A 72,089-nucleotide genomic window follows, 5' to 3' on the forward strand; every position below is an offset into this window, starting at 1 on the left:
TGAAAATGCAGCAAGCCACACGAAAAGCTGTATCAGTGGGGGATGCAGCCGCAGGCTCTGTGGTAACACAAGGAAGGTTAAATTCTGTCCTCAATTTTCTAAGGCCAGCAGAGTCCCCTTCCAGTTCCTCACCTTCTAATACTTGTCATTCCCTGTATCATTCCAGTACTGTAGTCACCTTAACCTCACCACTGAACACTGGCTGAACCAGATAAATATTTGGCTTTTGCATGAATCCACCATTGCTGACAAAAGTGTCCAAAAACTTGAACCCAAGAACTTACTTCTGCCCATAAAGGAATTTAAAAAAATGCTTCCCTACCCCCAAATCTGATTATCAGAAAATACAGAGCATCAAATTTAGGTTATTTCATAGCACTAGGCTAAATCACCATTTAATTTTTTTCTCACCACCAAAAATATTATCAAAACAAACTTAGGTCTACACACATAGAAAATACTTACATTAGTGACCTTGGTCCATCTCATCACACAGATTCAGCAAGCTCAGTGCTATCCATACAAACGTAATTTATAATTTAGATGGATGTAGTAAAAAGCCATTCATTCATATTAAAGCATTTTGCTTTACCTTAAGACAACATCTTAAAGGAAGTACTTCAAAATCCATAAAGGTTGAGGGGAATAAAAAGTCATAATTTTATTTCACCCTCACATTATGTTTTGTTGTCTGATGGTTTACATTTTTTTTTTAAGTAATAGTCTTGTGGAACTATAGAATAAGAGACTCTAAATATCTGAAGAAAGAAAGAGGGGTAAAATCTGCAAGAGATGTAATAATTGTATAAAATAAAAATAAGAAAAAATTACATAAAAATAAAATACTAAAAGTCAAAAAAAAAAAAGGTTTTACAGGTCTAAGATAATAAAGCAGTATCTCAATGTGTAACTTTACCCTTTTGAAAAAAAAGGTTCTGTATTAATTGTAATGTTTCTAGAAAATGAAAAATCATGCTTTGTTGTGGATATTTGAAACGTTTGGTAGCAGATGTCCTTGGAAAAGGTACCACTTAGCTTAATTAGGATTTGTCCCCTGACCTGAGGATCTAAACTCACGGCCAGGGGATGTTTATCAGCTCGAACAGCGTCTGCAGAAGAAACAGAAACAGGACTTAGCATCGCTTCTTCTCTTTACTCTGATAGTGCGGCGCATTGTAAACCCTATGACTCATCCAGAACATGGAGAGCACATACTCTGGTTCTAAACAAGATTTTTAAAAATTGCAAATTGCATGGACAAGTAGGTTAGGGTTAGTTTCTGAGATTTTTCAATCATTCATTTTAGAAATCTTTGGGTATTCTGTGCTTCCACCCCCACGCCCACCCCTCCACCCCCTCCAAAAGGAAAAGAAAGCCCTGAGTAACAATCTCATGCACTAGGTGATGGTTTTCTTTTTTGAGGGGAGATGAATTTTCTGCATTTCTGACCCACAGACCTTTTAGAAAGGAAAACAAGATGTTCCCTTTAATGGGACTTGGGGGAGGGGTTATAACCCAGAATAGTGACCCCGCATTAAGACTTTTCTCAAACCATTGCTCCTGGAACCTGGAAAAGTCTTAAGAGTTTCCAGACATCCATGAATTCACACACTCTGATGGATACTTTGCATTGTTCCCGAATGAGAACAGCTTATTCTTTTGGACCGTTTTATTCATTCTCCTCAATCTCTATTCTTTCTCCTTCTAAGTGTTTATCCCTGCAGTTTGTCTGGTATAAAAATCACAATATACATTAAAAATACCCCCTCCCCCCAAGAAAATCAGACTTGAAGAGATCAGGACTCCCTAGTGTGAGCTAACTAGCCATTTATCACTGTTCTGCTTAAAAGTTCTCCATAGACTCATCGGGGACACCCAATACGTGCACTTTATTATTAAACTAAATTAAAAACCTTTTCACCCAGATTTTCTTAAACGTGACTCCAACTGAATCTGTCATGATTATTATGATGGAAGAGGAATTCCACCTCTAGAAATCAGTCAACCTATCAAAAATGTCTTCGCAAAAATGGTCAAAAATACATGTTTATTTACTTCACGAACTTAAGATCGTAAAATCCTTTTGCATATAGCTCAGTGGCTACGATCCTAGCGGAGCTGGAGCAGACTGACCGAAGCACACAGGGCTTTGGCGTGTGCGGCTCCTTGGAGGTGAGGGTGGGGGAACAATGCCTCCTTTCTTCACACTCCATACCACGGCGCGCGGGGTCCACAGCGATGCTTGCGGTGGGAGGACCGTGCAGGACCTGCGAGGGAAAGGCAGGCAGCCCTCATTCCCCGCTCTTAAAAAACTGGGACCAGTCACAGCTTCCCCCTTGTGCTGGAGGTGTAAGACAATATCCAGTCTTTTTTTTGTTGCAGGTAAACCAAGGCCATTTAGCTAATGTGCTGCTTTTGTCTTGATTGCTGACGCCAGCCAGGAGCGAGCTCAGGAGGCACTGGAGGCAAGCTTTCAGGTCATCGCACAGGGAGCTGGCCTAGACCTTTGAGTAGAATTACTTAGTTAATCAGATGTCTCAATGTAAAAGGAGTGTGCAAGCCCTTTTTTTTTTTGTGGAGGCTTACTGCAGCGACAGATCTGTTTGGATCTCTGCTACCGGTTTTTCCAATTTCCTACCAAGAGTAAATTGGCTCCGCTCACATTATTGCTCTCTCTCACGTTTCGGTTGGTCTTACCAGGGAGAATGGCTCAATGCTGCAGCAGTGATTCAGAGAATCCCGATCCTTTGATTCAGACAACAGGTTTTGATTTCTTCTCATCTATATTGTTCCGGGGGCCCTTTATTGTCTTTATAAACAGACTCGAACAAAGGACCATTGTTCTTAACATGCGCTGCATGTGCTACTAACATATACGGGAAAATACAACAGGACGGTTCTCTCTGCCCTGTTCCATATTATACTCCTGCCTAACAAAAGTGCTGGCTGCATAAAGGGATGCGTGAACCTCTAACAGTAGCTGATTTGTATGCAACAATGACCAGAAGGGTAACTCTTCAGCAAACCTGAATCTCATATATAATGCATAGCAGTTAATAAATCATAGTAAAAATCAGATGGCGTAGAGCCAACGATACCTAACTAGTAATGGAAAGGGGTGGGAAGATTTATGGAGAGACAGAGGCTGTCTGGATTTTGCTTTTAAGATGCTCCCCAACTGCAGCAGTTCCCTCACACTTTCTAACTAGACTTGTCTTACAGCCATTTTTTCCCCCCCTTTTTCTTTCCCTGAGGGTCTTTTGCAGAACGTGACTATCCGTTTTCTTCTGCCACCAGGTGGAGTGTTTTCGACTCCACACTGAAGGATTTACACTTCAGAACCAATGCACATTTTACCGGGAGAAAAGGTTCCCTTTAAACCTCTAGGTATTGAAATAACAAGAGTGCCAGTAGGGTTTGCCTCCATCAATTACATGCAGATGCGGATACCTTGAGACTTCTGTTCAAAAAGGGAATTTTTTTTTTTTCCCAGTGTAACTCCACATATCTTGACAGAGGAGCAGGGTTATTGCGCTTTGTAGTTTCAGAACAAAGTGTTCTTAGATGTTTTCATTGTATCTCGCTGCCAGTGTTTCACTGGCTATACCATGTGAATCTGAAAAACGCAGAATTTGCAAATTTGTCACATGTCAGGGGGAAGAATATTGAAGACAGCATGTGCCACACAGATCTGAGAGAAGCATTCGCTTCAAATCTGTTTCTGGTTATTAGCAGGTCTTGGCCAATTTCCGGCGCTGACATGGGGTATTGAGATGTGCGGCAAACGTGTCACCTCAGTTAGAAATACTTGAGCCTACTGAATTATGACCTTTTACAAATTCTGAACATTCAAAAAATGAAGATAAATGGCTAAAGTAGGGGGTGGGGAGTCGAAAGTACTAATGCTTCTACTTAGTTGCCTACATAATTTTCTGGCCTGAGCACACTCATGTTTTTATTTTTATTTTACATTTACCGCTGGATTTTTATGAAGTGTGGAAAAGAGATGACATTCCTGAATATTTTCATACTAAGGTACAGTCTTCACAAAAAGACAATGTGTTAGGGGCCTCCCTAACACATGGTACAAGGGGTTCAGCACCACTCGGTGAGGCAATCCACAGCCTCTGCAGCACGAGTTCCATCCCTGGCCGGCCAGGGAGCTACCCACATGGTGCGGCAGACCTCTCCTGTCTTGCCCGCTGTGCCCCTCAGCAGTATGTTTCAGTCAGTCGGCTTGTTCTGCTCCCCACTCTTGTCTCAGGCGAGTCCTCTCACCCCCACACCTCTGGCCTGTATCCCAGCTCTTGTATGCATAAATAAATCTTAAAAAAAAAAAGACAATGCGTTACAGCACTTGTCGGATGGGGTATATTAGAGGTAAAATGGATGAAAGATCAGGTACAGACTCAGGTTTTTTTTTTTTTTTTTTTTTGAGCAACACATTAGGATTATTTGCCTTCTATTATGATAGCCACAAGATGGCAGTCATTCCTTATTAAATGGCCATTCGCCTCTGCCCTGGATGAAAGGAGTGTAGTGACTGGACTCTCAACTAGAGAGAGGTAGGAAAATTAAGACCCTCCTGGAGGCAAGAGAAAAGCAAATGGCAGTGGCACGAGGGCCAGAGATTGCAGGACTGCCCTCAAGTAGAGTGAAATTAGCTTCCTTCTCATGTCTTTGGGTTTTCAAGTGGCAGAAATTTCAGGTGAAATGTCATCATCAACCAGAATGATCCTCTGGCAGGCCAGATTATAAAATGCATGCTTTGGGGGTAATCTGGGGGCGTGCCCAAATCTTTAAGTAGTAATTAATTGCCCAGCGACTCCAGGAACCAGGCTTGTGATGGTGATGGTGTCGCAACTGCGGGCAAGTTAGAACATTCACGTGTCTCTGACATAAAATATTAATTCAAAACATAGGAACTGCAGACAAAAATACATAGTTAAGTGTCCTAATGTTTTGCTTGCCCCAGAACACTTTGTGCTTGCTCAGCTCAGATGGTCCTTGTTTCAAAGTGATGGTAGTGTGAGAGCAGGAGTGCAGACACTTAAACAGATCTGAAAATAGGACACTTTTAAAATTTCTTTTCCACAAATGGTTTCAATTGATAGCCGTCTGTATTTTTGTGACTCTTAGCCAACATGGAAAAGCTATTTTGGAAATTTTTAAGGACTTTGCCGATAAAATTATTTTTAAAAATTAGGTAAACGAGACATAACTGGATAGTAGCAAAAATACGGAGGAAGCAAAAGGTCAGGAACTTACGCATCACAAAGACCTGAAAGGCTAAATAGGGTTACGAACTGAAAAATACCACCTAAAATTAATGTCTTAGTATCCAATGAATGGGCAGAAGTTGTGTACACATTTAAGGGAAGGGAATTTTGTTCATTCTAGTCTGTATGTGCCAAGTCCATTTAAATCCTATTTTGTACAATTTCAAATTTTCTGGTTCATATTGTGATTATAATGTCTCACGTGAAGCCTGAACCGAGTTCCATGGATACGTAAACCTCACAGTGTTATACTAGTGATACCTAAATAGTAGTTAAAATAACAGGTGTTGGGAAAATGTTTTATGTTTCCTTTTACTGTATTTTATGACACAATGTTGGTTTGCAACACCATATGGTTCCATGGTCTAGGTTCATACTGTACCGTACATACCCGCCATATAGCACAAAGACTCTTCCACTTGGTTCTGTCCCTGTTTTGCGCCCTACCCCCTACGATTTGTTTAGAATTGGTGTGTATTACTTTGTTTTGCTTCCCCTCCAGTTCCATCCATGTTGTCACACGTGGTAGTCCTCCGGGGAGAGAGAGAGAGAGAGAGAGAGAGAGAGAGAGAGAGAGAGAGAGAGAGTGTGTGTGTGTGTGTGTGTGTGTGTGTGTCTCACATCATCTTTCTCCACTCATCCTTTGGGAACTTTGGTTGTTTACATAACTTGACTGCTGTAAATGGTGCAGCAATGACCACTGGCGTGAAGATAACCTTCTGAATTAGTGGTTTCGCATTCTTCAGGGGGTTACCTGGGAGTTGAATTGCTGGGTCATCTAGATCGTATGGTAGATCTACTTGGACCATTTTAAGAAGTTTCCATACCGTTTCCTATAGAGGCTGGACCAGTCTACATTATCACCACAGTATAAGAGGGATTCTTGATTTTCCTGACCAACACTTTGGTTTCTGGCCTTTTTGATATCTCATTCTCAGAGGTGTGAGCTGGCATCTCATTGTAGTTTTGATGTGCATCTCTCTGATGGTAAAGGATGATGAGCATTTTTTTCATGTACTTGCTGGTCACCTGCATGGGAAAGTGCCTCTGTACTTCTGTCCATTTTTTGATTAGGCTACTTGTGTTTTCTTCCTGCTGAACTCTATGAATTCTTGGCATGAGTTCTTTCTAGCCCCCAGTTAGAGGATGATGTGCAGGTATTTCTCTCAAGCAGTTGGGTATTTTATCATTTAATGATAGTTTCTCTGTGCAGAAACAATTTACTTGGATGTCGTCCCATTTGTTTTTGCTTTTGTTTCCCTTTCTGTTGGAGTTGAGTCCCCCAAAGACATCTCTGGAGCCAGTATCATGGGCTGTTTTGTCTGTGTTTCCTTTCATGTGTTTTATGACTTCAGGTCTTAGCATCCTAGTCGTTCATGCATTTTGAGTTAATTTTTGTGTATGGTGTAACATTATACTTTTGTTGGTGGGTGTCCAGTTTTTCCAATACCGTTTGTTGAAGACTTTCCTTTCTCCATTGTATACTTTTGACTTATCATTTATTAACTATTGATGAAAGTTATGTGTTTACTTCTGGGCTATCAGTTCTATTTCAGTGATCTGTGTGCCTAGTTATAGTCCCGTGCCATGCTGTTTTGATTACTAGAGCTTTGTATACAGTCTGAAGCCTGGGGTTGTGATGCCCCCATTCTGCTCTATTGTCAGGATTACTTCATCTATTTGGCATCTTTTGTGTGCCCATATAAATGTCATTGCTCTATTGCTTTAAGAATGCCACAAGAACTTTAACAGATTATAATGAATTTATATGTTGTTTTGGCATTTTCACAATACTTGTTCTACGATCATGGGTGTTTGGATGGTGGGGTTAGGGTGATATCCATACATCTCAAGATGTGTGAACCGATTCCCCTAATTCATATAAAGTGTTTATGCCAGCCAATATTACTGCAATAAAAGGGAAACATAATGTTTATTCTTCCAAGTCATGAGCAAGGAATATATCTCCATTTCTTGGGGTCATCTTCAATTTTTTTTTTGAGAATATTTGATAGTTTTTATTGTTCAGATCTTTTACCACCTTCATTAAGATTATCCCTGGGTATTTAATTCTCCATGATGCAATGATAGGTGGGTTTTCTTGACTTTTTCTTTTCTAGTTCATTGTTTGGTATATGAACACAACTGATTTTTGTATATTGATGTTATAGCCTCACACTACATTGAGTTGCTGTTTCTAATAGCTTTTGGAAGAGTCTTTACAGTTTTTTACATACATGATGTCACTTGCAAATAATGCTGGCTGTACTTTGCCAATTTGGATTCATTTTATATATTTTATTTGCTCTACCTAGGACTTCCAATACTGTATTGAATAACACTGGTGAAAATGGGCTGCCTTGTCTTGTACCTGATGTAGAGGGAAAATATTCAGTTTTTCACTATTGAGTATGATGTTAGTTACCTAAGACCTTTATCATGTCCGGTATGTTTCTCCTATCTGCATTTTTGGGGAGTGTTTTCATCATAAATGAGTGCTGAATCTTGCCAAAGGCTTTGTTTGCATCTATTGTTATGATCGTATTTTTGTTTTTCCTTTTGTGGTAGTGAATGCCATTGATCGCATTTATTCAGCATTTATTCAGAGGGACCAGGAGAGGTTCAGGCTCCAGCAGATATGTGGTTGGGTTTAGCTCTTGCTGTGGTACCGCTAATATTACTCCTCTCTGGGCTTCCAGACCTATGTACCCTCAATGTGCCCTCAATGTGTGCCTCAAAGTGAGTTGTGAAGGGTGAGGGAAGAGAAGTTGCGGCGCTTTCTCTGTTTTCTTACAGCAGACAATGGCTCGCATGGGACACCCCAGCTCTTCCATGTGGGTTTTCCCTCTTTCAAGGTGAACACCTCTGAACCATTTCCTTTCTGCCATACCTGGGTCGCCTGGCAGAGTAGACAGTCCTGTAGTCCTTTTCCCTGAAGCCTTAACAGCCACCAGGCGTTTATTTCTCCTCACCTCCTATTCAGGACACATGACTTTCCTCCCCGTATCCAGTGTTCATCTCTGAGATCCAAGAGGTGCTTCATTTTCCCCGCAGGTCATGGGACTCTCTCTCTGTATAGTGCCCGTCTGGTTACGGTGAGACGTTCTCCATGGGAGTGAAGCACGGAACCTCTCTGTTGCCATCTTGGTGACATCTCTCAAGAATGAGTAATATTCTTGCTCATGTTATTTGCATTATATTTATTTGCTACCAGGCATTCAGTAATTGAGAAAAGTATTTCCATTTTCCGTATCCCGAATTATCTAAACGGGGTGTTTTTAAGTGCACCTTAATAAATTTAGATGGATTTCTCACTGTAACATTAGATGCTAAATTAAAGTTCCTGTGTTTCAGTTCTAAAATTATACAATAACTTATTACGTCAGGAATTAGTAGCAAAAGTATCCACACGATTGCAGAAATTACAGTATGTTGTGTAGAGGCACAGCCCAGGGCGCCATGAGTGTTCGCAGCCTGGAAGATCAGTGAAAGGCCCCCTAGTTAGTGACACGTAGGCCGAGACCCGAGGTGACCTTGAGTTTTTCTGTTCCGCACTCGTCTCCCACGCCCGCCTTGGAGCACTCGGAGGCACCCAGCCACGGTCACCGAGCACGTCACCTGACTGGTCCCTTCTCTGAAGAAGCAAGCGTGACCGCTTCAGTCCTACGGCACAAAAGGGAAGACAGATGAATCCCAAACTTTCGAAGGCTGTTCCCCAAAGGCCATTTAGTAGAGTCTGGACAATGTGGAGGCTTGGGTCTGGTTGGACTATTGCCAGGCAAATGCGGGAGTGTTCTGTGTGCCGGAGAAAGGCTGCTTTATCCCTGTTCACACTGGACTGACATGAAGGAAGGAATTTGCGGGAACTGCACAGCTTCCCGAGGGGAAGGTCAAGGAGGTAGGGAGCGGATGAACTAGGGGATCATGAGACGTGAATCATGGCTGTCCTTTGCCTTCTGCCTTTGAACAGGCAGGAGACTTACGATCAAGGAGCTCATCATTCCAACGCGGCTGGAACCCGCCCTCCCCTCCAGCCGCCCTCCTCAGGGTGAGATGCTAACGCGCAGCCAGTGAACTGATGTTGCAGAGAGGGAAACAGCACGTCCATCTCTCTCCTTGAGGATGACGTGCAGCGCTGGGGGTGGCTGCGAGGGGCTCACAAGCCTGGGGGTGAAGACTTCCCTAGAAGGTGTCTTTCGCTACATCATCCAGCAGAAGGACATCAGGAAGGTTCGGACTCACTTGAAAGGGTGCAGGCGTCCCGTGTTCTAGAAGGCCTCCCACGAAAGGCCACCGAAATGGAAATGGAGAAAGCGGATGCCCAACGCCACGCGGGGGCCACTAAGAGGAGATTCTTTTCAGTTTGCCCGCAGTAGTGTGACAGCAGCGCCTTGGTTTTCCTCCTGTTCCTTCCATTGCCTCTTTCTCCTCCAACTCTTTTTTCCTTCTCCTGATTTTAGTGGGATCGAGGAAGATGAGGCTGGAACAATACCAGCTGCTCGGCCAGTCCATGGGAAGTCACTGGACGTCATGGTGGTCACGCTGGCAGTCGTGTAACGGGTGCGTTGCCACCAGGAGGCTGCCGAGTCCAGTGTGCTCTGAATCTCTCTGCCGTGCCCTTGATGGGCTCTCCCGAGTGTCCCCGTGCCCAGTCTACTCCCTACGTTTTCCAGCGATGGGCTCACTGTCCATGAGCTTCAGGACCTGGGTTCTCTCCATCATTTGTGGCTCTCTAGCTCCTTAGCAGCGCAATGCGAGCAACGGTATCTTCGGTAATAGAATTGTGAGAACTACGTAATCTATGATAGACGAGATTGCTTGTGCTCGGGGTGGAATGGACTTAAATAATCTGAGTCGCACTTCTGTATGGTACTAAATGCTTCCAAAATATTAACCCTAATTTTGGCTGACTCATTTTCCATCTTTTTTTTTTTAAGATTTATTTATTTATACAAGAACTGGGGTACAGGCCAGGGGCATGGGAAGGTGAGAGGATTCACCAGGGACAGAGTGGGGAGCAGAACAGGCAGACTGACCAAAACACACTGCTGAGGGGAGGCGAGGCAGGAGAGGTCTGCCACGACATGTGGGTATCTCCCTGGCTGGCTGGAATTGAACCCATGCTTCAGAGGCTGCAGACACCTTCTCAGTGCAGCAGTCAACCTGCTGTGACACCGGGGAGGCCCCCCCATCTTAACTTTATGAAATGCTGAGGCTCTACTTGGGTAGATCCTCAGATCAGAAGGTAACGAGGTGTCACAAGCATGAGCGTGAAGGTAGTTGGCATATCTTGCGGGAAGGCTGTGATGGGATGCAGCCGCGCCTTAACGGAGGTTGTCGCAGGACATCCGCGAGTACCGATGGAGCCTGATCAGGCTAATTCAGCCCATGGCCATCTCGTTGACCTCACCAGGCTCTCCCTGTGCTGTTGCAGGTGTCCTCCTGTGGTTTTCACCTAGTGCCTTTCCGTACTCTCCCTTATGTTGGAACTCCCTTTTCCTGATCTCCGTAACAGCCCGCGTCCTTACACACGCACACTGCAAACTCCTCACACCTCATGTCTGCGAGTAGGTATTTCCCTTTCTCTGACTGACCGTTCCTGCTCGTTTGCTTGTTGGTACCTTGTCTGCTGTGATTCCTTCTCTCAAACAAAATGGAATGATTTCCTCAGTTTATTGTGTCTCTTGCAAGTCAGAAAACTCGGGTCAGTGGAGCCTTAGGCCTGAGCCTTGGTCCTGAAGAACACAGCCCACAACCTGCCGCACCAGAGGCTTCCGAGGATGCTTCAAAATTAGCAAACTTGAAATTGCTCTTCCTTGAGAAGCTGCCTGTCATGTGATTTGTTCTTCTCTTACTCCTTTACCCCACATTCAAAACTCCCACTTGTTGTTGATGACTCTTCATTTTATTAATTGTTATGACATGCTAATGAGTAACAGGTTGCTATTCTGGGAAAATACAGTTATCCAAACCCAACCCACTCCTGAGAACATGTTCAAAGAGCAGGAACCTGCAAGCCATTGTTTCAAATGGGAAACAATGATGCATGTGTGGCGGCCCGAAAACATTCAGATCTGTAAATAGCAATCTCTGAGTTCTTCACGATACAAAGTAGTGAAAAGGCCAGTTGCCAACATTATGTAATGGTTTGCCAACTCATTAATGATATAATTGTGTTTAATATGAAGTTAGCCTATACAGCATTGAAAATTAATTGCTTTAATTACTAAAGGTAGAATTTAAATAATGAAATCACCATTTCAAATCCCTTCTTATTTAACACACACGAAATGGGCATTTTGGGCTCTCTTAATTTGCTTCCAGCGATGGTGAGCAGTGTATTTGGGCGCTATCCTTGGCGGGGGGTGGGGGTGGTGTGGCACATATTTTTATTTTTTGATTTTTACATCATTCTTCATTTTTGTACAATGTATGCGTTACCATCTCTGGTATAGTCCCCATGAAATTCCCACCACCCATTCACCCGTGGACCATCACCATGGTCCCTTGTGCTCTTGCCACATGTTTTGATACAACTCCCTCCTTCCCCTGAGGGGGGATATTTGTTGCTGAGTCATGCCAGTGCCCCTCACTGGGGGTTTCTGGAGGTCACAGGGGACTCCCTCTCACAGGGTGATACCTGTTCCTGGGCTCCACTGACGGGCAGTCACTGATGTGGGATTCAAAAAACACAGACCCTTGCTTCAACTTGGGACAACTCTAAAGGGTCATCCTAGCTCCAAGGACTACAAAATTGGTCGAAACCTCAGTTGTGAAGCATTTATTTCTTTGGTTCACCATTGGTGGTGAAGTGAAATGGAATAACGAGAATGTTGTACTAGCTGTAGAGGTGTGAGAAAAACCGTTGTTATTAGCAATGTGGAGCTCAAGGCTGCTCAGAGCTGAGGAAGATCATGGCAGGTTTGGGCAGATCACACACCAATTGGTGAGAGCCAGAGGGCCTCACTCGCAGCACTGAAGGACGTTTTCATCTATTGATCTACTGTAGCGAAGGGCAGAAAGCGTGACTTCTCACAGCTCCGGCATGTCCCCCATGCCGAGGGCAGGCCCAACGGGAAAGAATGGAATCCTGAGATCCTGAAAGGGAGATCTGGAATGGTAACTGTGGCTGAGAGAGTACACTCCCCCCACCCCACCCTGGAGAAGCGCCCCTCCTCAAGAAGACTGCCAATTTGTTTGTAGCCCAGTCGGGAGACATCCAACGAGGCAGGTGCCTTATAAGCCAACGCTGGAGAGTGGTGGAGGTGAAGGGACGTGCACCGAGAAACATATCGTTTGGGTCCTCCGAGAATTTCAGTGTGAAAGGAGCTGCGGTGAGTCGAGGGCAGGAGACTGACAATGCGTGAGCCATGGACAAGGGTGAAATGGAAGCAAAGCTGAAGGATGCGATGGAACGTGGAATGAGCAGCACAAGGAATTCTTTAAGTACCATTCCTATCGCCAACTCTCTGATACGAAATGGAAGCGAGGTGTGGGGGTGTGGCTCTGTGGGGAGCAAAGAAGTGGCTAACAGGGCGCAGGTGTCTGCTCGCTTTAGCAAGTGAAGGGAGCATTTGTTTTTCCTTTGGAACAGTTTTTAGGGTTGTATATTATACTTACTACTGCTGGAAAAAAAGCAAAGTGTTAGGCATGGTCATTCACCTTAAGAAATGTAGTGCGAGGAGGAACAATGTTACGTATAAGCATTAGGGGTAGAGCTGGGGCTAGGTGACATACGTAAATTAGAGGGAAAATTGAGTTAATAGTATTTTTTTTATACCAAGGAGACCCCACATGTGCATATCAGTAGCCATGGCACAGCACATTAATAGGATGATCCAGTAATAATTTTTGTAAGTAATAATTTGTAAGTAATTTTTGTAAGGGAGGTTTCATAGAAGAATTGGAATCACTAAGGATGGCTCATGATCATCCTTCAGCTGATAAAGCAGGTCTTCAAGGATGAGTCGGATTACGCTTTGTGGAGATGAGGCGGTGGATGAAGCAGTGGCGCGCTGGTTAGGACAGTGGGAGAAGCAGCAGTGACCGTGATGCTTGAGGGCCACGCTTCTGGCATTTGCAATGTCCAGTTCATCCTCAGTCTTCAGATCCTTCTCCCTGGGAAGGCAAACGTCAGAAGTCAGTGTACGGAAACTTGCGCTCTGTGCACTGCAGTGTGAGAGGGAGGGAAGTAGATCGAGTGTCCTGGTGGAACTGGACAGAGCAGCTGCTGGATCTCGTCAGGATATTTAGCTAGTTTTGGGCATTAATGAACACCTTGGGTGTCCATATTGTCTAGGAAGACAACAGAAAGTTGGGCCTAAATATTTCAAGAGAGAAACTGACAGGACTTGACCACCTGGTCAGCCATAGGGGGCCTCCCTGGTGGTACAAGGGGGTAAGGTGCAACCTATGAAGCAATTCACAGCCTCTGCAGCATGAGTTCGATCCTCGGTCAGGGAGAAACCCACACAGCGCAGCAGACCTCTCCTATCTCACCTGCTGCTCCCCTCAGCAGTGTGTTTCAGTCAGTCTGCCTGTTCTGCTCCCCGCTCTGTCTCTGGTGAATCCTCTCACCCCCCTGCACCTCTGGTTGTACCCCAGTTCTTGTGTGCATAAATAAATCTTTTTAAAAAGAAACAAAAAAAGAAAAGAGTAAGACTCAGGAAGGACAGTCCACTGACACTGGGGGGGGGGGGTGTTGCTCACCGCAAGACAGTGCAACGAGCACACACCTGAAAGACAAGGGGGGCGCGCTGCTCCTCCTCTTCAGACCGTCTGGGAAATGCCGGAATTCCCTAACTTGCTCCTGTGTCATTTCCCATTCTCCCAGTAGACATAAACACTCTTGTCCCTGACATGCTTGCAGCTTCCACTCATATTCCCCACTGCCACCTGCATGTATTTACCAGCAGGCTACTTACATAATTGACATATTCAAACTTATTATTTCCCCTTTTAATCAGCACAATCTGCATTCCCTGGTGAACAGCAGAACCACCTCCAGTTTTCTAGGCCAGGTACTTAGAGATTATAATTCTCAACAGTCCCTGCCGTTTTTTCCTTCACAAAATTTAACCAACAAGAAGAGTCCTCCCCCAAATGTTACCTGTATCTCAGCTGCTTTATGCTGTCACCTCACTATCTTACACATACATGCAGTATAATCTGCTCAACGGCTTCCTTTGTTAAATACTTCTGGTAAGTGGAAAATTTTCTTGCTCTGGTTATATAAAAAGTCAATAAGAACTGTTTTCATTTCAAGTGTTTTCTATAAAACTAGTCACATGTGGGCCTCCCCTGGTGGCGCAGCGGTTGAGCGCTGGGCTGCGAAGTTGTCCGCAGCCTCTGCGGCGCCGGTTCAATCCCCGGCTGCTCCCCGGCCACCAGAGGAGGGTCCCACATGGCGCGCAGACCTCTCCTGCCGCCCGCTGCTCCCCTCAGCAGTGTACTTCGGTCCTTCTGCCTGCTCTGCTCCCCGCTCTGGCTCTGGTGAATTCTCTCACCCTCCTGCGCTTCTGACTGTGCCCAGTGCTTGTATGAATAAATAAATCTTTAAAAAAAAAGGCACATGTCACCATGAGGAGAAAATATTTCTATTCCATTTTAAGAAACCACTCCTACATGGACTCTCGGCTCCAATCTAACTCTTCTATATTGTCCCTTTTTTTTTTCAAAATTATTTTTTTGTGGGTAAAAGAACTGAAGTGTAGACCAGAGATGCAGGGGGTCAGAGGATTCACCAGAGACAGAGTGGGGGACAGAACAGGTGGGTCTACTGAAATACACTGCAGCAGGCGAGACAGGAGAGGTCTGCTGCACCATGTGGGTCAGCTCCCTGGCCAGGGATCGAACTCATGATGCAGAGGTGACAGCACTGAGACTTAACCCCTAGGCCACTGCGGCAGCCCCTGTGTTGTCCATTTTTTATTCTCTGACAGACACAACTAACCACAGATGACCACTGGAAGAAAATGTGACTCCAGCAAATATCATTAGCTGGGTTTAAAGTAAATGACTAGCAGCCCTTAGGATACACTCAAAAATATTTCTAGTGCTGAGTTGAAGGACAGTACAAATATTGTTTCCCCTTAAATTTATACCCAGTACTCCTACATGGGTATAAATGAAATGGACCTATCATAACTCGCTCTTCATGGTGTCACTTTATCATATGTATGTTTTTCATCTTGTAAGCATAGCTTTTTTTTTTTTTTTGATTCTCTTGTTCTGCTCTTTCCAGATATCAAAAATCAAACCGAGACACATCTCTGTGTTCTGTCCATGAAAAGAGGGAAGCTGTGTGGAAAGGCAGTGTGTTCAGCAGTGACTTCTACCTCCCTAGTAATAGCAGTGAGACTTAAGTATTCGTGAGAAGCCAGCAAATGATAATTAGCGCAGGGCCTGTGAATTCCACTTTTCTCAAAACCCTTGTGGAGTTTACTGCATGAGCCCATGGTCGCCGCGTACCTACTTCTATACGACACAGCGTTGAATGACTATAAAGTGCTGTTCCCACCATGGCAACCTCTGAACAGGTCGTTCCCATAGTGTGAGAAGTGGTTTCTGGTCCCTAATGATCTGTGCATTATTTGCATCTCCATGAAGGGCCTTTCGGTCATCGCAGGTACACACTCACACAGTAAACTGGCAAAACTAGGGAAACTGACTGGATCTGAATATCATATTGGTAAACACTTTGTGACCTTCGTTATTAGTGACTCATCCTATTGGCTAAAACAGCCAACATCACAAATACTAGGTACTCCTAAGTTGTAGGACACGGAGGGTAGAAGAGCAGATCACGCCCGTGGTTTGGAAATGTATAAAATAGGCCCTTGGTCCTTGCGGGAAATAGGGAGGCACTCGTGACGAGAGCTGTGATGATACCTGGTAACTGGCAGCCTCCACAGTCGACTCCGCACACCCACCGCGTCCCTGCTGGGGGCCACGTGTGCTCCTGGATGCTGTAAGAGAGATTCCCGGCCGCAGTGAATGCACCAGGGCACACAGGCTCATGGGCAGCGGCTGGGTGTGCAGCTGGGCTTGGGCCCACGGGGCTGTGCGATGGCAGCGGAGGAGCCGTGTGAGCTCCGGTGGAAGACGAGCTGCTTCTCCACTGACAACAGGCGTAGTAGTGAGTTGGTTTGAAAACTCCCAGCAAATGAGTAAATCAGTGGAAGTTACAGAGACTAGGATGTGCCAGGATGTGGCAACATCATCAGTGTCGTGTCACTAATCAGATAATATATGACAAATACGCTCCAGCAATTGTGTGTGTGTGTGTGTGTGTGTGTGTATATGGAATCGTCAATTCTAACACAAACACTGATAATTGTAAAACCCAAGGATAGTTTTACATTTTGAGAAGTAATTTTCACAGCTGACTTCTTTTTTTTTAATAAATTTTATTTTTATATTCCCCATACAATTGCAACCCCCTTATTTTGACCCCAATCCCTCCCCTCCCCGCACCCCACCCCCCATAGAGTGTCTCTGGCTCATAGTTTTTTGTGGATTTTGATTTTCACTTTCTTATATTCATTTTCCTGGTCCCTTATTTAAGTTTTCTAGATTCCTGCTATGAGTGAGACCATCCGGTATTTTTCTTTTTCTTTCTGGCTTATTTCGCTGAGCATGATCCCTTCCAGCGCCATCCATGTTGCTGCAAATTGCATGTGTTTATCTTTTTTGAATGCTGAGTAATATTCCATGGTATATATGTACCACATCTTCTTGATCCAGTCATCTATTTTTGGGCATTTGGGTTGTTTCCAAAGCTTAGCTATTGTAAACAGTGCTGCTATAAACATAGGGGTGCAGTTGCTCTTTGGAATGGATGTTTCTGTGTCTTTTGGGTAAATACCTAGGAGTGGAATTGCTGGATCCTATGGAAGCTCTATGTTTAGTAGGTCCAGAAATCTCCACACAGCTCTCCATAGTGGTTGGACCAGTTTGCACTCCCACCAACAGTGCAGGAGAGTTCCTTTTTCTCCACACCCTCGCCAACATTTGTTGTTGCTAGTTTTTTTAATATGTGCCATTCTCACTGGTGTAAGATGGTATCTCATGGTAGTTTTGATCTGCATTTCCCTGATGACAAGTGATGTTGAACATTTTGTCATGTGCCTGGTGGCCACTTGCATTTCCTCTTCAGAGAAGTTTCTTTTTAGCTCTTCTGCCCATTTTTTGACTGGATTATTTTCTTTGTTGTTGTTGAGTCTCATCAGCTCTTTGCAGATTTTTGTGATCAGTCCTTTATCATTAGTGTTGGGTGCAAAAATGTTTTCCCAGTCGGTGGGGTTTCTTTTTTTGTTATTGTCCCTTTTGCTGTGCAGAAGCTCTTTAATTTGATGTAGTCCCAAGTTCTAATTGTGTTTACTCTGTCGCACTTTTACTGTTGTGAATTGTGATTTTGAAATGTGAGGGATCTTTCTTTTGACAAATTACATAATTCCACCCCAAGTGACAAACATCCGTGCCTAGTATCTCCATAAAGGGAACGGTGAGAAGGTAATTAAAAGTAGAGCCTTTTTTGTGCACTGTTGCCTGTTCACATAGACTGACTTAGAAGAATGACATTGTACTCGCAGGGGTTTATGATCACGTTGATAAGGACACCTCAAAAACTAAAATTTACAGAATCCTATCTGGGTCCCCAGGTTTCTGTTAAGAATTTAACGGGCAGTTGATAGTACTAGCAGACTGTGTTTATTTCTTCATGTTTATTCTCTTCATTGTGCAAAAACGTGTAGTCTTTCCAAATATTAAATACTTCAGTGTGCTGTGAATAACATTTTTGCTTTTGTGGCTTCTAGAATTGTATGGAAGCACCACCTACGACTTTGTGAATGGCTTGTCATTTTCTTGTCCTAAGACTTTGTGAAAAGGAGGGGGAGGGAGGGGGAAGCCGAGGTAAAGGTGTAGTCAAGGTATTTAGCTGCAGTGGACAGTGTTTCAAAGCCCACACATGTAGCGGCTTGTTGGCTCAAGGAATACCAAGTCAGATGAGTAGCAGACTGAGGCCTTTCATGGCAGAACAATGCAGGGATGAGCGGAGGGCATTAGTGTCCAAAGACAGCCGGTCCATTACTAGTAATTAAAGTTAATCAGCAACGATTGTCTGGGCCAAGATACAGATCGACCCCGAGCCTAACCTCCCAGGCCGCGGGGGATGGAGGCTGCAGGGAGGCTGCAGGGGCAGCCGGCTCTGAAGGGCCCGAGCAGGGGATGCTCTTTGGGTCTCAGCCCCACCCCCCACCTGCTGTTCTAGGCAGCAGGCCCCACGCGGCCCTTGTCAGCACAGCCCGCGAGAAATGGGCCATGGCGAGCAGGGAGTGACGAGGACCGAGGGGGCTGGCGCCATGTGCGCGTGGGGACGCTGTTTCTTCTGTCCTTGTTTCTCAAAATGTGTTTTGAGGCGCACTCGGTGGTCACCCCCGGAGAGGCTGTGAGGGATGGGGACTCCCGCGCCGCCTTGCAGAGCCGGAAGGTGTAGCTGATTCCTGTGCACTGTGGGGTTTGAGAAACGCAGGCCCTGGAGTGAGGCTGCCCAGGACGTGCTGTCTCGCAGCCTGAGAGAGTCAGCGCCGCGGCCTGTGCAAGTCATGGCTCTAGGGACGACCAGCGCTTCCAGCGCCACCGCCACCCCACGCCCTGCAAGTGTTTCTTTAACCCCAGACCATTAAAGTGTCTTTCCCCTGCAGCCATCCATCTTCCTGGGTAACTTTCTAGATTTTTCTCAGCTTCGTAATTCCTTAAGCACTTGTTTGTAAATACATGCAGGAGCTCTGCTCTGCTCTGTGATGAGCTTCTGATTCTGGATCTTGGGCTCGGTAGCTTGCTTGGCCACACTGACCATCATTTCCTTTTTCTACGCTCCCTGCATTGCCTGCGTCATCTACGTTATTTGCTGTTTTAATCTGTGTGACACTGAAGAATGTCCTCACAAACCTGGTAAACCGTGACCTTTCAGAGAGTGACCTAAAAGGATGCGGAAACTAATGTGAGAGTGTGAGGTGGCTGCGGGGATGCAGTTCACTGCAGAAGCAAACACAGCCGTGTTCGCAGAACGGTGGCACCTGCTGGTGTTTGTGGAGGTGTTTTCTTAGGCCTTCAGTGGCTGGGAGCTCTCGCCGCGGTGGCAGGCTGTTTCACTCCCTTGTTTTTATTCCGGCAGGCGTGTCCTCCCCCGACCTGTGCCTAGTGAAGTCTCCTGTTGTTCTCCCAGCACTGAAGTGCAAGGATCATGGCAAGCGGTGGCGCTGTATTTTGGAATCATCTGACTATAACTTAATCTGTAAAGCAGAGGGAGCGGCTCTTGGTATCCTTGTGCTGACATAATTTCTGGGAGAATAGTGAAAAATGTTCCATTTCGGGTATTCTGTGTTAGAAGAAAGACAACCACAGAACTTAGAAGGGCAGAATATTTATTACGGGAAGAAATTAAAAAGCACACCCGTTCTTCTTACTGATGTAGCTGGAGATGACTGGACCGGGCTATCTAGATGGTTCACCCAACTACCCTCTCTCCTATATGGCTGATCCAGACGCTGACTGTAATGGACTGTGCATTTTAATGATGAGTAATCTTTCTTCCCTAGATCAGTGGGTGTGCTTGTGTATCTTGACGAGGCGCTCCTTCTGCAGACAGCCAAAGCGCCTCCTGTGAAACCCGTGTCCAAGCTTGTCTTCCCCAGAGATGTGTGTTACGTAACCGACAGCCGTGAGCTGCTCGTGTGAACAGGCTTTCTGGAACCGTGATGAGCAGCCTTTCTCTTAGTGCCATGTCACTCCCTGACGGTGAGCTGACTGTTTAGATAGGCCGAAACCAGCCCCCGCCCCCAACCCTTTTTCACTTGTCAGTTCTCAAATTGTTCCAAGGGAGCAAGCCCAGTGACAGAGGAGAGCAAACATGCGGGAAATCTCCCTCGCTCGCTATGGAGGTGGGTGCTGCACGCACAGCCGGATGCACTTGGCTGCATCTCAGGTTTTACCAGTCAGGTTTGCAGGGTCTGGATCACAGTGCCTGACACATTTCTAACTTAAAAAGTTTCCAATTAAATGTACGCTCAAGGACACATGTTTATTCCTGGTTTCCGCAGGGTGTATCTTTATTCAGATGGCGAAAGCCGAGAACAGTACTACAGAGAGCGGAGTTTCAGTCTTCGGGAGGACGGTGAAAATCTACGCCTTTTCACTTCAGACTCTGTAGCTACTATTTCCTGCAACAGTAAAATTTCAAACATATATGGTGACTAATAGCCAAAAAAAAAAAAAAAAAAAATTGGACCATGACCCAATTATTTCTGTCTTCTCAATCCATCTACTGGAACAGCATTTTTGTTCTTTTCAGGCCTTTTCCTCTCTGCTAGTTGAGATCACAATTGCTGTATGAACTTGTGGGATCCTGCAGAGATCAGCAAGCAGATAGGAAAATGCGGAGTGGCTCATTGCACAGACACAGCGTTATGTGGCATGTTGACAATGCCTTACATGTCTAGTATCACAACTCACTGTACTTCTCAGAAAAAGACTTGAAGTCTTTTATCTTTGAAATTCCCTACATTACAGATATGATGCCCGGTTAAATCTAGCAGATATCCCAAAATAAGTATCCGTTCTCAAAATAATAAACTATCAGGGGAATCATTAGAAGCCAAGAAACACTGTCAAAATCTGCTACATGCTGAATGTCTGCAGGCTCTCACCCTAAACCTTCTTTCACGCTTGTGCTTACGGCTGCTGCATGTACCCTTTTCCACACTTCCTTCTGACCTGAAACAGTAGGTCTTAAGATTCTTGAGTCATCTTTTGGCCAGCGCCTCCTCAGCCCTTCTGCGAACACGGCACTTGCCTGCTCCTGGCTGTGGCAGCTTCTCCGTGGCCGGCATTTCTCACCCGTGTCTTGCAAGCCGCTGGATGACAGGCTTCCTCCTTAGACTGAATCCCATGAGGTTGCTGAGGGTCGGCTCGGCTCTTGTCACTTGTAGGAACTGAAGCTGCATGTGCTTCCGCCGCAACTCGGTCCGTCTTCCCTAGGACCAGCCTTCTGCCGTGTGACGGGGTTCTTACACAGCACCGTTGCTCTCTATCCCATCTATTATCAGGTCCGCATCGCTAGAATCTCAGAGATTCACCTGAGTCCCAAGGATTTTCGACATCCTGCCCTCCCTGTCTGTGCGCTGGACAGCGGCTGGGCTCCGAAGCTTCATGGGAGGGAAGTCCCAGCTTCCCAGCCCCCCGCCTCGACCTCTGCCCAGTGGGGATTTCCCCCTCTTACTCTTTGGGCCTAGGGTCTTCAGACTTTACTCTTCGTTGGAGGCTTCCACGTACAATTGGTTTTTTTTTTAAATTATTCTTTGACTTTTTTTTTTTTAATTTATTTTTATTTATGTATACAAGCACTGGGTACAGTCAGAAGCACGGGAGGGTGAGAGAATTCACCAGAGCCAGAGCGGGGAGCAGAGCAGGCAGAAGGACCGAAGGACACTGCTGAGGGGAGCAGCGGGCGGCAGGAGAGGTCTGCGCGCCATGTGGGACCCTCCTCTGGTGGCCGGGGAGCAGCCGGGGATCGAACCGGCAATGCAGAGGCCGCAGGCAGCTTCGCAACCCAGCGCTCAACCACTGCGCCACCGGGGAGGCCCATCACGTACATTTGTTGTACTGAAAATTCTGCGGGCTGCATTCCCCCCAAATGTATGTGTTGCTCTTATCTCCCAATACCGCCAGCTGTGACTGGATCTGGACACGGGGCCTGTAAAGAATAAAGCTAACATGGGGCCAGTGGGCAGCCCGACTGCCATCTTGTGGATGGCGGTTGTCAGGCCCCCACTGTGCATATGGACAAGAATACAGACACACGTGGGAAAGACGTGAGGAGACAGTGTGAGCACAGCACACCATCTGCAAGGCAAGGAGCCTTAGAACCCATGAAATCTGCCAACATACTCATCTCTAGAGCTGTGAGTGTAAATGTCTATTGCTGAGGTCACTCTGTGCTTTCTTGTTGTTGTTGTTATGGAAACTCTAAGAAATTATCTGTCTTCCCCACTTTTACTTCTCTGTGGAACAGGAGTCCTGACAGAAAAACAAAGGGAGATAAGATAAGTTACAGGTCTGACTGCACTGTGCTGCCTGAGAATGCGTACAGGATACTGAAGACTCTGGCACGCCTTGTCTGTTGATGACAACTTTTGATTTTTATACCTCGCTAAATACTTCATAACAGGTTTTTTGAAAGATTTATTTATTTATGCATACAAGAGCTGGGTGCAGGCTAGAGGTGCGGGGGGTGAGAGGACTCACCAGAGACAGAGTGGGGAGCAGAACAGGCAGAATGACTGAAATACACTGCTGAGGGGAGCAGCAGGCGAGGCAGGAGAGGTCTGCTGCGCCATGTGGGTAACTCCCTGGCTGGGCATTGAACTCATGCCGCAGTGGCTGTGGCGAGCTTCACAGGTTGCGTCTTAACCCCTTGCGCCACCAGGGAGGCCTTTCATAACATCTTATGGAACATGCTAGACTGTCCCCCACTCTTGCATCAGGCAGATGTTACAGATCTACCGGCATGTTGTTGTTTTCTCTGGAAACCCCGTTGTTCACTTTGCTCTCGTATTTCTACTAGGTCAGGTCCCCTAGCACCCAAGCTCCAACCCTGTGCCATTTCTGGACGCATCTGTTAACGTGGCTAAGGAGGTAAAACTCCTGCTGGTTCTCTTGTCTGCACTGATTGCTCTGGAGCATGGAGAGCGGAATCCGTCACGGAGGGTCGCTTTAGTGTGTCGCTGAGCCCTAAGCGGTCTCCCGTCTTCGGCGCTGTGACTCCCGGGGCACAGTTCCCCCTTAGGAAACCAAATTTACGGTCTTTTGAATAGTAGCTCTGCCGTGTGACGCCCTGACCCAGCGTCTTCTGCTCCTCCCCACTGTCCCTAGTTCACCGCACACTTACTAGTTTCAGAGTTAAGAGCCTTTGACGTTGATGCCCACGGACACTTCGCCGCATGGTCCCTCGTCCAGCTCTGCTGTCTGGGATCCTCTGGAGCTTCCTGAGCGCCGGGTGCAGGAGCCGCGTCTCTGGCCGGCGCTGGGAGGCGGGTCCGGGGCTGGTCGTGCACGGGCGGCCCCTGCGCCCCCCGCAGCGCCCGGCAGTCCTGGCGAGGCGCTTCCCCGCCTGCTCCGCGTCTGTCCTGCTCGCTGCGCCCCTGGAGACTCGGCGGCGAACGAATGCTCCCGGTAGGAGAGACAGAGAAGAGGAAAACCAACGTGCGTTTCGCACATCCACACGCGCGTGGCGCGCACGTTCCCGGGGCGGGCGCGGCCGGGCTTCGCGCGTGCAGCGCGGGCACCGAGGACTGTCCGGCTTCTCGCCCGCGGCCCTCGGAACCTCTGGGGCCGCCCGTCCCCACAGCCGAGGCGGCGCTCCCGGGCGCGGACGGGGCTCCCGGCGCGCGGGGGACGGGACGGTCACGGCGCCAGGCAGCACCGCGGCGGCTCTCGGCTTCGTAGTCGGCGGCCGGCTCCGCGCTGGCCACGATCCCCGGCGCGTCCTCAGGCTCCCGAGGGCCCCGGGACGGCACGTCGGGGCGGAAAAGCCGCCTTCGCGGACTCTCCTCCCGGAGCAGGGGACGCGCCTGCAGGTAACGGCGCGGACGGCGCGCACGGCGGGCGGGCGACGTCGAGGAGCTGCCGGGCCGGGAGCGGGAGGCGCGTGCCAGCCCCGCGTGGGCGGCGGGGAGACCCGGGCGCCGTCCGCGGGGCGCGGGGAGGAGGCGGCCGGCGCCAGGGCCACGGCAGAGCAGACGCGGCCGGAGCCGCCGCCTTCTCCGCTGGAGACGGTCCCGCCGCCGGGGCCTCCGCGGCGCCTTCCTCGGGCCGGGCCGAGCACGTGCTCTGGGGCGAGGGCCGGCGCCCGTGCAGCGCGTCCGAGAAGGGCGGCAACGGACCCCCCCCCCCCTCACTCCAGCCTCCAGCTCCCCGTGTCTGCCGGCTCCGCCCTGCCGGTCCCTCCCGCCTCTCCAGCCCCCGCCGTCCCCCTCGCTGCCCCGCCCGGCCTCGTGCTCTTCCCGCCTGTCTCGCCTCTTTATTCCTCTCCACCCCCCCCCCCCCCCGCGCCCCTCGGCCCTCGCGGCGGCGCCTCCCCGGGCTCCCGCGCCCCTCGCGCCGTCCTCCCCCTGTTCCAGGGCGGGGAGACGCGCACCCAAACCCCGCAAACCTGTTTGCTCCACGCGGGTTCTGCCACCGCCGCGTCCACACAAAACATGTGAGACTTTAATGGGAAGGAACTTTAATACAACTAGGAAACAAGGCAGGAAAGGCAGAGAATCTAGTTTCTAAATCAGGCACCCAAAGTTCCCCGTCCCCTCGTGGGTAAAAGTCCATCCAAATGGGATCGGCCCAGAGCAAGGCCCCAAAGCCTGCCCCAAGTCTAAGGCATCTTCCAGTGGGGACCCCCAGAAAAGGGTCAGAAACAACCAGACAAGCCCGGAAGGAAAAGAGCAAAATCAGCATCAAGATAAAAGCTGCCATGGTCACCTCCCCACGGGTCTCCCCCACATCTGGGTCACCCCATCCACGACCCGAAGACAACGCAGTTTCCTCAGGTGTCTCCTGGCTCCACCCTGCTTCCTTCCTCAGTCTCTGCATCCTCTGCTCTCCCTGCTCAGCTCCACCCTCCCTTGGGTGGGGAGGGAACCTCCCCCTTTCCTGGGGACCCCCCTGTTACACCAGGTGCCCCGTTGTCCAGGATCTGAGTCCCCTTGACCCTCTCCCCACTCCGCTCTTCCGTCCCGCTCCCTCCTCCGCCCTCTTCTCTCTTCCTGCCTGGCCACTCCTCTGCCTCAGACTTTCTCCTCACTGCTCTCTGGGCCCTCGCCCATCCTCTCTCCTGTTAGCTCCTTCCCGCATGTCAATCTCCCCCCTCGTTTATTCCCCGCCGCCATGTTGGTCTGGAGCCTGGGGATTGAACCGGCGCTGCAGAAGCGCGGGCAGCTTTACAGCCCAGCGCTCAACCGCTGCGCCACAGGGGCGGCCCTCCTCCGGCTCCTCAAAACTGAAGCTACAAAGGCTGCGTGGAAGTTGATTTGATTCACTTGCTCAGCCTGTGGCTTAGAAACCTTCCAGTGTTAACAGCCCAAAAGAAAAAAGCCAGTGCGACCACCACACAGTAACAGCAGGAAAGTAAACAGGCCAGACACCCACCAAGTACTTTCTAAATACGTGGAAGTGAGTAAATGAAGGGAGGGTTTTGGGGCTGAAGCAGGAGGGACCTGGGGGGAAGTGGGGGACATAAAAGGGATGGTGGGAAGGGAAAATAAACACAGAAACATATTTCCTTGTGACGAACTACACGTGCAAAGCGATCCTCCTTTCTCCTCCTAACCAGGAAAACAATCCGCTTTCCCACATAGACTTTTCCCTCAGTGTGTCACGATGTCACGATGCCGTCTTCCATGGTCACACGTGCATGCTCCGGACACGTCACCCCGAGCGGGCGGCCCAGGGTACCGCTTGGTAATTTGAAACAGATTTAGTATCCGTGATTCTCACATAACATAGCCAAGTCTTCACTGCCGGCTGAAGAGATGGAGAGTTGGTGATTTTACAAAATAGATGTGCGACATACTGCGATTGTGATCTTTTCCAATACAAATGTAAAGCACTGTGGCAGCGGCGAGATAAGGACATGGATAAATCTCTGCAGAGACTTAGTCACTCTGTTTGCAAGTTTTCTTGAGGCCTAGTTGACTCCTAGCACACATTGACTTCATTAGCGTGAGAAACAATCCCAGGAGGCTAAAGAATTAAGTTAAAGATGCTATAGGGCCCAGTTTCAAAGGCCTATAAATACACACACACACACACACACACACTCTCTCTCTCTCTCTCTCTCTCTCTCTCTCTCTCTCTCTCACACACACTCTACGTGTCTTTTTTTTTTCCCCAGCTATGATTCCGTTTTCAAAGTTTCCTGGGTGGAGACAGGCACAGGAGTGAGACGATGAGGAAGTTCTGGTCTGCACTGTGCACAGTATTTGCAGTTCCTTGCACATCAGGACAAGTTGCCCCATCCTTGCACACTCCCGTCTGCACACCGTACGGCGTATCTTCTCTTACTGACGTGCCCGTGACAGGTCCTGGAAATCCTAGGCCAGGGTTTTCCTCGGCACCATGACGCATTTTGCCTTTCCTTCTGAGATGCAAGATCTGGTCTATGTGCTGTGTCTTTGGAGGAATAAAATCTTTACAAACCTCTGACAGATTTGTTTTATTCCCGATGTGCTGCCCGAACAATTCGGTGCTAGCAACACAGCAGTGATCCAGGAAGAGCAAGGGCGCGGTTCCCTCTGCCAGCACAGAGGCGCCCTTGTTTAAATGAACTCCAGCCGCTTAAGGAGAAGCTACGCGGGCAGGTCAGTCTAGACTCCAGGCAACGGCAAGAAGCAGAGACAGTGATCACCGCCGTGAGTCCCCGAGGTCCACGTCACGAATTCCCTTTTCACCTGGTGACCGAAAGACGCCGCACCGTGCTGCTGGATGACAGGAGCAGTCACTGCAGTGCTCCTCCACTGCAGGGCCGGAGAGAAGTCTGTAATTAAGGAGCAGGTGATGGGGGATCATTGATAAACCCACACCACCCCGCCGTTCAGACCCCAGTGGGATGGAAGCCATTTCCACAAATAACTTCTAACTGCTCTTAATTGACGGGCAAGTGTATAATTTATCCTATTTTCTGTGGCCCTGCTCGACCAAAGCACTGAGTTCCTGCTGGGGAATGGTGTTCGGTGCGAGATTCGGGACATGGGCGAAACATCCTGCTGGCGGCACGGAACACACGCGCTGACTGGCACGACTCACCCCACGCGCTGACGAGGAAACAAATCCTTTGCTGTCGGTTCCAGTTCTCCATAGCAGCTCTGCCCTGAGCCACTGGACAGGACCTGGAAAGCCAGGCGGGGAAGACGCGGATGCTCGCGTCAGTGCCCTTCACCTGGCTTCGCGGTTGTCTTTCCTATCTTTCCTACAGAAAAAGTTTGCCTGAAGGTATTTTCTGTTCCTTCCTCTGCTCTCTTACCAGCCCCGGAAGCCAGCCCGCGGGGGGGGGGGGGGGGGGCCCTTCTGGCACGCTGGCCCCCGCGACTTCTCCCTTTTTTGTCACTTAAACAAATAGCTTGATGACATTTCAACATTTGTAAAAACGCAGTCCACGCCGCAGAGGATACATCTGCAGGCAGCTAAGCCCAATCTTTGTCCTAAGACTAAAGAGCGACACTTGGGTGTTCCGGGGCGAGACGACGGTGCCGGAGAGAGTCATGCAGACGTGTTCGAGGCCCTCCGTTTCCTCACAAGGTTGAAACTGAGCCTGAAAAAGGAAGGAACAGGTACACGGCTTGGATCGGTCACACCTTGCACACTGAGATAAAAAACCTTAGAGGGAAACAAAACAGGAACGGAATGTTTAAAGCTCCCCAGTAAAGCCCAACCACGAAGAGCAGAGACAGAGACGGCAGGAGCAGAGCTACGCGCGTCCTGTTTCCTCACTTCCACGCTCGTCGCTCAGTGGAGAAACACTAGCTTGATGCGAGCTGAACACAAGATCCCCGGATCTCCAAGAGCTGCTTTTGTTTTTTAACCAGCTTAAAGCTCCGCAGCTTGCCCCACCCTGGCAGGGAAGCGCGCCCCTACTTTTCCCATCAGCCTGAGAGGCTTAGGTGGCGGCGGCCGCGGTAGAGACATCAGCTGCCTCTTCAAATACACACTTTGGTAAACCTCTCCCAGGAGCATGGATTTAACGAGTCAATTAGCGAACGAAGTCACACTGTTTGCTTTCGTTTCCTGTCCTTCACCAGAAATTCCACAGGTCTGTGTTCATTAGTATTTTCTCCTTCCACTGGTTTTCCAAGCAGGGGGCTATGACCGGCTGCAACACTTTTATTTCTGACTTAATACATGAAGCAGAGGTGTAGGAGTAGGGGAAATGGGAGAGCAAAAGCGCCAAACAAATGGAATATGTAATTACGCGAGAGGGAAACACAAGCAGCTCGCAGCAGCCACCGCAGTAGGTCGGGCGCGCGGGTCCAGTTCCCAGCGACGTCCCTCACCCGGCCCTGCAAACGCTCTTTCCCTCCAGCAGACGCCTCCATTCCCAGCCCGGCGGGATCTGCCCACACCTTCGGGAACTATCCACTGAAACAGGACACAGGGACTACGGTTGGTGTGAGTTCACCTCAGCAAGGGAAGGGGCGAGAACGGGCGCACCCCGGCCTGGCTCAGCGCAGGACGCGCCCAGGAGGAACAGTCGCCCTGGAGGGCCGCGGGGGCCGCCCCTCTCCTGCTGAGGGACTCCGCAGGCCGGCCCGAGCCTGCAGTTCCATTGGCCATAGTTTCCTTCGAAAGCTGAGGCCTCAGGTTTAGGGGAGCAGGACCTTCGCTTCCTGTCTTGGAAACGGCAGAAGACACGCACCCATGAGTCACCAGCCACCCCCACGTGCAGCAAGCAGAAGACGCGATTCACCGCAATGCAAAGGTCTCTGCCAGACCTAAGCTGCGGGGTTCATACGATTCGCACCGAGTTAGTATTTGACGGAAATGGTAAATTGCTCATTTTTTTCAGAAGCAGGAAAACCTGAAAAATGGACTCTGCTGAATTGTAAAAATGAAGATTTCTGTCTTGACACTCAGGTTCACCTGGGTTCTAAAACCTATATGCAAAAATACTCGTATAACTTTGACAAGCACCTGCGTGTAACCCTGTATGGAGTGGGGGGGAGGGAACACAGTGGCCTGTGGGGTGACCGCGGGTGAGCTGGTGCCGGCAGAGCCGCTGTGGCCACACCCGAGGGGAAACTCCTACATTGTAGAAATGATAACATGTAAGACAATGGTGCTTCTGTAAGAAAATTAAAAAATACATTGAATAAGTGAATTTGTACAAATATTACGTCTCTATCATTCACAACACACCACACTGCAGTATCCATCTGACAAGGGGCTGACAGTCCAAGAGTACAAAGAGCAACAGCTCAATGGAAAGAAAACACCCGGTCAAGAATGCACACAACTGAGCAGAGTAGCTGCTCCGACACTTCTCCAAAGAAGGCAAGGGCCTACACATCACTCACCATCCCCAGTGCCCTGAGACAGCCGCTCAGTGCAGTGAGGAAGGCCTGGATCAACAAGCAGACCCTCACGCGCACCGGCTGGCAATGCAGAGAGGGCCGGCCCCGATGGAAAGGTAGAAGGATGTTTTTCAAAATACTGAAAATACACCACGTGATTTCACTCCTTAGCACCTACTCGAACAATGCAAAAGCACTCATTGAAAAGGATCGATGCACTCCACGCTCACTGCAGCACGGTTTACGATAGCCAAGTTACGGAAACAACCTCAGTGCCCAAAGACAGATGAGTGGGTTAGGATGTTGCACACATGCCCACTGGAATACTACTCAGCTACAAACACGGACAACGTGGTTGGGCCAGAAGGGGATCGTGTGGAGTGAAATAAGCCAAGAGAAAGTCAAGTACCGCATGATTTCACGCACATGTGGCCTAGAGTAACACAACAAAACAACAGACAGAACCAAACCAAATCAAACTCTACAAGTGACTGCAGACGTGAGGCGACTAGGAGGAGGGTAGGAACGAAGTGGGGAGGGGCCCAGTGGTCTACAGTAAAGGGACATGGGTGCTTTGGGGTGGGTGTGGTGATACATGGCTGAGGAACTGTCACCCTCTTCCTCCAAATCACACACGGCCATGCCACCCAATTTCCTGTCACCTGAAGTGCTGCATTTTAAATAGCTACATTAATGTGCTCATAATTAGAAAAAGAATGTGTCTTATTCTTTTTAAATTCCAAAATCTCTACTTTTCCTGACTTTCATGTGAGCACAGAGCAGTTCACAGTGAGAATTACAGAAAAGGTCGGGGGCAGTCAGGGGTGCATGCACAGTGCCCACTGAGCAATGCCATGTTGGTCTTCTGCCCAAACCAGCCCATACTAACCAGCCAGTGAGCAAAGATGAAGTGCTCTATTTGCAGCTAAATCCAAGATGTCTGAAGGAATTAGTTGTGGTAAGTCAAGTCAGGATCACAGAGAAGTAATGGGACATTCACGTAGCGCACCATGTGACCGCATGCGTACACAAGCCACGTGACATGAATGAGCTAAACGCAGGTGCTACGGCTGAGGGGGAGGGAGAAAGGCCGGGGAGATGAAGGCCTGGTGGGAAATGCCTGAATTATCGATGATTTGAATTCCAGATAACTTGTAACTATGAGCTTGTCAGAATAAAGCCACACGTATGCAAATATCCACAGGAGGCATCCGCAGCAAGCGTGGAGATAAGTTTTATAAAGGGCAGAAATCAGATTGTGATGGGAGACAGTGAACAAGGGAAATAATGAAATTGGGAATCAGTCCATTTAAAACAAGTGTGCATCAAACCACTTGGCCCAACATCTGACTAACAAGAGCTCAAGGAAAGATCACGGCGAGTATAACTGAGGCCGGAGGATCCTGCCGTGTGGGACGAGCCGAGCGGCTGCTCACAGAAGCCTGGAGGCAGCGGGCCTGAGGCGGCAGCGCCGGCGCAGGAGGTGTGGGCAGGGGGAGGAAGAGCCCCGCAGACATGCCTCCGGGGACCAGGACGGGGACTGCACTGTGTGCCGCAGTAGAGCTCTGACACCCAGCAGGACAGTGCATGCAGGAACAACAGACTCTGAAAAAAATTTTAGGACCCAGGAAGTACAATTCCTGGCACCTGACTAGACTCGGCAGGAGCCTACACGGTAATTCCAAATTCACACAAATTATAAACATTGGCAAAACAGAAAAAGTGGGAAGAAGAGATGATAGTCTGGTCAAACTTCTAGAACCTTCAGCACCATTTGAAAAGTCAGTAACTCCTGTGTGAAATCAGAGGTGCTCCCCCGCCTGCTGCAAGAATGGGCAAACCCAAACATAGCCCGACATCTGTGCCCTGGTGCCCACCCCGGCGCTCCAGCCGGCTGCTGCGACGGACTGCGAGGCAGGCCGGGCGGTGTTTCTTCTGCAGGAAAAGGTCTTGTCCAGGCAGGATGTACTCTGAGGTAACACCCTTCCCTTCTCATTTTAAGTTAAAAATTACTTTCCACCGGGACCTTCCAAATCTCTACGTTGTAAGGACATCACAATACCCTGCACAGGATGATCTCCACACATGAGGCAGACGAAAAAATTTACACAAAAACTGACTTCCACGCACAACTTTTCTCCGCGTCTCAGGAAAATCTGTGCATGCTTCTATGACACCCTCTGTCCTACGGATTATTCCTAAAGTAGGGACTCTTCGCTTCTATTTGCAGAATGGGATGGTGATTTAAACATATGAATTTGTACACATAAATGTCAAACCACCACAAGTGTCAGATATAAAAGGCTTTTCAATATCAAAAAATGACCTATCAGCCTAATTTATATATTACAATAAAAAAAATCATATAAAGAACAAAAGGTTCTGATCTTGGAAATGTCCTTGCCTTCATACTCAGATTAAATGTCTTTTCTTTTAAGCTCATCTCTCGTTATGCCCACGATACGGTGGAATAGGAAGTTCTGATAAATAGCTCTGCTAAGTACAACTATAGAAAAACTATTTTGCTCTCAGAAAAATTTCACCAGTTCAAGTCCAATGACAAGAAACCAAAACACGAATATGACCCCTGCAATTGGACAGAACAAGGAGTTGAGAAAGGAGCTGTAGCCAGGACGGTGACAGTAACAGTCCAGCAACAGCCAGGCAATGAGCACAGGCCGTGCAGGTGCACAGACCTGGCATAGGAGCACTGGGCGGCGGCGTTCAGTCACAGTCAGTCTAGCAGCAGGCGGTGCAGGGGACAGAACTTCTTCCCTCTCTCCCATCCAGGAGATGTGAGCAACAGACACCTGGTCTGCATTTTATAGCGCAAAGGTCCCTGCGCTAAGGCCCACGAGTCCTCCGATATGAACAGGAAGGAAGGAAGGAAGGTAGCAAGGAAGCAGGGTCCTAAAATTTGGGCGTCATTAACAGTGACCAGCATTTGCTTTGCAGAGCAAGGGAAGAAGAAGCAGTACAAACTGCTCTCACTGCAGAGGGGTTTAATCCAGAGTGTTTGGATTCCAGCACAGTGTCCTTCCCTCAGCTGCCATCAAGTTAAACGCAAAAGATCAACAGACAAAAAAGCAAAGACAGCACCCCAACTGCACACGCCAGGTAAGTCAACACACATGCCTCAGAGACAAGGAGCATCTGAGCACAAGATGGGAAAGCTGGAAGAACAGAAGTCCTCGAAATCTTTGTCCCTTACAGTCTCTGGACGTAAAGAGTTTAGAATAACAATTCTAAGAAAGCTCAATGAAATCCTGGAAGGACAAGCAAATGCAGAAAGACAGGTGTGGAATCTCCTGAAAGAGATCCAGGAACTAAAAGAGCTCCTGCCTCAAGAGATTGAACATGTTAAAAATATACATACGTGTAAAATGATACACTCAATGGAATGAGGGCAAATATAGAAGCATATTAAATAAACTGGCAAAAGGAACATTTCAGAAATTGAAGATACAAATACGCAAACAGCCCAAGTGGAACAAAAGAGAGAAATAACATTTAGGGAATGAAGAAACTCTACAAGAAGCATCAGGCCCCTTTGGAAGAGGAAACAAGGGTAATGGATATTCCAGAAAGTGAAGAGAATGCTGAGAGAGCAGAGACCTGATACAATGAACAGAGACCTGATACAATGAGAACTTCCCAAACCTAAGGAACGCTTTAAGCATGGAAGTCCAGGAAGCTAAAAGAACACCCAGATCTCTGCATGCAAAATGATGCTCACCATGACATATCATCGTTAAATTATCAAAGTCATTGACAAAACATATTATAGGGGGAAACATATTCGAGGGGAAGAAGAATGTCAAATACAAAGGCCCCATCAGACTATCATCAGAGTTCCCAGCAGATACACTCCAGGCTGCAACAGAGTGGAATGACGTAAGTAAAAGATAAAAACTCCCAGTCAAAAACACCCTAGGCTACAAAATTATCCTTCCAATATGATGGAGAAAGGAAGGTGTCCAAGACAAACATAAGCTAATGAAATTTGCCACCACCAGCCCTGCCTTATAAGAAACCTTAAGAGGGATTCTTCTTCATGGAAAGAAACACAGAAGTGTGAATGAGATAATAAATGGAAACACATAATCAGAAGTATAAGCAAGAATATGAGAAAGAACAAAACACTAGAGAGGCAGGAAAACAACCTGTTGAGTCAAATGATGACAAATCAATATGAGCAAAGAAAGAGCGATTTTAGATATAGAATGTTTGATAGAATCCTCATGGTAATCACAACCCAGAAATCCAGCATAGACACACTTAGAAGCAGAAATGAAGAAACGGAAAGAACTATCGGGGAAAGTCATCCAAATGAAAAAAATCAGATAATTCCACATGGAAAAAACAACAACAGAAAGATAAGACAACCAAAAAACAAAAGAAGGGATAACAGTAAGTGTGGCGCACATATCCGGAGCTACCTTACACACGAATGGTCTGAACTCACCCATTAAAAGACGCAAAAAAGGGCCTCCCCGGTGGCGCATTGGTTGAGCACTGGGCTGTGAAGCTGCCCGCAGCCTCTGCAGCGCCGGTTCGATCCCCAGCCAACGGCCAAGGTCCCACATGCTCCCTTCAGCAATGTATTTCGTCAGTCTGCCTGTTCTGTTCCCCGCTCTGTCTCTGGTGAATTCTCTCACCCTCCCGTACTTCTGACTGTACCCGGTGCTTGTATAAATAAACAAATCTTAAACAAAAATAAAAAAAAAATGAAACACAATAGAATGGGTTTGATATGAAGACATGATGCAAGGTTATTATGCATACAAAAACTCATGTTAGATCTAAAGACTCAGAGAATTAAAGTGAAAGGCCAGAGCAAATTATATCAAGCCAATAATTTAGAGTAAAAAAGTAGAAACCACAATCTCATATCTGATAAATTACATTTTTAGTCAAATAAATTAATTAGGTACAAAGACAGGCACTATATAATGATCAAGGGGACAATCCATCAAGAAGATAAAACTGTCATCAATATTTATGCACCTACCACAGGTGCACCAAAATATATAAAACAACTATTAGGAGAGTTAGGTAATAAACACACTGAGAACAACACAGTTATAGATCTCAGCACGCACTAACATCAAGATATGAATCATTCACACAGAAACTAAAGAAGGAAATACTGGCCTTAAATGAAGCAACAGATCAGATGGACTTAACAGATCGCTACAGAATGCTCCATCCCAAAAGAAATGAATATAAATTCTTCTCCAGAGCACATGGAACCTCTCAAGGATAGATACACAAAATTGAAATGACATTAGGTGTCTTTTCTGATCACAATGGTGTAAACATATAAATCAACCACAAAAATAAACCTGGAAAAACACCCATACATGTGGAGAATAAAATGCTTTCGAAAATATGCTGGGCTAATGAACTAATCAAAGAGAAATAAAACATTATCTAGAGACCAACAAAAGTGAGATAAATGATCAGATCCTATGGGATGCTCTGAAAATGGCATTAAGCGCAAAGCAGACAGCAATGTAGGCTCACATCAATAAACATAAAACATGTCCATCAATCTAACTTCACATTGCAGGAACCGGGAATAAAACAAATGAAACGAAAAATCAGGGTGAGAAAGGAAACACAAATTAGAGCAGAAATAAGTGAAATAGCAACCCAAAGGTGATACACCAGATCAATGAAACCAAGAACTGCTCTTGGACAGAATGAACAAAGTACATAATCCCTGACTGTGGCTGACTATGAAGAAAGAGAAATTACAAAAAAACAATAAGACATATAAGAGGCGAAATTACAACAGATACCTCAGAAATACAAAGGATGGTGAGACAGCCATTTTTATATAAACAACCAGGACAATCTAGAAGAAAGGGACCCATTTTTAGAATCATACAACCTTCCACAACTGACCCAAAGGATGGAGCTTATACAGGTCAGTCATAACCATGGGACTCAAAAAGGTAATCAAAGGACTCCCTAAGAACAAAATGGTTTCAATGCTGAATTCTACCACATTTACAGAGATTGAGTACTTATCTTCTCAAAGACTTAAAAAAAAAAAAAAAAAAAAAGAGGGGACGCCCTGGTGGCGCAGGCAGTTGAGCACAGCGCTGTGAAGCTGTCCGCAGCCTCTGCAGAGCCGTTACGATCCCCACTGGCTAGAGAGATGCCCACATGGCGCGGCAGACCTCTCCTGTCTTGCCCGCTGCTCCCCTCAGCAGTGTATTTCATCAGTCTGCCTGTTCTGTTCCCTGCTCTGTCTCTGGTGGATCCTCTCACCCTCCCACACATCTGGCCTGTACCCCAGGTCTTGTATAAATAAAATTAAAAAAATGGAAGAGAAGGTAAACACATGTCACTTGAGGGCAGAGTTACCTTGCTCCCCAAACCAAACAAGAACAGCACAAAAAAGAAAATTATATATCATTATTTCTGGTGAACACAGAATAATTAACAAAATTTTGAGAAACTGAATCCAGCAACTAGTATACTAAGAGAACCATTCACCATGACCAAGTGCTTTTCACTGCATGGATGCAAAGACAGTGCAAATCAAACAATATCATTCATCACATCACCAAAAAGAAAGGTAAAAATCACATCATTTTAACACACAATGTAAAATTATTTGATCACATTCAACACCCAATTTTAACAATTCTAAATAAAAGATGAATAAAATGAACATATCTCAACATAATAAAGGCCATAAATGACAAACCCACAGTAAATATCACAAACAATGGTGAAAGCCCAAAATGATTTTCCCTATTGTAAGGAACAAGACACGGATGTACACTGTTAGCACTACCATTCATACAGTATTGGAAGTATTTGCAATACTTAATAAAGCAAGAAAATGACAAAGAAATTTAACTATCACTATTCACATATGACATGAACATATGCAGAGAAAAGCCAAGACTACCAAAAACTAGTAGAAATCATAAATGAATACAGTAAAGTTATGGGATTTAAAATCAATATACAAAAGTCAGCTGTGTTTCTAGAATCTATGGGGTATAGCAAATGTATTGTGAGGTGAGAAGATAATTGTAATACAAGCCCACATTAAGAAGGAAGAAATCAGATAAACAAACTAATACCATACATAAACAAACTAATACCATACATAAAGCATCTTGGAAAATAAGGTACAAAATACCTAAATCTAGTAGAAGGGAGGAGATAATTACAACTGTGGAAATAAAAGAAACAGAAATAAAGACAATACCAAAAAAATAATGAAGCTAAGATGTGGTTCTTTGAAAAGAAAATCAAAATAAAAAATTCTAGATATGCTAACAAAGAAAATAAAACATTAGTAAATGGGGTTACAAATGAAAGGAGAAAGCACAGAAACAAAAGTTGATAAGAGATTACTATCTGCTGATATATTCGATAACTTCAAAGCAGGAAATGTACAAATTTCTAGGTCGTTCTAATCTGCCAAGACTAACTCAATGAGAAATGACTGAGTTGAACAAACAAGCCAATCTCAAGCATGGAAACTGGAACAGCAATTAAAACATCAAGGACCAGATGGCTTTACAAATGAATTTTATCTAACCTTTAAAGAAGAACTAATGCCCACGATGTTCAAACTGCTTTCTAAAAAACAAAATCTGTCACTATGGTTTTATGTTGACTGGGGTGGTGGCACCGGAGAGAGGCATGTATACATATGGAGGTATGAAGGTGTACCCAAAATTTATATAGTTACGTAAACTAGTGGTAAATTAATAAACTTGTAAAGCAAAACAAAAAAGGAACCTCGTAGAGTCTTTAAAAAAGGATAAAGACATTGCTGTATATCTACTCAATGGAATACCACTCAGCTACTGAAAACAATGAGCCTAGCCTTTGGGACGTGGCTGGAAAGTGAGCTGATTATGCTAAGTTAAAGAAGAAAGCAGAGGACAATTGCCACATGCTTTCACTCCTGGCTGGAACATTAAAATAACACTTAGACTGTACAATATGGTGGTTACAAGAAGGGAAGCAGGTGAGAGGGAAAGGTAGACAGGTGAATTTGGTGGTGGGATGACAGGGGAACTTTAGTGGTGTGTGAGGGGCACATAACACCTATTGAGGTTAGAAATAGAAATGACAGAGTTTTAGAAATGAATAGTAAATAAAAAATTTTGATTAAAAATAAGCTCATTTCTGAAGTATACTGCTAATCCCACATAATATTCCTGATATTGAGGGTCAAAGCATATGGGTGCTTTTAGAATGGAAATATATAGATATGCAAGATCTGACTCTTCCCTTACAATAATTTGGTGAATGGAAATATCAGTTAAGTGTGTTTAGAAATAAAAATATAATACATGAAGGCCTCCCTGGTGGCGCAGGCGGTTGAGCCCATAGCTGTAAAGCTGTTGGCAGCCTCTGCAGTGCTGGTTCGATCCCCACCTGCCCCAGAGCAAACCACATGGCAAGCAGGCTTCCTGTCTCGCCCGCTGCTCCCCTCAGCAGTGTGTTTCGGTCCTTCTGCCTGTTCTGCTCCCCGCTCTGTCTCTGGTGAATCCTCTCACCCTCCCGCGCATCTGGCCTGTATGTACCCCGCTCTTGTATAAATAAAATAAATCTTGAAAAAATACATGAAAAAACATAAGTTAAATGTAGACAAATATTATTAAATATATAGTGTAAATACTTTGGAATTGTAACTAATGGAAATATGAAGAAAATTATCTGCCTAGGTTTATTGCAAATGGTAAAAAAATTCATAAGGAAAAAATTTAAATGATCAGAAGGTAGTTTCTTACTGTAGCAACACTGTTTTGTTGCTTACGTGTCACATATTTCCACATGTACTAAGGTACCTAGTTGTGTGCACATCGTTTTACATGTGCTTAATATCTCTATTTCTCTCTGTTTCTCTCTGTGTATATTTATGCCCATACTTGTATCCGGTCAATTGTGTTAACTAAAATCCATATATGTTGGAAGTGCAGAAAGTGAGGATGGGGTTTTTATTGTACCTAGTTACCGCACCACATTTTTGATAGAAGGGACTTTTTTTTTTTCTTCACTAAATCATGTTTATTTGCTATCTGCATGAGAAACAGGGGTAGGATTTTAACTCAAATGATTAACATGTGAAGTGGACTTCAAGGCAAATAAATGTGGACTATCTGTAATCTGATTCTGAAAATACGAAAGCTTATTATTTTTCCTTTACTAGGTCAAAGTTTGTTCATGTGACAATCAAGAAAATTATCCACAGTGAGCAAATCAGAGTTTGGTAGAAAAAGGTTCAATTTTAAATCAGTGTCGTCCCTATAATTTTATATTTACTATTCTCCAGGGGCGGAGAAATGTCCCTACTGAAATTAAAAAAAAAAACAAAAAACAAAAAACAAAAAACAAAAAACAAAGCTCAAACAAACATGAAAAAGGGGGGCGGGGAGGGGGGAGTAGTTACCTACTTGTAAAATTAGCCTGGTTTTATCTTTAGGGAACAGTGACAAGTGGTCGTTATTGATGTGTGGGTCTGGTTTAGATTGTGCTGTGTAATTAGGGGTGTTACGAAGAGTCTGAGGTTAGGCAGTGGAAAGCAAATGGTGCTGATGCAGTAGGAAAGGAAGTATCGGCGGAAATTAATTTAAACTAAGGCGCTGCCTTAGTGAGTTACAGGCATTTTCCGAGAGCTTGTTTTTAGTGGAAAGAACCACATCTCTGTGTTTTTGCAAGTTCCCTTCTTTTAAATACTGAAGACCACGAAAGAGAAGTATAATGAGACAGTACGAATCTCTGTTAATCCACATGGGGATGTGAAATTTCCTTCTTGGGAAAATACTCAAAACTGCTTTATTTGAAATTGGGTTTCCTTTGCATTTAAACAGCTATTTTTAGTGCCAACGACTAGATATTCTCTTTTTTTCTGTTCTTCATGTTATGCTGTACTGAATACTCGCTCTGTGTTACTCATCTTACGATCACTTGTGAGGACTTACTTTGTCCTTTTTGTGGCTCAAATGGCTCAGATCATCACAAGCATTTAAGAGGTTTTTGGCACCTCCCCTCGCACACCTCTCTGAAAAGATCATTCATTCATACAACCCCCGTATCACCATCTATATTGGGCCATTCATGAGACACTAGTAGTTAAATGGAGTTCTGGGAAACTCCATAAATAAATCTTAGGCCATTACTGAGGATTCAAGCACTTTCTTTGCATCAGGAGTTTAGGATTACTCAAAAAGGCATCCAAGCCAATTATTCCTGTTTGTTTTTACTTTCTACTGATGTCTCCACAGTCAAATCCATTCCTTAAGTGAGTTAGATGACAGGACATTTCATCACTTAACTCTCAAATATCTAGTTCTCTACTAGGATAGACATAATCCTGACACTGAGAAATATAACACATATATTTAAATTTTTCCCCTCAAAAGCCCCCCACTATACAGAATACAGCCTATTATTGGTGTTCTAAAAAAGACACTTACATACTGCAAATTGAAAAATTAGAAATATTTGTGAACAGGGCCTCCCTGGTGGCGCTGGCAGTTGAGCGCAGCGCTGTGAAGCTGTCCACAGTCTCTGCAGTGCATGTTTGATACTGGCCGGCCAGGGAGAAACCCACATGGCGCTGCAGACCTCTCCTGTCTCGCCCGCTGCTCCCCTCAGCAGTGTATTTCAGTCAGTCTGCCTGTTCTGTTCCCTACTCTGTCTCTGCTGAATCCTCTCACCTTCCTACACATCTGGCCTGTACCCCGGTTCTTGTATAAATAAAAGTAAATCTTTAAAATAATTAAAAAAAAAGAAATATTTGTTAACATTTTAATAAATATTCTGTCTGTGGTTAAAATTATTAAACAACTAACATGCACCACTGCAAGCCTATAACTACGATAGGTTAGAAATTTAATGGGAGATTTTTTTTTTTAAATGATAAATTTTATTTTTATATTCCCCCATACAATTGCAAACGCCCCATTCTGACCCCAATCCTTCCCCTCCCGCCCCCCACTTTAATGGGAGATTTTTTTTTTAGAATAAAACCAAATACGTCCTGATTTACAATTGTGACTCACAATTACAACACACTAATTTCAGAATGCATTCTCATCCTATTTAACTACAAGAAATGTAAGGCTGTTGCAAATATGTTGGAACTTCACAATTTCATTGGAGCTTCCCTACTTGTCACAAACTTATTGGAGTAAAGCCACAGTAAGTGATGTCAAAACAGGAATAATCTACAATAACAGATTCTGTTAGAGAAGGCACAATATACAAATACTTATGCTATCTTGTCCTTTCATAAAAAATTCTTTCCAAATGATTTGAGAACATTTTATATAAAACTTTATTTTTTTTTTCAGTTACACATGTTTGAGTAGTAAAGAAGACAATATTTGGAAAATAAGTTTCCAAATCTTTGCTAAATTTACTTTGCATTAACTGGGATAATAAAAATGCCTAACAAGAGCTGAATTATATTTCCTTTGCTAACTATCTGCATTTTGTTTTATGATATAAAAAGTTTAGTAACACACCTGGATATTTTAAACTGAACAATGAAATTTTCTTAGTATCTCTACCAGGTGTGTTCTCTGACAGAGTATTCCGACCACTTTTTACCTTACTCAGAATCAATTATATCAGCTGATTGCAATGAAAAAAAGTCACAAAAGAGCAAGACTTGGATGGTTATTATTATTTATATAGCAAACACATGCTAATCTATCAACCATATGTAGACTGATTTTGACTTTTGGTTCCTCTAGGGAAATAACAGCATGAAAATTTGTAGCCTTATCAAGGTTTTTGTTTTTTCTCAAATTCAAGGAAAGTAAGCAAGAAGTTATATACTGTGTAGTTTATTTTTTTTTAAGGATTTATTTATTTATTTATTTATACAAGCACTGGGTACAGTCAGAAGCGCAGAAGGGTGAGAGAATTCACCAGAGCCAGAGCGGGGAACAGAACAGGCAGACTGACGAAGTACACTGCTGAGGGGAGCAGCGGGCGGCAGGAGAGGTCTGTCGTGCCATGGGGGGCCCTCACCAGATGGGGATCAAACCAGCGCTGCAGAAGCTACGGGCAGCTTCGAAGCCCAGCGCTCAACCGCTGCGTCACCAGGGGAGGCCCTATACTGTGTAGTTTAAAGCACACAGTTTAATTTTTTGTGAAGTCTTTTCCTCCTTTCACTTTTTGGAAATTCACTTTTACCCTTATTCTTCACTTTTTCATAAGCATCACTCTATTATGTTTAAAGAATGATTTCATTATTATGCTCTTATTTAATATATTTAATACATATGAGTGATACATATTTTTAGATCTTTCCAGGTTGCTTCATCTATATTTTATCCATTGCATCTAAGTGCTACATAACAGAATGACTTGCCAAGCTTTATTTATATCACACCTGTTTGGTGAGAATCTAGGGATATCTCCCTGACACAGCAACATGGCCAAGAACACCTCCTTGTATGCCTATTACACATGTGTATGACAATTTCTCTATGATACCATCCCAGGAGCAAGCCTTGGATTATGTATCTTTGAATTCTTAATTTGACTAAGATCTGCCATCTAAATTGCACTTCAGATTGGCTGTGCTAGCTTACCTTTCCACTTGCATCTCTTCAGGCTTTTAGACTTTTTATTTTCCTTCCCTGGAAATTACTGTCTTCTTATTTTCTTTATATTTTACTAATAGGGCTACTATCTTATTCTTGTTGATTTGTGAATTCCAGGAAATTTCCTTGCTTTAAATATTGCAACTTTTCTTCCCCTGACTTATTTGTATATTAATTCTGTCAATCCTTTTTAACAGAAAAAAATCTTCAGTTCTTAAAATCAAATTTATCAAATTACTTTATTTTTATGGGGAATCCAACTTTATAAAAGAACATTAATGTTATATTTGCAAACCCTAGATAGCCATTTTGTACTGTTTATATTTTTTGTAACAACTTGTATAAAATGGTTATTAAACTGCTCCTTGGACATTTATGAAAACTCACCATTAAGCAATTCATAGCTATTTTAATAGTTTAAAACTACCAACATGTATGACCTTGAAATTGATTCTACAACAGCACATGATAATGTTATTATAGTACTTCTTTAAAACACTAGGCTATTCGGTATCAACATGATGCTTAGTGGTACAAGACTAAGAGGGTGTGGGACTCGGTGTGGGACTCATCACAAGGAGAAGCAAGTGAATTTCTCTTCCCTTAAGCTCACCCACTTTTGTGGCTGGCTTTGAAAGTAGTCAGTGATGATCTTGGACCTCCGGGTCCAGAACTGCCAATTTTTACTTCCTGTCTGTCACCATGCTCCGGCTTGGACTCGAGTAGTCATGCTACCAGAGAGACCAGGACGTCGTGAAGACGTTTAAATCAGAACAGCTAATGCTGTCAGTCAGTGGCTCTAACTGCTCTTTCAAACATCTACCAGCCATGTGAGGGAGGCCATTCTGGAACTTCACAACCAGAGCCCCAGTGTACTCCCTGAGAAGTAGACTTGTCCAGTCAAATCCAAGAATTGTGAGACAAAGTATTATGTATGCTTGATAGATTAGCATTTGTTGGTTACATAAACCATTTTAATCAAAGTTATTTCAAGTGAACACATTTTGAAATGATTTGTTATATAATAAAAGGTAACCAGAACAAGGATAAAACAGCTAAACAAATATGCCTCTTAAAAATACTTTCACTTAAAGTTCTAGTCACTTTAAAGAAAACATGTAATAAATATTAGAAATAAAATTATCAGCATTAAGAAATAATTTTTATATATAGACACATAGAGTAGAATAAAATCTAAAACGTGGAAATTTATAAAAATGGTGGATCTTCAACAACATATTAAAAGCATCAACTATAGCATATATCTAGGTAAATATAAAATAATATTTCCTCTTAATTTTGTTAAAACCCAAAGGACTATTTAAAGCAAAACTTCTAACAGTGCCTTACAGAATCTATAATTATATATGAACATATAAGAAATATAGCAGAAAGAATGGAAAATTAATGGATTTATATGTTTGGAAGTTTTCTACATTTTAATAAAATGGTACAATATATTTCTACCGAGAGCATGATAACTGATGCATATGGAAGACCCAGATCAACAACAGTAAAACTAATGCAAATAGGTAGTTATTAAAACGAAAATCTGAAAATACTGTGTTCTAAAGTAGAAGGAAAAAAAGGAATAAACAAAAGTAAAGGAATACATGCTAGTCCTAAATTTCAATCATGTCAATTATTATACTAAACATTTATGGAATAAATGTGCCAATAAAAGGCAAAGATTGTTGGAATGCCTGAAAAACACAAGACCCAACTTCAAGTTAGCTACAGAGATGAACTTCAAATATAAAGACACAGGCATATGAACATAAAATTGATGGGAAAAGATACAAAGAGTGAAATACAAGAAACCTGGGTAGGTTGTATTAATTTAAGATAAAATATACCTCAGAATAAAAGTATCACCAGAGATAAATAAAAATATTTATCATAATGATAAATCTGTTATTAGGAAGACACAATAAATATAAATGTGATTATACCTAATAAAGCCTGAAAATGAGTAAAAAATAACAGAATGAAGAACAAATAAATAATTCCATGATCAGAATTGAAGGATTTTTAAAGAACTCTACTCAGTAATTAAGAGAACAAATAGGAAATATTTGAGTAAAGACATGGAAATTCACTATCACTGGAAAAACACTATCAATCACCTAGATCTATTTATATTTGTATGGTCACTACAATTAGAGTGCACATTCTTTTTAACTGCATATGATACATTTAACAAGGGAAATTCTATGGGCCTTAAAACAAATCTCCATAATTTAGAATCAAATCTTACAGACTGTAGCATGTAGCCACAATAGAATAAAATGTGTAAATCAGTAAGATAGCTAAGAAATTAAAAACAGCTAGAAATGAAACTTCTAAACCATTCAAGGATCAGTAAGAAATCAAATTAGAAAATCTTTTAAAGTAAAAATTAAATATACCAAACATTGCGCAGTTAAAGCAGTACTTAAAGGAAAATTTCAAGGTCTAGACTTGTTTATTAGTAAATATGAAATGAGGTTCCACCCTAACCAGAAAAAGAATGATAAAAGAAAAAAAGTGAAAAAACCTTTAATGAATAATCTTCACACTTTGATACGACACATCAATAAACAGTTTGATAGCAAATGATTAAAAAAACCTCAAAAAGAGGTTTCATGCTTATACTCATTCTTTAGGAAAAAAATGTTAAATGCCCAATCTTAAGAAAGTTTCATGAATTTTTTGAGAAACTTTTTTAATGGCTGTTGTAGACACACAGGCTGCAGAGATGTCTGGCTTCCTGGCACAGGGCAGCACTTCCCCTACTGCGCACTCTGACTTACTCGGGAACATCTGTCATGATTAATAAACCAGCAAGCTAAGATGTATTTGCTTTTCCTTCACTGTTACCTACTATCATAGATGAGATATTACAGTCATGAAAGTCATTGTAACAAGTTTTGAACTACGAAATAAAATCTGATATAACAATAAGGTGATCTACCAAGGAAAAGTCACCATTATTATTAAAGCATAAGGTGAATGGACCTTTCCAATTTTCAGTAACAAACGGCAATCCTTTTTTGTCTTACCTCCATCTTCCATCTCGGTGTACTCACTGTCCTCTTTTCAGATTTTAAATATTTAATATACGAAGGGACTTTTTTGAATGGGATGAAAAGTAAAACTATAGTTAAGTCACTGTTATTTAAGACTGACTTTGAGACTGATATTGAAATATAGATGTTGAGAGGAATTTCCAAACAGTAAGCCAACATCCCATTTCCAAGGAAAATATTTTATGTAAAGTAACTGCCGTACAGGTTTTCCCAGCCCAGTGAGAGCAATGCCAAACGCTGTAATGGACTTCACCTGGTACAAGCCCATCCAATGTGTTACAACATCAGAAAACAGAATGCAGGCTGACACACAGTGACACCCATCAAAATGCTGGAGGAAACTGGAAACAGATACTGTGTTGGGGAGTAATGGCTGTTCTTATGTTATATGGTGTGATTTGAAGAGGTTACCCCAAATGGGATGTGTAGCTCTCCGGCCCCTGGATCATGACTGCCGAATGCATGATTTATAGAAACATGTGGTGCGCTACAGCGCCCCTCCTCCACCAAGACCATTCCGAGCCAGCAGGGTGATGGTAACTAGGAACTAATCACAAACATCTGGGTAGTTTACATGCATGTTGCCTTTACTCCCAGGTTCTCCTTAAGTGGAATATCTGTCTACTTTTATACAAATCAGTTATCTTTATTTTCTCACAATGAAAAAGGAAAGGAAAATGTGTCTTAAATATTCTTACCCTGCTACATTTGCTTGCATATTTCTTACACTTCAACTTAGAATGGAACAAAACTTGTTTCTGCTTGATAAACATCATTTATTAGTATTGCGTGAAAATCTCTGACATTTTCTATCCAATTTAGTGATAGATTTTCAGTGATCCATGGCATAATATACTGAGAAGCAATCAATAGTTTTTCAAATCAATCTTAAATTTCTTTTTTTCAGGAATACAACTGAATTGTCTTGTATAGTATTTTAGGTCTCTAATTTAGGAATGACAGCAAACTCTCCCCACTAATCATTTATTAGCAACCCCTCTTTTTCTCTCTCCCCCCTTCCCCACGCTCGCTCTAGCTCTCCTCCCTGCTCCTCTTGTTCCTTTCTTTTTCTCTCCCTTTCTCTTAAAAAAAAATGCCATCTGCAAATTTTGGGCGCATTACAATCTTTGTCTTTCTGTCACACTAAGCTAATTTCTAAAAGTTATGCATATCTCATTCCTTTTGTGTGTTTTCACCACATCTTTGTAGAGGAAGGGGCACTACTGTGAAAATCTAGAAAAATGTAACCATCATAAACATTGTCCCTTGAAATTCTTAAATTCTATTGTGATCCACATTATTTAACACAAATTCCTAACAGCCAAGAACAGACCAGTGGTCAGGTTTGCCTTTAATGCAGGCTGCATTCTTCTCCACCAAAAAATTCTGCTCTTCCCCCTCATTTGCATTTTCTCTTCCATCCTTTCAAGTTATCAAAATTTCAGATTTTTCAGGGGACATACAAGTAAATGTTTTCCCTCAAATTGCTTCTGTGTTTACACCGTGAGCCAGGTTGACTTGCAATTCTGTTTTGCTTTTGTGTGATTTCAATGTTTTTACTTTGCAAATAATGGATTGAGATCACAGGTTGTTTTCTACTGATAAATTATGGAGAATCTGGTTCATAAAAACAAGGGCCTTACCAGTGTTTCTGTGAGCTCTATGTACAGCTGTTGGTCCTTATCTTTTCTATCAGTAACTACATTGAAGACAACAGTATTTTATTTTACTTTCAATACAGTTATGTTATCATACTACCATGGAAGTATCTGTACTCATTAGGCAAAGAACTGATTATACCATATCCAAACTGGGTTTCATATTTTCACAAAGTAGTGGATAACAACTCTTCGCAGTTATATATACATTTTGTTCTAAGGAATTATAAGTTATTTCCTAAGAATGCAATATATACCACAGACATTTTAAGTTAATTTATAACTAAAATACCTGTAATATTAAAAAGATATATAGATATACACATACACATATCCATCCGTTCACTGAGGGAAGGGTTAGCAAGTAAATATAGCACTGTATTTTACATGTTATCTTATTCTAGACTCAAACACTCAGTGGAATTCTGCTCAGCTATCAAACACATGATTTCTTGCTATTTGCAACAACATGGAAAGAAGAGAGGGTGCACTGTGCTAAGCAGAAATATTCAGAAGGAGAATGACAAATCCTAGATGATTTTACTCAGATGTAGAATATGAGGAAATGAAGCAAAGGTAAAAACAAAACTAAAACCAAAGCAAACTTGAAATCTGACTGCAGAATTGAGCTCACAGAAGGGGAGGGAGGGACTGGGCCAAAGGAGGTAGGGGCACTGCAGTGCTGGGGCCGGCAGTGCTGCAGTGCTTAGGCTGTGTGTTTGATGTGCTAAAACAATCTTAATAGGTATGAACCTATACACCTAAATCATATACATCGTTATTAAACCAATGTTCCACCAATAAAAATGACATAATTAGAAAATACGAACTTAAAACTCAAATTCCATCTACCTGTATGGCGGCTGCATATGAATCTCCATTCCTGTGTGACTGCCACGGTTTGTTTATATTGCCAATGCATAGATCGTGAGCATCCTTACCAGCCTAGAATTTTTCTGGTAGAAAATTTCTATAAATTTTTTATTAAAATCATTTTTAAAATGCTGACGGCTATTCCTTACAGATGATACCTAACTTGCAAAGTGATCTGACAACTGTGTTATGTGCTCCTCTATTATACAAAACAGTGGCCCAAGAAGACTTTGACAATCTCAGAATGAATAGAATCTGATAATCTTCCTGTGAAACCTGAGCAAGGTTCTGGTTTATCATGCGGAGGGATGAGCTGGAAAGGCCTTGCCATCCAGAAGGGGCAGGAGGGATGCTACTGCCCCAGCAACATGACTCCATAGGAATCTCTCCAAGGCTCTCATCCAGGAAAAGTAGGCAGCCAGGGTGCCGAGCGCTGAGACTTCTCCACGGGTGTGAGTTTCTGGCCACTCTACCATTACCATCTCTAGTCTGTAGATATAAGAGAAGTGCAGACCCTCTTTCACCCCCATCTGACTCGTCAGTGATGTGACCTATAAATGCCGAAGGTGCAAAATTCTGGATATTAACTTTGCTGGGTGACCTTAGAAAGCCTTGCTTTCCTTATAAGTAAGATACAGACATGTGGATACTTGTCAGGGGCTGTAAATGACAAACAGGACAGCGTGTGCAAAGCTAGTAACAGCGCCTGCCACATGCGAAATAATGCTAGAGAGAGAAAAACAAAATACAATGAGCCCGAGTCTTAAACACAGGTCACACTGTTGATGAAACACTGCATTTAGGACGAGAGTAACTCCAGAGTTGGAAGAAGTGGGTGGATGCACAGGTGGAAGGTGTCTCTTAAGTCTCGTGATGTTTAAATACTGGCAGGACAAGCAGGTGAAGATGTCTTGCGAGCCACTACTAAAGTGATTGGGACTGAATTTGAGAAAATAGAGTGTAATTGTCTAAGGGAATTATCAATAAGAAAAGATGTCTAAGCATAAAGTGAAGTGAAAAGCAACGGAAAATTGTAAAGTAGAAGCACAGCAGACCTCTCCTGTCTCGCCCGCTGCTCCCCTCAGCAGAGTATTTCATCAGTCTGCCTGTTCTGTTCCCCGCTCTGGCTCTGGTGAATCCTCTCAACCTCCCGCACATCTGGTCTGTGCCCCGGTTCTTGTGTAAATAAATAAATCTTTAAAAAAAAAATTGTAAAGTAGATTAAAAAAGTAAAATGGTGTTGAAAATAACAAGGAAATTTACAAGAGGAAATACATATTAAAGAAAAATGCTACATGGAGATAAAGCTAATAAAGTAGGAATAAAAATTAAAGTGTACTCTAAATTTTTTTGTGAGAAAAGTTTACAACACAGTTTTTTCAAATTAACAAACTTAATGACCCAAATTATGTAGAGTAGATTTTCAGAAATCGTTTGAAGCAGGAAATAAGCATTTTTAAACAATGAGTCACTCCACTATGACCTTTTTTCATAAATTCATGAAAAATTTCAATTTCAGAAATATGTCACATCTGCCTCTCTTTTATCATTCACATGAATTCCAATTATCATGGAGGCAAATTTGGAAACCTGCCCACTCAAAAGTGAGTTACATCATGATTCTATGATTTTTTTTTTTATGGATTTCTGTTGCTGTGAACAGATTCTGTACCCACTAGGATTGAATTTTTGTCTTTAAGGAACTTACAAGGTGCTTGAGATCTAGGAGAGACAGAAACATGAACACACGACTTCGGTGCAGCAAAGATGTGAGGTAGTTGGGTAGCTGGAGGGTGTTCTGGGTGCTGCGGGAGGCCTTAAAGGAGCATGAAAGCCAGTCTCTGATTTCTTATGGGAAAACATGCCTGACTTAGTCTTGAAGGATACACAGATGCTGGTAGATGAAGAAAGGGACAGACTTCCCAATACATGAAAAAGAATGAGTCAAAAGACTAAGAAGCATAGCTCAGTGAATAGTGTGGAGGGAACCAAGAGTTAAACGTCATTTAAAATATACTTTGTGGGGGCCTCCCCGGTGGCGCAGCAGTTGAGCACTGGGCTGTGAAGCTGCCTGCAGCCTCTGCAGCACCAGTTCAATCCCTGGCCGCTGGCGAGGGTCCCACATGGTGCGCAGACCTCTCCTGCTGTGCCCACTGCTCCCCTCAGCAGTGTACTTTGTCAGTCTGTCTGTACTGCTCCCTACTCTGTCTTTGGTGAATCCTCTCACCAACTCCCCCACACATCCCTGGCCTGTACCCCAGCTCTTGTATGCATAAATAAATAAATTTTTAAAAAACTACCTCTGCTTTTAATTATGTATCACCTTTAGAAAAAAAACAAAACCTGATATAAAATTTAAAAAAATCCAGGCATAATTAAAAAAAAATTAGTATTTCAAGTACACCTTTCCTAACAGCTCCCGGAAGAAACACAGATAAACTGTATGAACTGATAATGTGTGGAGCAGGGGAATAATATAACCAAAACAGAACAGAAAGAACATGCTGCCCAAATTGGTTTAGCCAAGAAAATTATTTCCTGATATAGAACATGTGATTATAGATGTTAACAATATACACTTTTATCAAGAGTTTGATGTTTTCTGACTGCAACGTATTTTAAAGAAAATTAATCTAAACATTAATGTTGTGGTTACACATGTCCTCCTACTGATTCCTGTCCTCTCAGTAGCATCACAACAGTATCTAGCAGTAGGAAAAAAGCACGCGTATAAGGAAATTAATATTTTTGAAGGTAGTGAGATTCATTTAATCGATACATCTACATTCAGTTCACCTTTAACCAAACATTATGAGTTCAAACCGCAAAGGTTCACTTATAGAAGGATTCTTCTCAAACAATATTACCAGTGCAGGACTTGGTAAACCTGTAAATAAATGTGAATTTATTTTTCACACTATTTCCTCATTTTAGATGTCTCGTTACGAAGATATAATGTCTACAGTGTTTTCTATCATATGAGACAGTACTGATGTAAATACTGCTGGATAATTCATGGTATAAAGAGATGATGTAAACATGTAAATGTATTTCGTATTGCTTATGATTTTCTTTTCTCTAGCTTACTTTATTGTAAGAATACAGTGTATAACATACAAAATATGTTTTAAACTGATATTATCAGTAAGGCTTTTAGCCAGCAGGGGTGATTAAGGTTTATTTGGGGGGATTCAAATTTTATACCTGGTTTTTGGCCACAAGGGGGTCAGCGCCCCTAACTCCTACATTGTTCAAGGCTCATCTGTCCTCCATTTATTGATTCAACAAACAGTCATCAGGGACCTCCCACATGCTAAATAGAGTTGCACCGCTGGGTGCGAGCCCACTCCCGTTCTCACTCAGTGCTCTCTATCACCCGGCCTGTCCGTTCCACCTGGAGAGCTGAGACTTAGCGTGCGCCCTGGGTTATGAGAGGCAGAACAGCCAGGAGAACATGGTTCTCTAGAATATAAGGGACATCTACAAATCTCAGCATCTTTACTGAAACAGAAAGCATGGAGGGGTGTGCTACAGGTTCTCCACAATTTCAGTGAGCTTCTAAGACTCAAGCCAGGAGCAAGAAACCCCTTCTCAGTCCAAACCGAAAAACACTCTCGAGACTTACACCAGAAAACTTTTCAATAAAGGGCCAGGTAATAAATACTTTTTTTTTTTGTTTTGTTTTATGGATCATGGAATCACTGCAGAAATGATCTGACTCTGCTGTTCAGCACAAATGCAACTGAGTATAAATAAATGGGAATGGCTGTGTTCTAATAAAAAGCTTTTTACATAAGGAAGCTGTGAGTCAAATTAAATTTACAAATTAAATGTAAATTAAAATTAGATGAAAATGAAAACTTAGTTCCAGTAGTCATTTTTCAAGTTCCAAATTTTTCAAGTGCCAATGGCTACCATACCGGATAACACAGAAAATGGACACTCCTGTCACTGCAGAAAGTTCTACTGAGCAGAAATGCTCTCAGATTTCCTTTACAGAACCTGCGTTCTACTCTGAACACAGAGAGATGAGCTATTGGGCTGGATCTTCCTGCAACTCTCACGAGAAAGAGCTAGGCCACAAAGTGTAGCCGTGTAGCTAAGCAGGTCTAAGAAATGAGGCTTTCACCAGAATTTTAACACAGCTACGCACACATTGAAAATCAGTATATTAAAAAATTTACACTCACATCCCACTAAAAATGTACTTTCTCAGTATATGCCATTTTTTTCCTTTACAGAAGATTATTAAAGAAGGCAGAGACCGTAATATTTTCATTATGGCTGCTGCTCTTATTAGTCAATGAGAGAAAGCCTACATGAAATTATTTCCCCACCCCCTCAAGTTCAAGCAATTGTCAAGAAGGCATTAAAAACGAGTTCAAATCTTCTAGACAAATAGATAAATCTTCTAGATAAATATAAGTTAAGGAACGAGTACACCTGGCTCTAAAACTGGTAAGAAATCAGAGCTCAATCTGATGGAGCAATCAAAGAATGTGAACAGGCATTTGACTGTTTTGATTTCAACCACACTTGAAGGGCTCTTATAAAGTTACATTGTAAAATTTACATAAGATAAAGAACAATGTAAATGTGTTACTTAGCCCTTTCTGAATAATTTGGATATTATTTGTGATAATTTGGTAAATCTCTGTGGCTATCAGTCCGATGTTTCATCAAGACAGTTTTTTCCCAAAGGTATTAAAACCCACTTTTTAAGTATTTTTTCTTGGCAAAGATCTACATGCTCAAGCCAACAGCCTTTTCTGTGCTAGCCCATGTTTTATATCTTTCTCTGTTACTGTATAATGTTTGATGGCCGTTTTTATCATTTAAGGACTCTCTGAATGAAATTCCTTCTAACGAGGCATTTTGCTGTTGTGTATTGTTGCTTTCATTACATATTAAATTACAGTTTGAATTTTCTAGAAAAGATCAGCAGTATTTTTAAGTCTGCAGATGCCTGACAACGGGAGTCACTTTCCAATAAGATCACTTGTGTTCATGGTTTTGAGCATCTAAAACACTTCACTGCTGCTATTTCCTGGAAATCGAGAACTGGAACACTGCCCCGTGGTACACTTTCTCTTATTGACAGGTTTCAACTTGAAGGCAGAGCTGTAAGGACTGGGCATCTCCTCCCACTGCTGTTATTAACCTACGGAGAGAGGTGCTTCTGGGACTGCCTGTATCACCAGCATAGAAAAGAGAGGCCAGTAGCATCAGATCACAAGAGGAAAAGCGCAGTTCACTGCACAAATTGAGCTTCTCCACCACTGAAAGACTGCAGTAACCACCAGGGGATTTAAACCAAATGTCCAAAGGAGTCTCCAAATGTCGAACCTGATACTTAAACCGGGCGCCATTCTCTTGTGTTTACCCAGTGTGCTTTGACACTGACCCCTGGATATTAGAAGGACCCCGCGCCCTTGTGGAAGCCTCTCCCCAGGCTTCCATTATTAAATGAGTTTGTTTAGCTCTGCCTTCAATTGTGATAGTAAATAGTATTTCCCAGGTTAAAAAGTGAGCTGAGCCGGGGCGGACCTAGTCAGCACACCTCACGTCTCCAGTGGTTTCCCAGTTTGGAAAGGAGCGCGGATGTTATAAGAACTTCCAGATGTGCCAGTCATAACGATCTTAAACTCTCCCCTGTTCACCATTTTAATAGCATGTTCTATTTTACAGGTGCCCTTTGATTTCAGCAAGTTCTCTGGAGCCTATTTCATAGGGTTTTTCATTTGTTTTCGCTTTTAAAAAAATCATCCCTTCCAGGAGAAATCCTCAAACATGTGAAAAATTTGTATTCACTTCAAGCTCCAAGCTTTGTGTGGAACAACACTTAAGAGACCACTCGGAAGCGGCAGCCCCTGAACCGCCAGGGTCCGCTTGCTTAACTAGATTGGCTCCATGGCGCCTGTTACACCTGTGCTCCCCGTCCGTGCTGATTGCCTTTTAGCTTCTGAGTGCAATTCAAGGTGATCATTTTAATCTCTAAGGCCCTGTATGGCTTGGGACCCAGTTATCTGGTAAATTGCCTCTTGCCCTGGGCATGACAATTAATATCAGCCAGACTGCTGCCACTCTCCGTCCCTGTTCTTAAACTGAGGATCTGAAAGCCGGGGGGTGGGGGGCAGAGGTGTGCGCTGTGTGTGTAAGAGCCTGACCACCGGTCCTTCCAGGTGAGCAGGTAAGCAAGCGTATACATACACCCCCCCACACACACGCACATTCATACATACTTTTGGGTGGAAGCTTCTGGCTGTCTAATCTTTCAGATAATCAGTATTTAAGTTTCTTCCAGCACTTCACTTGGAAATTTGCTCTTTTAATATGCTGCTTTGAAGACATATGCTAAACTCTCCAGGGAGTGGGTGGCATTTTTTTTTTTTTTTGTGGGACCCTCGCCGGCGGCCGGGGAACGAACCGCTGCAGGGGCTGCGGGCAGCCTCGCAGTCCAGCTCTCAACCGCTGCGCCTCCAGGGGAGGCCCAAGTGGGTGGCATTTTTAAAAGCACAAATCCCTGCATTGCTTAAATTCTCACAAACATACTTCATGATTGGATTTAATGGGAAGGTAAAATACTCCTCAAAAAAACATGTTTAGTAAACATCAAAGTCTCACTATGGGCCAATTACTCTTAGTAAGCACTAGACACAGATAGAAAGGGGAGTCTGTGATAACAGAAATATTTCACTCTTCAACAATAACTGGTATGTAAAGACAAAGTTTGATGCTTTCCTTGCCTACAGAATTAGACAGGGTAGTTGCTGGAATTACTGCCATTTTCTAGTCCCGCATGCTGTTGTAAGCGCTGCGTTGACGGCCACTCCCGGACACTGTATGCTACGGCGACAGTTAGTGTTGGGTTCAGATCTGTGCAATTCTAGTTACTTTCACAGAAAGGAATTGACTGAAAGGATATTAATAGTTTACAGGATCAGCAAAAGCAAATAATCTCTTTTAAGAAGAACAGAAGTCAGGGGAAGACCCTGGATCTAGGGAAAGACTGAGAAACTCTTTTAGTATCTTCTCAGAATGAATCCTTTCTGTTGCAGTCGCTGCCATCACTCTATACTGCAGATCCAGACAGCAGGGGGAGAGGCAAAAGGGACAGAGACTACCATCCACTACTATGTGCAGAAACAAGATGGATTTGTCCAGTTAAAATCTGGCAGGTAAGAGCTTCCTGTGACAGGGTTGGTATTTGTCTCCTGCTGTCATGGACGCTAGCTTACGTGCTGTTCCCCAGCTGCAGGCTGAGTGCCAGCCTGAACTTTAGGATAAATTCTGTCTCCACTGCGGAAGGATACTAGATCTCTGAGGACTCTGGCCGTGCCCAAGTCCCTGTAACGGTTCCTGAATCACTGCACTTTCTCGGTCACGAGAGTCTGCTGCTACAGAGCTCGTCGTCGTCTAGTGACCACTATTATTGCACACCCCTCCCCCAGCCCTGCTCTTCCATCCTTTTTGTAGCACCTTCATCAGTCTTCTAATTCATCTTTATGGATTGATCCTCTTACTTTTGCTTGAAGGACAGCATGGAGTTCTGCTTTGACTAGTTCATGGTACTTAGCCACCTTGTCCCCTTCTGCTACTCCATGCCTCCCAACTCCTCCCAGCCTCGGACACTCACTGGCTTTCACACCCACATCTAGGTGTATGTGTGTATATACACATGTGTATAACGTACACATACATTTCTTGAAGGCCTCACTCCCATATACTTCTTTTGTAAAAGGTGAAAGATTCATGGCATCTGAGGACAAATCAAAATATTATTTCTTTTCTAACTGTAACCCATTCAATCGCTCAGGGCTTCAGCAGTCCCTTGAAGTCTTCCTGGCCCACATGCTCCTTCCTTCCCTAATATGACTTGTTTTCTCTTCCTGAAAAAAGTTAGAATATTTCTAAAAGCACTGTAAATTGATTCATGCTTTCTTTTATGCATGCCTGAGTTAATAAAGTTCTTAGCAGGCATCTTTACACACCCCTTTTACTATGGAATAGGTTAAATTCAAGCTTTTCCGTTGCATATTGTCTAGTGGAAGCAGTAACACACACACACACAACATGAAGCCTACAATGACATGCAGATGGATGATTTAGCATCTGAGTTACAGAAACAGATACTAGAGAGTTTCAGAGAAGAGAGGACATTGTATGGACATAGTGAGAGAAGAGGTAAGATTTAATTTTGAAGCAAAAATAAGTGAGGTTAGGATGTGCATGAACGTTCTGGAATAAGTGGGATGGCACTAATAAAAACAATCCAGTAAACTTTTATCTCAAATCTACTCCTGCTGTCATTTCTTTAAGATAAATTTATGGAAGAGAAAATTTGTTGCATTAGGACCCATAACATTTGTACTTTTCTCAGATTTGACGTCTTTTCAGTAACAAATAAGATATTTACTGAATGATTGCTGAATACATTTTCTCTTGGGATCATGGAATTTGAATGTGTAATAAACATGTGAAGAAAAAGGTCCAGTGAAATTCTGCACGACTCTGAGAATTATTTAATCTTTTGAGATGTCGTTGTTTAAACTGCACAAAGAGAGGGCTTTCTTTATAAAATATTCCCTGATTTATCTATTCTCTATTTGAGTTTGCAATGCTGGAGAGTTACCTGAGTAAAGTCCCAATGGTAAATAAAGACATGATCAAGCCAGAGAGAAAAAAAAGATACCCACAAATTGAAAGGAACTACATTTATGAATCACTGGTAGAAAACAAAGTAGAATACATACAACCTGTGTCTTATGGAATAATTTACTAAAATTGTATTCTCTTAGCTGTGTGTTACTCCAAATCATATAATTTATCATTTAATATTAAAATGCTCAATCTGTTTCTCTAAGGAGAAGTTTCTTCTTAATTCCTTTAATGTCGCAGAGGAAAAAAAAATACTGAAGCAGAACTTATTTCCCTTGGACCTTCAAAGAATACTGAGACCAGGTAACACCACAATCTGTTTTCCCATTTTTTTAAGACAATGGAATGTTCGATCATTCAAGAAATCTAAGAGACTAATCAATGCTTTCTTTTAGACTAAGTAAGTTCTTGAAATCATAAAGCTTCTCACATAAGCTATTTTATTTCCCATTATGCCAGGCTATTTAAGATCCAGCTTTAGAATTAATTTTAATGGAATGATCCATGACATGGATGAATTTCCAAGCATTAATCTTCATAAAAGAAATGTACGCCTTTGAAAATAGTGCTATTAAAAGAATGTGAGTTTTCATAAAAAAGGTTTTGCAAAGCTGTGGACACTGTGAAACTATATCAGGCTCTCGGACACCTGTTCCTGTCTTGCAAGCTGCCTGTGAGAAATGGTTGGGGGATCCCATCAGCCAATCTCATGGCACCAGGACAGATGTAAACAGGAGTGCACAATGACTGTACTATGAGCATTCTGACCAGTTACATTCACCTCAACTGCAAGACAAGCTCCCCCTTTTATGCTTATGTTAATAAAAGATAACCACTTTAGAGAGAAACAAGGTAATCTTTGTCATGCTATGACATGAAAATATTTAAAATTAGTTAAAACTATTTATTACCAATGGGCAAAATACAGATTTTTAATTATAAAACTTGATGTTGCTTCATACTAAAAGAGTTAAGTAAGGTAACCTATGCAAGTGCAACTGGAAGTACATTTACTGTTTGAGATAGAGCACTGAGCAATAGGATCTCTTTTCATCAAGTAGTTTAGACAAAACAAGTGGCAGAAAGGCTACATTGGAGAAAAAAAAATAGAGTACTCTGAAAATACGATTTGCCCAGATTGCAGAGGCAGAAACATTTCCCAGGAACAGGACATCTAAATGAAAGACTATAGCAACATTTTGAGCATTACTCAAAGTCATATGGAACCACAAAAGGCCCCAAATATCCAAAGTAACCCTGACAAAAAAAAGAGGAAGATTTACCTACTTAGCCTTTAAACTATATTACAAAGCTGTAATAATCAAAACAATGTATTGCAACAAAAATAGACACACAGAGCAATGGAATAGAATTGACAGCCTAGAAATAAACTCACACCCATATGGACAGTATATGATACAGGATCCAAGAATATACACAGGTGCAAGGAAAGATCCTATTGCCTCCTCAATAAGTGGTGTTAGAAAAACTTGTCATTTGCATGCAAAAAGAATGAAATGAGATCACTATCTCATAGCATACACAAAAATCAGTTCAAAAGGGATAAAATACTGGAATGTCATACCTGAAACCATAAAATACATAGAAGAAACCATAAACAAAATACTTTGTTACACAGACATTAGAGATATCTTTGTGAATTTGTTTCCCACAGCAAGAAATACAAAAAGTGAACATAAAACACTGGGACTATACCAAACTAAAAAACTTTGGCCCAGTGAAAGAAACCATAACTAAAACAAAAAGACACCCTATTGAATGGAAGAAAATATTCGTACATCAAAAAAAAAGGGGGCTGATATCAAAGATTTATAAAGAACTCATCAAACTCAACAAAAAGAAAACAAAGAACATGATTAAAAAAAAGGAGAGAAAAACTAAATTGGTTCTTCTCCAAAGAAGATATACAGATAGCCAACAGGCACATGAAGAAAAGGTCATCGTCACTTATCATCAGGGAAGTGCAAATAAAAACCACAGTGAAATGCCATCTCATAACCTGTGAGGCTGGGTCCTATCAATTAAGACCAGAAACAGCAAATGCTGGCAAGGATGTGGAGAAAAAGAGAAAAGGAACCCTCTTACATTGGTGTGGAATGCCACCCCTATGGAAAACATTTTGGATGTCACTCAAATGACTGAAAATTGGGTCTTCCATATGACCCAGCAATTCCACTCATAGGTATCCACCCAAGAATACAAAAACACTTAATTTGAAGGGAAACGTGCACTCATGTGTTTAGTGCAGCACTATTTACAACAACCAAGATATGAAAACAACCTGCATACCCAAATGCGGAGGAATGGATCAGGAAGATGTGGTACACGTACACAATGGACTATTAGTCAGCTATCAAGAAAGATCAACTCTTGCCATTTGCAGCAACATGGGTGAGCTGGTAAGGTAAATCAAAAAGACAGACAAGTATCCGATGGTGTCACTTTATGTGAAATTTAGAGAAACGAAACAAAGGATAAGATAAAGTCAAACTAAGAAGAAACATAGAAATCTGATACAGAACTGTGGCCACCAGAGGGTGAGGTTCAGGGCTGAGAACGAAGAGGGGAGGGGCACAGTGGACTATGGTGCTGGAGTATGGGTGTTGTGGTGGGTGCACAATGGTAGTAACACCTGAAGAGGAAGATCCTATACTTAAAAAACACAAGCAATGATGTAAACCATCACCTCAATAAAGAAAATAAAAAGACAGATGATCCTCACACCACTCACATACCTCCAACCTTGCCTCAGTGCACTTGCTCTGTTGCTTGTCTACTTTGGTCAACAAGTGTAAGAAAAATATTTATCTCCATATTTATCTCCACGCCTCCACTCCCTCCCAAATAAAATCAACAAAGCACACACACAAGCAAACACATTCACAAATACCTTCCAAATTTATACTGAAGACCAATCTGATTTAAAGCATCACACTTTAATTCCATGTACCCCCAGCCCATGAAAAGGTTACACTTCTACATCCATACCATGTTCTTAATTTCCAACAAAAACAATGCTATTGACTGTAACAATCCCAGGTCACAAATACCATAGCATCTCAGCAATCTACAACCTTCATTTATTTAGGTGTTTATCCAGTTGGCCAGTGTTAGCTGATCTGAACCTGGCACAGCTACACGACTCTGCTAATCTCAGCTGGACTCCCCAAGTGTGCTAGATGTCAGCTGGCGCTCAGAAGATCTAGACAGGTGTGGGTGTGAGCAGCTTGGCTAGGATCCATGTGTTCCTCACTCTAGTCCTGGATCCAGCAGGCCAGCTCAGGAATATTCTTTTTCAGTTGAAGGGAGGGGTCTAAGACAGATGAACCAAGCAAGGGTTAAGTCCCAGCTCAAAGCTGGCAAACCATCAACTCTGTCTTGTTGCCCAACCTGAAGCCAAGAAGCAAGAAAGTACACAAGCCTTGGAATAATGTTTCATCCAGTGTGTCCCATGATTATTTTTTTCCCATCAGTGTTAAAAGGAAACATTATTTGAGTACTTGGTTTCATTATATGATGTTAAGAGAGGACTTACTGAACTCTGTTCCTTCCATGGGAGAATTTGAAAAGTCAGAGAGCAGTATTCAGATACAAGAAACAATGGACAATTGAGGGAGTTGATGCAAGTATATAAATACTAAAACACAGACTAATTGTAAGACTGTCATATTAATTTTTCCCATTATCCCTGCCCCATAGCTTTTTTTTTTATAATAATGAACTTCAAAATATTTTCAGAAGCCCTCCTCCTGGTAGCCCTAAGCATGCACTGTTCATCTTACTAGTTTATCCTGCTATGCCAACCCTAGAAGATACTAATTTCAACTGGATTTATAGAGTTAAATGCACCAGTAACTAGAAATACGACTTGACTGCCAAACAAATCAGATAGAAAAATACTATTGAATGTTCTATCACAGGTATACAAATAATGAAAATGTTTATACTCACCTTATTCAGAATACTTTTGTGGCATGAACTTTTGAAAAGCCACACAAACTATCTGATCTCATTTACAAATAAAATGTGAAAATACCTACTTAGCTGGTGTGACTTAGCATTATAAACAAAGTCAGCTGACAGGATCTCGGGAAGCTAGCAGATGTTCAGTGTTTGTTGTGTTGTACTTTATAGTTCCAGTTTTGTGGGATCTGGAGCAAATTATTTAGGCTCTCTTAGCTTTAGTTTTCTCATCTGTGAAGCTGAGATAATAATGCCTGTCTTAAGAGGAGTTATAAGGATTATATTAGATAATCCATAAAAGGGCTAGAGAGAGTGCTTGGAACACACTAAGCACTCATTAAATGTTTGTTCTTTGTCTTCTTTATTATCATTACTATTACTATTATCTATTACTGAAGTAGACTTACAATAGCAAATGGTGGATATAGTAAACACGAATAATTGGCCCCTTGTTAGAGTATAATCATTAACAAATCCCATACATAATGTCAACTTGCCTTTATGGTAGTTATCAAAACACATAAACTTATTTCTTGCTTTATTATTTAAGAAGAATTATTCACCATCAGCTACGTATTGTATCCATGGCATGGAGTGAACTACTAAACTATAAGAGAATTTTATATGGTTCCTAAATGTTACATGCTTATATTCTACATGATGCTATAATAGTTGATGTTAAGGAAGACATGTCATTAATTGAAAGATGGCAGTTTATTTAATAAATTCCCTAGAAATTAGAGAAGATCACTAGTCACAAGGAGTTACAGGGAGATCTGTCTATCTGAACTGGAATAAATATTCCTGAGTGGAAAGGCGAATCCAGATGGAGGGAGTGGTGAAGGAACAGAGGGGAGATGGCACTAAAAAAAAAAAAAGACTTGTTGATGTTGCAATGGTAGATGGATAAGGGAGGGCCTGGTTAAGAGAAAATGAGTATCATTTTCAGGTGTCAAGAATTTTATTGCTGCATTCAAATCTCATTGTCAATCATAGTCAATTTACTATCAGTTTTCAAATATATTTGATCATTATTCTATCATGCTAATATATGCATAATAACTAACAATGTAATAACTTTCTCATACTCACATCACACTAGAAAACTACAGAGGATTTTGAACATTCATGGAATTGAAGACATTAATATTTTTAATCAGCCATTCTAATTGGATTTCCTTTTTGATGACCACTTGAATCCATCTTGACTTGAGAGTAACCATTTAAATATTCAAATATTTTAACTGTTTAATTTTTACAATTGTAACTCTTTTTATGAATCACAATTATAATAAAGGGAAAGAAAGGGGAGCTAGTCACTGAGATCACGTACGAAACCTGACACAGAACCACTGGCTCAGCAAGCCTGAGCTGGTGGTGGTAAAAAATGAGCTGAATATGGACAGTTTGGGGTACATGACAGGGACTTGGTAAGACTCAGCGAGGGACTTGTAGATGGGAATTTATTGATTTGCATTCACAAGTGTGAAACTGAAGAGCTGTTATTTATAGAAGTATTTCTAAAAGTCTGCACCATTTTAATTACTAGTCCATTAATCCTGGAGTAAATCATTGTGTCTGCCTAGGGTTTCGAGGGAAAGCATGTAAATTGTCTCAGAATTCAAGAAGCACATGATCAACTTGGGATTTGTAGATGAAGCAGTTAACACAAAGTGAAATATTAAATTTGTAGGTAGGTAGTGCCACAGTAACTTCTAGAATGTAGACATCAGTGTGGTTAGAAGAGATAAAAAAACAATTTCTGAGGAGACTTAAAACTTGATATTATAATCTTAACAAATATTGAAGATACAAACGAGTGGAAAAGAAAGGAGGGATTCATGATGGGAGATTAAACAAAGAAATGTATGATGTGCAGCTTGTGCTCCGAAGGCATAAGTGAATAAGAGAACACTAAGGATACTACGCTCCCTGCGCTCATTAGTGGAGGGCTGAACGCAGTCAGGGGATCAGTCTAACGCCAGGGACAAGACAGACCTGTGGTGGCACAAGGAAGCCTCTTCTACAGGGGAAGACTAATTTCTAAGAGAGAATTGCATGGCAGGGTGAGAATCTGGAGAATTATTTATCCAGATGAAGAAAATATCTAGAACATAAGAGGAAGAAGTGAAATACAAAGAGGGATATTTTGAAGACAAACTGGAAGAAACAAAACAAAATAAACCCCAAAAGACAAGAGAATCACATTATCATGAAGAGACTTCATATGAAAGAAGGAGGATCAGGGGCCTCCCTGATGGTGCAACGGGTTAAGACACAACCTATGAAGCAATCCGCAGTCCCTGCAGCATGAGTTCAATTTCTGGCCAGGGAGCTGACCCACATGGTGCAGCAGACCTCTCCTGACTCGCTTGCTGCTCCCCTCAGCAGTGTATTTCAGTAGATCCGCTTGCTTTGCTCCCCACTCTGTCTCTGGTGAATCCTCTCACCCCCCATACCTCTGGCCTGTACCCCAGTTCTCGTATGCATAAATATTTTTTTTTTAAAAGAATGCAGATCAAACTTGGAAAAGGCAAATCTCAAAAAGAATATGTAGTGTTGGAGGACATAGCTGGAAGTGAAAATAGTTCCCCCACTAGATAGCAGGCCTTCAAGTAGAGGTAGTGTTGAAATCAAGGTTTCCGGAGCCTGCTGGGCAGTCAATGCCAAAATACTGGCTTTGTTTCTTTTTTTTTTCTTTTGCTATGCTTTTTTGGGGGGCGGGGGGTGGGGAGCTATTCTTTTCTTTGCAATTCTTTTTTTTTTCTTTTTTTCTTTTGCTATTCACTTTTTTTTTTAACGATTTATTTATTTATACAAGAGCCAGGGTACAGGCCAGATGCACAGGAGTGTGAGAGGATTCATCAGAGACAGAGCAGGGAGCAGAAGAGCCAGACTGATGAAATACACTGCCGAGGGGAGCAGTGGGCGAGACAGGAGAGGTCTGCTGCGCCATGTGGTACCCTAGCCACCCTGGTGGGGATCAAACCAACGCTGCAGAGGCTGGGGACAGCTTCACAGTGCGGCACTCAAGTGCCTGTGCCACCAGGGGAGGCGCTGCTATTCACTTTTATATGATAAAAATCCCCTAATTGTTATTAGGGCACATGACACAGCAAGTCCTTCCACATAGCGACATTACTGGGGACAAGCCCACCAGAAGGTATAGGCAAAGAAAACCATTCTCAAACAGCCTACAAACATAAATTAGACTTTCTACTGAATGTTAAATGAAATCACATTTATATTACTGAGCTCTAAGAGTGTGTGTGTACTCATTTACTCCTCACAATGACCCTGAACTTAAGCATGTTACTGCTATTTTTATAGATGTGAAAACAGAAGCACAAAAGTTCATGATGTGCCCCAATCACCCAGCAATTAAATCACAAAACAAATTCAAATCTGAGTAATGTAGCACATTGTGCTATCTGAAGCTACTATATATTTTTTTTTTCTGAAACAAATGTTTAGCTATGAAATTTTAAGTCATTTTTTGGTCTAATAACATGGCCTTAATTGTGCTGAGACATAAGACTCATCATAAAGGTCTCAACTTGACAAGACTGGGATTACATCAAAAACTCCAGGGCCTCCCTGGTGGCACAAGAGGTTAAGCAACATACTATGAAGCAATCCACAGCCTATGCAGCATGAGTTCAAGCCCTGGCTGGCCAGGGAGCAACCCACATGGCACAGCAGACCTCTCCTGTCTGGCCCACTGCTCCCCTCAGCAGTGTATTTCGTCAGTCTGCCTGTTCTGCTCCCCGCTCTGTCTCTGGTGAATCCTCTCACCCTCCATGTCTCTGGCCTGGACCCCAGCTCTTGTATGCATAAATAAACATATCTTTAAAGAAAAAAAAGCTCCAGAAATTTTTTTTACACTTTCACTTTTTCCCCCCACCTATGGCACTTATAACAGACTATCCCAGGATTTTATATAACCTCAATATATAAAAATTAGCACTGTCAAATAAAATACTCTGTATTCATACCCTGTTCCAAAGTAAGTTTTTGAAAATAACTACCTATTTATATTTATCATCTCATGTAATAAATGTGGAAAACATAAATAGCAACACCAAATTCTAATTCAACAAAAGCAAGAAAAACAAAGCCCTTCAACAGAATCTTGATTAAAGAGCAGTTGCTGGTTCAGGTTTCCAGATTGTTGTTGAGTAAAAATTTTAGCTTCTTTCCCTTCATTTCTTTTAAAAATGTGCTCCTGGAAACTGAAATAATATTGAAACCAATGGTATCAAAAAAAATGAAAGAAAAAAGAAAGTCCCATATGGCTACATTATAGTCCATTTATTTCTGATTTATTTATTCACTTAAGAAGAAAGAAAAGGCTAAGACCATCATTTCATCATTTCAACCCATTGTTTTGTGAGTCCCTAACCATAGAGGGCTGTGTAGTCTCAGAACAACTGCAGTGCACTGTTTGTGATTATGAAGGCATCTTGGAATTAGAAGCATCAAGAAAGGAAGCTCTGGGACCTGGACGTGATTGAGAAAGGCAGACTGCTTCAGTGAGAATTCACTATCTTTAAAGTGGGAAATATTCTGAGTTTTGAACTAATGGTGAAAATTTAGAGGTAGAATGAAAACGCTTAACTTGAAATGACATTGTTTCTGAAAAGCACAGATTCAAGCTTTCATAACATCAAATAACTTCTATAGGCTGCATTTTGATAAGTGTAAAAGACTCAGACCAAATAGATTAAATGTGCAATGAAATGCTCAAGGGTTTAAGTAACTAGACGATATATGATGTATGAGTGGTCTGAATCATTTGGGGTTTTATTGACCCCAAGGCTTTCAAAACTCAAGTTCAGCTTCTCAGGTCACTGGAATGCAGCTATTGGTCCAATGATGATACTCGATATGAAGCCACCAATATTTCCATTTTTTCCTTAAAACTTTTTTTCGTTTGTGATCAGCTAATAATAGATGACACAGAATAAAGTTAGGAAAACATTTGTCCCTGGTACATTTTGACAAAATTCTGGGGTAATTTTATCTGGTTACCAACATACTTCCTTTTGCATGCATTGTTAAATTCTGCTTCTCAATTAGAATTAACTTGCTTTCCAGAATTTGGTCAGAGTCAAGGGTGATGAGGTCTATGGGGAAGTGTGCAGGTGGAGAACCAGGAAATTATACCCTTGAGAAGCTCTGGGGTTTTTAATCATCGAGATCTGACTCATAATGACTGATGGAAACATTCTGCTCTCAGTGGGGACTTGCAGATGGTGGGACTTATTCAAACTTCGTTGCTTTCTTCCTTAAATGAGCAAACATATGCATGTGTGTAGGAATAGGGGGTTTAAACAATTACCAAAGAGTTGTAGTTCTGTTATTCATGCCATGTAGCATCACACATGATGCTAGCTGGCATTTTCCCTGCGCAGAATCATCCTGAAAATGTCTTCCTCCATATTCTCTCACTCACACTCCCAAACTGCATAAATAAACACACACACACACACACACACACACACACCCCCGTTTCCCCAGTTTTGGCAAGTTCATTAATATTCATTTGGTGACGGGTGTAACTAGCTTTCTCTCATATGTAATATATACACATGTATAAAATACATACACATAATATATTTATTTACATTGTATATGAATTTATATGTGTCCATATATTAACAAGAAAGGATATGACAAAAAATGAAGCACATAATTATGAATCTTAAGTGACAGTCTGTTATCTTATGATTTGTAAGGTGCTTTGCGCGTCCAGCTGATGATAGAAGAGAGGCAGACCTGGCAAGCTGAGGAAAGTCAGAGATATCTTCCTCTGTTCCCCCGCACTCTGTCATGTCTGTTTATATATATAATTTGTTTGAGAGGGCCTGTGACTCCCAACTCATCCCCCCTTTTTCTCAAAGACTAAAAAAATTAAAATTAAGGTCTTTTTAAGTAACAAGAAAATTTTCTTTCACTGCATTAGAACTGTATTATGTCAGTAGTTGAGATGGCTGCCATAGCACTTTAAATACAGACGGTGCTCATGAAATTTTTATGTTTGCTTCATTACAAAATAGCAAAGCAAAATATTAATATTCCCTATTAATAGATCTGTAATTGTTAAGTTTATCTTCAAGAATAATGAATTAACCTCTCTGTATAAGAAAACAATTGAATGTAGTTTCTAAATCTTGTTAATGTATTTGGCCATTTGTAGAAAAGTCGTATGATTTCCATAAAAACAGCTGGGGGGTATTTTTTTAGTCAAGTTAGCATGATTATCAAGGGATATTTGGATTGTTCTGTTTTGTCAGGGCACCTTAAGTAGATTTATGGTTATGACTGATTACATGTTATGTAACTTGTATGTGACATTAATATTTACTTTAAAAAGGATGTGCTACATAAGGTGCATATCTAATATTAAAAGATAAAAGTTGCATAAAAATATAAAAGCAAATCAATCTTTTACTAGTGTAGCTATATAATGAAAAGTATTCCTTATATCTAAATAAATTACTTACATAATAGTTTATTAATATAGATGTATAACCATGAAAATATGCCATTAGCATTGGTAAGTTACCCACCTCAGAATTTACCATGTTTTTAAAATTATAAACACGCTACTCATGCAAATGGGTAAAATTCTTTAAGCCATCTTTTTTTTATTTTAAAAGATTGATATATTTATTTATACAAGCACTGGGTACAGTCAGATGCGCGGGAGGGTGAGAGAATTCACCAGAGCCAGCGCGGGGAACAGAACAGGCAGACTGACGAAATACACTGCTGAGGGGAGCAGTGGACGTGGCAGGAGAGGTCTCCGTGCCATGTGGGACCCTCCCTGGTGGCCGGGGATCGAACTGGGGCTGCAGAGGCTGCGGGCAGCTTCGCAACCCAGTGCTCAACCACTGCGCCACCGGGGAGGCCCTTCTTTTAGCCATCTTACATCATTACTTTCAATATTTTAAATCAAATTGTCAAATACCCCTTTGTTTAGATTTTAGTCTGCAGCCTCTGCAGTGCCGGTTCGATCCCGGCCGGCCAGTGAGGGTCCCGCATGGCACAGCAGACCTCTCCTGTCTCGCCTGCTGCTCCCCCAGCAGTGTATTTCGTCAGTCTGCCTGTTCTGTTCCCTACTCTGTCTCTGGTGAATCCTCTCACACTCCCATGCATCTGGCCTGTACCCCAGTTCTTGTATAAATAAATAAATAATTCTTTTAAAAAAATTTCCATACGCTATATGCTCCTAAGGAATTAAAGTCACTCTCTTTCCAGATATGCATGCATCAGCCACTCTGCCCCGCACCCTTGCTAGAACAGCCTGTCTTTGAGATAACGTGTTCCACTTATACTTCCCCTCTGTTCTTTTATTTTTGCATATATATATCCTTTTGAGATTTAAAAATTCTATTTTCTTACTTTTGACTCCAGAAAGTCATCTCCCCAGGCTTGTTAAGCCTGGTAGTGGGTGGAAGGTGTTGTCCTAAGACACCGGCATAGCCATGTTTAGCCCGTCCCCGGCAGCCGCCATCCACAGTCACCCAGCACCTACAGTGTTTCTCTATTTCACACTCCTGTTCTCACACTACCAGTTCCTCTGGTACCCATGGCCAGTCTGGGTATCCTTGGATGGCTTCTAAGTGGCTCTGAGGATGCTATATATGTACCAGCTCCCAGTGACTGTTCCAAAGCTACAGGATACATTTCTAATTTTTAGGATATTACAAATATTTAGATGACTGTTATAACAAAAGATTTCATTATCTTCTTGGTTTTTGTTTTTTTCTTCCCCTCAAGGAAATTTGCAATCTCAAAAACTGTCTAATTAAATTTGTTATGTCTTTGCTATACTTAAGTACATGGAGATTCTTTGTAAATTTGTGCAAGTTTCTGAGAGTCTAAGTGTTTTGTAAGAAGGGAATGTTCTCTTGGCAATTTTGGTGAAGGTCAGACCTGTCATGTTCAAGCAGAGTGGTTAATGTAATACTTCTGAACACATGCATGCAGAGTCTGAACCTTGAAAGGGATAATTTCTGAGTGTTGCCAGCAATCACAGGCTGAGCTGTATGGGTAAAGAAACATATATCCTATTTTTTCTGATTTGTACAATGTTGTGAATTAATATTGTCTTAAATAGTTATAAAAAAATTAAATTAAAAAAGATTATGTGGGGCCTCCCCTGGTGGCGCAGCAGTTGAGCGCTGGGCTGTGAAGCTGCCTGCAGCCTCTGCAGTGCTGGTTCGATCCCCAGCCGCCAGCTAGGGTCCCACATGGTGCAACAGACCTCTCCTGCTGTGCCCACTGCTCCCCTCAGCAGTGTGTTTCGTCAGTCTGCCTGTTCTGTTCCACGCTTGGGTTCTGGTGAATTCTCTCACCCTCCCGTGCTTCTGACTGTACCCAGTGCTTGTATAAATAAATAAATAAATCTTAAAAAAAAAAAAGATTATGTGGGCCTCCCTGATGGCACAATGGTTAAAACGCAATCTATGAAGCTATCCACAGCCACTGCAGCACGAGTTCTATTCCCGCCCAGGAAGCAACCCATATGGCGCAGCAGACCTCTCCTGTCTCGCCCCGCTGCTCCCCTCAGCAGTGACTTCTGTCAATCTGCCTGTTGTTCTGTTCCCCACTCTGTCTCTGGTGAATCCTCTCAACTCCAAACACACACCTCTGGCCTGTACCCCAGGTCTCGTATGCATAAATAAATCTTTTTAAAAGAAAAGGTTACGCTAGAGACCTAAAACAGTGCTTTGCATGGGGTAAACACACACACACACAGAGACACAAGGCAGGGGTATCCTTTAAATGGATGTGTTTTAAAATTGGCTTGCACTTTGTAATTGCTGATACTTCCTTTTTAGTACAACAGCTAGTTCAGCACTCTGAGCATGAAAAGGCCTGTTATAACCAGAACTCTAAGGTGTGGGTGGAAGAGACGAAGAATCACAACATCCAGTGTGTTTGCCTGGGGCTCTAATAACATTAAATCCTCCTCACTTCTCTAACAGTGTGACCTGCACTTTAACTTCCCACAGCGGGTCTTTCCATGGTACAGCAGACCACCGTGAAGGCCAATGGTCCAGCACCCATAGCCAATTTCTTTGTTTTGAGCCCCATATGGTTGTAAAACCTTCCTGTTCCTTGGAGATAGACCAGAATCATGAGTCCAATCTCCACGGGTGCCTCCTCGACTGCTTGGTCTTCACTAGCTGCCACCAATTTATTCTGTGCTTTACTGACTTGATGACAGCCTGGTCACGGCAGCACAGGCCCTGGTGACTGCACCTTTAGGCTGCCAGCAGGACCTCAAACTGGGCTCCCAGCGGGATGCACCACTGTAGCAGCACCTGCGACCTGCAGCAGGGCACCCTCTCAGTGGCCTGAGGAACCTCCCTCAGATGTTGGTCTCCCCCACCCGCTTTGGTCTGGGCTGCTTGTGCAGAGGGAGGACTCTCAGTTGGCTTTGCAGATTTTTAATGAGGAGCAAACATTGTTTTGGAGTGGCACAGCTGAGGAGGCAGGGACCAGTGGAAGATGCTGTTTTTGGCAGAAATGGTGGCAGGATCAGGCATAACAGCTGGTAAGAGTGCACTTACTGTGGAAAAAAGTGCCCACTAGCTGGGAAATTCATGTGTTGGTGAAGCCTCAGTCATCAGCTGATGTGAAAGTCATACATTTTGCAAATTACTGACTCTATAGTTACTGCTTCTAAGAGCTAAAATATTCCTATGTAATCAACTACGACAGTATCTCCTTAGCATCTCTACTAGATTTTGGGCTTCTGTCATATTTTCATTAGAGGAAACTATGTATCCATCCATTTCTTGTCTTATTCCATCAATGGATATTTGTGAAGGACTAATATCTGCCCTTCAGATGACAAAAGAAATTAATTACACATAGACTGGCTCCTTCAACATCTAACAATCTTGCAAGGAGGAAAACATCTGTAAATAACGATGCAAAATGAGATGGCATATAAAGTATTATGGAAGTTCAGATGAGGAAAGGGATTTTTTTCTTATCTGTAAGGATTAGAAAAAGCTTTAAGAATGAGATAGTACCTGAGTGTCGTCTTGAATGATGAGTAGAATTTATAAACTCAGACAAAGATAAAATATATCTCAGTTGGGGAAAATAACATGATCATAGGTAAGGGAAGAACACAGATATAAATAAATAACACTTTGCTTTTAATAAAGTATCCAAAATAGGCATTAAGGGTAAGATTCAGAGGTTCTAGAGACATTACAGTGAACTTTAAAATCTAGAAGAAAAAAAATCTACATTTATTTCATTGACAAGTTATTCAAAAAATTAAAGAGAACTTGTGGGCTGAATCTTGTAGAAAACTGTAGACTATTCATTAATTGTTTATTAGTCTTGGTAACTAAGCTACTTATTCCTGAATACACATTTTTATTTTGTCTTTACATATCTGTCAGAGTAAGATTTTTTTAAATCTGAGTCATTACACAAAAGGAATTTAAGGTAACATGAACAGAAATGGTAATGAAATGATCCCTTCGTTATATTTATACAAAACTTTTGCTAAGTAGGTGAATACTACAAGGAAAACCTGGTGTGGCAGACAACTAAGGAGGAAGTAAAAACACACAATTGTTGTTGTTCGCCTAGGACTCCAGGGCCCTCATTTGTAAAATGGTGGTGGTGGAGTGTGTGTATATGTCCTTCCAAACCTAAAATCTCAGAGAAATGTTTAAGTTTTGTCAGAAAAAATACTAACTTTAAGCATTTTCAAGTACTTCAGAAATACCAGTTATTCATATATCAAGGATATGCGTAATTTAGAATCATTTCATCCCTTCAACTGTCATGGTCTACAGGAATCAACCAGGTAATACTCTGGTAATGCATATTTCAGTCAACTGTTTCTCAGAGCAAATCACTACATTTCTCCAAACGCTGGCTGCACATCACCATCACCATTATTCAGACTCCTTGCCAGTCCATGCAAGTACTTTTTCAAGGTTTCCCCTTAAAGCGAAGGTCACATTCACTAGCAGAGAACATACTCCAAGAGTTGAGAAAATGTCATAAAATCACACAGTGGTTTTAGGGAGGCAGGAGTTTAGTCTTCTATTTATTAGGAAAAAGATTTGTTCAAGAGACACCATGACACTTCTCCTAACATTCTACTTGGAACTTATTGAAGTGAGATTCAGAGGCGAGAGCACAAGCTAGTAGCCTGCACTGTCTCCAGCACTGCCCTTGCAGGAGCCGCTAGGTTCTTCCCTGCACATTTGTGATTTTAATGAAGTACGTTCCAGAATTAAGTTCCCGAGTATCTTTTCCACTTTATTTTTCTACTTGGCTGATAAATGCATGATGTATATCCTTAAAAACAACTTTGTGCCTGCAGTAGAGTACGATAAAATGGAAAGACAGTATTTGAACTATGTACCCAAAGCCTAGGAGTTACTGTAGTTTTTATAGGGACTGAAAAGTACCAGAAAAAAAATAAAAACTATACATCTACCTCGCTATATCTCATTTTTTTAATTGTGTGGATCAGACTTCCAGTTTTATCATTAGCTAGATAAGAAATTCCATGACAACACTAGCAACTTTCAAACTTTAAAAGGTCTTAGGAGTATATTTGGGAGTATGACAAGATGGCGGCAGAGTGAAGGTGCTGGGCTGGCCTCCTCCACACACTCATAGCTAAACTGCAGCAGAATGAGGTTGCTAACCTGTGAAGGACTAACAGACGACACCCGGAGCAATGGTCTGCTGGAAAGTGGAAAGAAATACTAATTGAAGTGCGTCTGCAGTGATACTGGGGAAGCACAACTTGAGAGGAGTGGGGGGTCATCACATGGAGCCACCCCCTTCTCTCAGC

This window comes from Talpa occidentalis, unplaced genomic scaffold (genome assembly GCF_014898055.3).
Source record: "Talpa occidentalis isolate TD23 unplaced genomic scaffold, MPIMG_talOcc4v2.1 talOcc4.13, whole genome shotgun sequence".
NCBI classification, from domain to species: Eukaryota; Metazoa; Chordata; class Mammalia; order Eulipotyphla; family Talpidae; genus Talpa; species Talpa occidentalis.